This window comes from Pseudorca crassidens, chromosome 7 (genome assembly GCF_039906515.1).
Source record: "Pseudorca crassidens isolate mPseCra1 chromosome 7, mPseCra1.hap1, whole genome shotgun sequence".
In the NCBI taxonomy this organism is placed as follows: domain Eukaryota; kingdom Metazoa; phylum Chordata; class Mammalia; order Artiodactyla; family Delphinidae; genus Pseudorca; species Pseudorca crassidens.
This window is the reverse complement of record NC_090302.1, coordinates 92543700-92615788: the sequence shown is the minus strand read 5'-3', so window position 1 is coordinate 92615788 and position 72089 is coordinate 92543700. Positions and strand designations below refer to the sequence as shown.

At 43.4% G+C, this 72089-nt stretch overlaps 2 protein-coding genes across 3 annotated transcripts; both read left to right on the top strand.

The window, feature by feature from the left end:
• Positions 1–40163: 40163 nt before the first annotated feature.
• Positions 40164–47340, top strand: CDK20 (cyclin dependent kinase 20). The gene is given in 9 exon segments (XM_067744994.1): positions 40164–40634; positions 40956–40988; positions 40991–41110; positions 43232–43420; positions 43670–43791; positions 43982–44044; positions 44780–44903; positions 45349–45504; positions 46991–47340. Coding segments are annotated over 9 exon segments (1080 nt in total). The 5' UTR covers positions 40164–40559; the 3' UTR covers positions 47189–47340.
• Positions 47341–49046: 1706 nt separating this feature from the next.
• FBXW12 (F-box and WD repeat domain containing 12) lies at positions 49047–71850 on the top strand. Of its 2 annotated transcripts, XM_067744995.1 has the most exons (5): positions 49047–50951; positions 53506–53543; positions 60090–60253; positions 60701–60826; positions 63328–66708. In XM_067744995.1, exons 1-5 carry the CDS (start codon positions 50853–50855, stop codon positions 64080–64082), a joined length of 1182 nt encoding a protein of 393 aa, XP_067601096.1. In that variant the 5' UTR covers positions 49047–50852; the 3' UTR covers positions 64083–66708. The 2 variants fall into 2 exon arrangements, 1 of the variants encoding a protein (XP_067601096.1); XR_010945132.1 differs by lacking the exons at positions 49047–50951; positions 53506–53543 and adding an exon at positions 71713–71850 and having other exon boundaries at positions 55850–60253; positions 60701–60819; positions 63319–63524.
• The last annotated feature ends 239 nt before the right edge of the window (positions 71851–72089 follow it).

The following is a 72089-nucleotide window of genomic DNA, read 5'->3' as shown; positions in this document are numbered from 1 at the left end:
AGTAAAGGAGTTTGATGTACGTCAGGGACAAATCTTAACCTTATTGTACTTTTTCCTCTTTTATTCAACTATTTCTCTTTTAGTTGGTTTAAAAATTATGCCATGAACATCTGTGTCCTTAACTCTTTGTCTATATTTCTAAGTATATCCCTAGAAAGAGCCCAGAAAGACTTGCTGAGTCAGTTAGAAGAAAGGCTTTTAAGGCCACACCCATCACTTTGATCATCCATCCATCCCAGGTTCCCCTCTCCCAAATCTCTGTGAATGAGAAGAGATGATGGCAATTATAATCCCGTGAGTGTTTGCCTTTACTCAAAAGAGATGAGGGTGAGGGGAGAAAGGGGAAGAAACTTTGTTGTAAGACAAAGAAATAAAGTAATAAAGGGAAGATTTTAAAAGTGTGGGGGAAGACAGTCCAGTTGCTTTTTCAGGTCAAACCCACGGAGGGATTTGGATGCCTAAGAATGCAGGTAAGGGAGCAGGCAGATGAGAAATGCTAAGAAGTTGAGAAATTGGAAGTGAAGAAACACCTCATGGGGATTATATACTTTTAGTCTGGGTTTAGCAGATAGAAGAGGTAGAGATCAGCTCTTGGAAAAAACTCTGAAATGGAGAGCTGTTGTGTCCATGGGGTAAATGTTTCCCCTCTATACCCTTTCATTTGCTGATTTTTCGATTTTCTGCAAACGTATTCTGAAAATTCTGAACTGGCATTCCCCACCCATCACACAAAATCACAGGTGTCCTACATTTACATAGCACTTACTACAACACAGGCTTCTTTCAAACACTCTACTTTGTGAGGTAAGCAGGAATGGTTTTCTATATTCATTAGATTATCTCACCTGGCAGACCCAGAATGAAAACCAGGGCTTCGGATGGAGTTACAGGGTTGTGTTTACCACTCCCAGGTGTCATGTATGTTCCCCAGAAAACTCGCAGTTCCCACAGCTTAGTTTCTTAGGCCAGTTTCTTAGGGGTCAGTTTTCACTTTCTTTCCTCTTCCCTTTCTCTTTGTCTCCCTTGGAACCGAATGCAGGTGTGAGCACCAGGCCTCCAACCTCCTACCTCTGCTCTGTCATCCTCCTCTCTCCGACCTTCCAGGAAGGGGGCCTGAAAGGCAATGAAGAGCTGCTGCAAAGATGCATAGATAAGGGGAAATTCCCAGAAGTGAAATGCATTCTAGGGATTGGGACACGTTTCCTGGGGGTAGGAAAGGAGAGGGAGGCTCCCTTGGTCTTGATGTTTGGCCCACAAAACCCAAAGATGCCATTTCTTAGCAAATGTCTTTAGCCACCCCCAACGTGTACTGAACCAAACCAGGACCAGGAGCATTTAGAAGTTTCATATGATTTATCTGAACAGTGTTGGTGCACCTTTAAAGGCATTTATAATTAGCTGGAAAGATTTGGTGAAATGGAGAAAGAAGGAAGTTGCGATTTGACTAATTATCTGCTCAGATTCTTCCCCTGTAAAATAGGGGATTTAATTAGCTAAATGGTTCTAGCTCAGATGTTGAAAATAATTCATTTAGGACACTGAAATGAGTGCATAATAATTCTTGCACTAGAAGATCCATATAATTAACCATTCAATTTTCATTAATTTTTTTCTAAGTTTTACTATTATAAACAATGCTCTATTATGCATATCCTTAAATATTTGACCATATATGACAAATTTTTCATTTTTTAATCCAATATAATACATAAAATATAGCATTTCACTATTTTAAAGTGTGTTGCTTTTTTAAAAAATTTATTTTATTGAAGTATAGCTGATTTACAATGTTGTGTTAATTTCTGATGTTCAGTAAAGTGATTCAGTTTTATATATATATATATATATATATATATATTCTTTTTCATATTCTGTCCCATTATGGTTTATCACAAGATATTGAATATAGTTCTCTGTGCTATACAGTAGGACCTTGTTGTTTATCCATTCTATATATAATAGTTTGCATCTGCTAATCCCAAACTCCCAATCCATCCCTCACCCACCACCCCTTTCCCCTTGGCAACCACAAGACTGTTCTCTATGTGAGTCTGTTTCTGTTTCATAGATAAATTCATTTTTTTTGGCTGCACCACACGGCTTGCAGGATCTTAGTTCCCCGACCAGGGATCGAACCTGGGCCCAAGGCAGTGAAAGCGCCAAGTCCTAACTACTGGACCACCAGGGAATTCCCATTTGTGTCATATTTTAGATTCCACAGGAGTGATATCATATGATATTTGTCTTTCTCTTTCTGATTTACTTCACTTAGTATGATAATCTCTAAGTCCATCCATGTTGCTGCAAATGGCTTTATTTCATTTTTTTATGGCTGAGTAGTATTCCATTGTATATATGTACCACATATGTGTTTATTTTTATGCTTGGAACCATCATCTTAGCCTGAGTGGGCATTCATATGCTGCCTGGTAATTAAGAAAACTAGGCTTTAAGAGAAGAAATATTGCCCAGGCCCTACATCTAGAAAGTGTGGGGCCAGAACTGAACTCCAATTCTACCTCAGGCTCTTCCCCTTATTCCTCAGCCTTTCTCTGATCAGCCGCCTGGCAGACGGATGCACAGGAGCCTGGGGAGAGAAAGGGAGGCGGGTGGCCAGGGAGTTGCTCATCTGAGAGGAGCAGGGGCATGGAACCTTGGCGAGCCAGCCTTTCAGTTGTGTATCCTAAATCATTTCCTTCCAAAAATACCAATTCCCTGGTTTTTGTTGTTGTTGTTTTGGCCATGCCGTTCACCTTGTGGGATCTTAGTTCCCCAACCAGGGATTAAATCGGGACCCAGGCAGTGAAGAGTGCTAACCACTGGCCCGTCAGGGAATTCCCAAGACGTTGCCCCTGTTGAGGACAAATTTCCTGCAAATATACGAAAAAATAGAGACAAAAAGCAAGAGGTAGTGTCTTTTATTTCTTTTGCATCTACAGGAAGCTTGGAAATGCTGAGGTCTTATTTCAGAGGAAGAACATCACTCACCAATCGTCTTAGCACAGGCACATTCTGTGGCCAGCTTTGTCATTGCATATAATAAATGGCTGGTGAATCAGTGTCTTCTCTCTCTACCACAACCTGATAAATATTAAGGACCAATTAATATTTATTAATGCATTCCAATGTGGATTTCACACATTGTAAGGTGTTATAGGGGCAGAAAGACAGGAGACAAGAGAGAAACCTTACCCTTTAGGTCAGTGCTCAGCCAAGCCTTCACGCTGGTCCATATGAAGAGAGGACAGCCATAGAGTCCCCTGCCATGCATCTCTGCTCCTATCCCTTTGGGCCCCGGACCTGGGAAACCCAGCACATCCCCTCACAAAGAGACACAGAGGGGCAGTTCCTTGACAACCTCTGTGGGCACAGGGCAGCCTGGGGCTCTGCCCTCCAGCTCAGTCTGGTGGGAGTCACATCCCCTCTTTACCTAGGACTGTCATTTGGGAAGGAAAATGGGGGTGGCGTGGGGTTGTAAGCTAGAAAAATGTCTACTGGTCAAACCTGAGTAGTTTGGAGTCAAAACCTGAAGTGCTGATCCAAAGTTGGTGTAGAGCCAACTTTAGACTCATCAGAGTGTGAGGCCTCCCTAGGCCTCACCTGACAAAGGGGAACAAGCTGGTGAATTGGGCTCACCAAGAAGCCACTGCACCATCATTCACAAATGTCCTGGCAGTTTGTGTGTTGGCTCTTTCTTAACTTCACAGAATGGCAGGGTAGAAAGGAAGGTGAAATATGTGAATGGACATTTCTATGGACAAGCAGCCTGTGCTCAACCCCTGGTTCTTCTTAAATTCAGACTATGCAGGACAATTTAAGTCTCCTGGAGTTCATCTCTGACTTATACCAGATCCTTATTTATAAATTGGGTAAAGCTAACTTTTTCTGCTCTGTAACCTCAAAGGTATAGTCTTCCAAGTGAATGAGAGGGGTCTTTATGATTTCCCCAACCTTAGTCCCAGTGGCTAAGCAGATTTCCTCCACGCAGGTATGCTTCCCACCCTCTCCCTCTCCTTCTCTCTCTCGGCATGGATGGATCGGTAGTGGAGGGACCCAGGCAGCATTGTGTGAACTGGAGAGAAGAGATGCATTTCCTTCATCTTCCAGTTTCTCTCTCTACTCAGACCCATTCATTTTACATTGGGGTTTGCATTTGGCCCTGCAGGGTGAGTTGGGAGAGGAGGGCTTCCTTGCAGGAAACTGTTTGCCCAGGAGCAGGGACATGCTCAGCGTCCAGAGAGAAGCCACACTTGGTTGGACACAGGGAGAAGCAAGGACTGGTCTGGGAGCACCGTGAAGGCCTGGTCAAGGGAAGTGGCCATTGTGCACACAGAGAAGAGGGAGGATCCATTCCAGGCACACAGCAATAGCCACAGTGACTCCTCATTCTTTATTGATTTTTGAGTATATTTCTACAAATCAGCCCTCACCCTATCCCTCAGTCCCTTCTAAGGTTTATAGAACAATTTAAGTGCTCCATGTTGATCAACCACAAAAGGCAGGATAGATGGACTTTTAAAGATCCTTTTTCCTCACATCTAAGGAAACCCCTTTGGTCCTCTGCCTCTCTTCCGTATCCACTGATATGGACTTTATGCCCTTCCATCCTGACAACTTCATTTCCTGAGAAGTATGTCTAGGAGACCTCTCCATGGCAAAATATACAAATCTTCAAATCCCTTTTCAATTTTGCATAATATTGAAAGTATAGATGAGCCCTAGTTGATTTAAACTGTCTTCTATCAACTCACACTTACTTAGGTTATTTCCACTGTTTTGCTGTAGCAAAGGCTTCAAGTGCTGTTCCCACTGCTGCAACGGCTGAGGGCTGTGGTGCTCTAGGGTCTCCCACCAAGGTCCTTTCTCAGATGTAGGGATGGAAACGGCTCCTGATGCTGGCAGGTGCCTTCACTGGATAGGGCTGAGGAGAAGCAGTATGGGAACAGGGCTTCTGGGACAGAGAGGGTTGAGGGGGTGAAGATGCTGGAGTGGGCAGAAGGGGCGAACAGGACCATGGTGGCGCCCAGGCCTCCGGGTTCTGGGACAGCAGTTGCTGGGGTGCCACCTCTGACTCCACAGCAGGCGGAGGCTGCCAGCTCCACCATGGTTGCTGTTCTCCAGAGGGAGGATGCTGCCCGCACCACTGCAGGTCCCAGTTCCCATGTGCCAGGAGCTGTCCAGGGTCTCCCAAATGAGTCTCTGCACTGTGGTCTTCCAGCTGTGAGAAGCGCTGTTGGGTAGTGTTAAGAACTTTGGGGTTGAAACCCGAGGAGAGAGACGAGTGGAGGTCTCCAGAAGGCTCATTAGCTGGGGTCTGCAGGTCAGGCGAGGCCATATTCACACCCAGGCCACCAGCATACCCCCCAAAAACAGCTTGACCAGAAGCATCTTCCAGCTTCCAGGAAAAAGAACTGGCACCTCTCTGGGCCACCAGAAGACCCTGCTGGCAAGGGCTGATGGGGGCACAGAGTCCACCTTGACTGGATCCTGGAACTAGGACACCAACTCCTCCCTGAATAGGTTCTGGAACTGGGGGTTGTGCCTCTTCCTTCTGGGTGTTCTTCAGAAGAACTCGAGCTCTCCTGTTCTGAAACCAGACCTAGGGGGGTGGGGGTGGGGGGAGATGGAGAAAGGAAGAGAGAGACAAAGGGAGAGAGAAAAAAGACATTTTCCAATTAAGCCCAGTCCCATAATCATTGCCACCAGGTAGCATGTGACCTAAGGTTAAACAAGTGTCAAAACTACTAGAGTTTAGAATAAAAGTAAAATTCTTGTCTAAGCTGATTCAAACCATTCAATGTGTGGTCCAGCCGTACCTTCTGGGCAAATCTCCCCAAAGCATCCACGTGCACATGTGCACAGACCCACACAGGTACACGCCAGGACACTGTGTGGAAGCGTCCAGAGTGAAACCCTGGTCCTCTCCCATTCACCTTTCCAATCCTTGCTTGCACTTTCACTCCTGCCCCTTCTCTTCTCTGCCAACTGCAATTCACCCTTTCTTATCCAGATTATCTTTCAAATAAGCCTCCTCCCATGGGGGTGGGGGAAATGGGGAGATGCTGGTCAAAGGGTGCAAACTCTCAGTCATAAGATTCACATGTTCTGGGGATCTAATGTATAACATGGTGATTATAGCTAATAATACAGTAACATATATTTGAAAGTTGCTAAGAGAATAGACCTTAAATGTTCCTGCCACAAAAAAGAAATGTTAACTATGTGATGGGATGGAGGTGTTAGGTAAGCTACAGTGGTAATCATGTGGCAATGCATAAGACAGAACCCCTCTGAGTCAAATCACTTTTCACCCTAAGCCCCAGTTCAGTGTCAGTTCCTCTGTGAGTCCTTTCCCAACCTCACCTCGCACAGATGAGTCCTGAGAGCAGGACACCTGTTAGTCCTGCCTCCTCTCCTTTGCCCAAACACAGGAAGTCCTCCTCTCTCCCCATTTCCAGGCAGGCCTCCTCTAGTTTTGAGATATGGTTCCACTTCCCCCAGGGCTACTCTTTCTCCTGGTGGGCTCCCCTTCACCCCTCAGCCTGGTCCAGCTCAGCCAGGCCTCCCCTTTGCCCTTGGGAACACAACAGTGTCCTCTTCATAGGCCCAGCCACCAGGCAAGCCCTGAAGATGGAACACAGCAATAGGGGAACTGCACAAACAACTCTCTCGCATCTTCTTTTCCCTTAGGAAAAACAACTCCTCCACGAAAATTGCAAGACAAAGGCCCAATCCTACAGGGGGGCATTCCCAGAACTCCAGCCTTGCACCCTCCTGTACACACCCAGGCCCCAGGGCAGGCACAGGGTGCAGGCTTGTACCTAAACTAATCCAGCTTTCTTCCTCCAGGGCCTTTTCAAATGCTAATCTGATTTTCAACCAGCAAATTTTCCCAGCCCCTCTGGACCCGACAGGGTGTCTCCCAGGTGCCCTCTGAGGGACACCCTACAGCTGAACTATTTGAACTTTAGGGTTTCCCATCTGGCTCCAGGAGCTACTTGAACTGTAACCGGAACCCCAGAACCTTTTACTGAGCTACTGAGGCCAGTGCTTTCGCCCCGTAAGTGGTCATGAAGTTGCACCTAGCTCACAGGATTGTTTGAGGCTTCAAGGAAATAATGACTGGCAAGCCTTCTGGTTGCGATCAAGTCCTTGTGGGCTGCCTGCCCCTCCCTCTGAGTGAGGTTCCTCAGGCCAGCTGATAAGAGGCCACTGCAAGTCTTTCAATTCTCTCTAAATCAAGTCACTGGCTTAGGGCCATCACAAGCTCTTCTGTACTCCAGTTCACTTTGGAACACCTGGGGTTGGGGGGGAGGTGTTCCATAGGAAAGATATGGAAATTAATTTGGAAAAATTCAGTTCAGGTTACCACTTCTAAAAATAGGAACTTACATAGCCCTCACCATTCAGGTTTATCTCTCATCCTAGTACTGGGTATTTTCGGTAACCCTTCTTCCCTCTGGGCTGTGGTTTGTTTATCTCTGGAGTTAACATAGTTTTTTTTAGAAATATAAAATTCTTAAAAGAGCACCTGGCACATAGCAAACCTCAAGGGATGTTCATTCCCACTCCAGCGGCCGCAGACTCGGCCGCAGACTCATTCCACCATCATCAAGCACCTCGAAAAGTGCTGGGTAGGAAATGGTGGCATGGGGGACCCCGGGAGCTGAGGCATGCTGTGGAGTGACTCAGACTCTCCAGCACAGGAGAACCACCTGGGGAGATTTCAGAACTCCCTGGGCCCAAGCTGAACACCAACCATCAGTGTAGGGTGCAGGGCTGGGGGTCATCGGCATGCTGGAATCACTTGACAGTTTAAAAACTTCTGCATGCCGGGGGTCACACCCCCAGAGACTCTGGATCAAACTTTGCGATGGGATCCTGTTAGTCTAGGATTGAAAAGCACTGGTCGAGGACAGAGATTTCAATCCTGGCTACACATCAGAATCACCTGGGAGGCCTCCGAAACAACCTGTGTGTATTCCAGCTCCACTCTGAAAGACCTGAATTTCATTTAGGGCAGCAGTTCTCAAACTTGACCTCACACTTCAATCACCTAGGGAGCAGAGGAGGGGGTGTAAGATTCCCAGGCTGCACCCAGACCCATCCCGGCAGACTTCCTGGAGGTGGAACCAGGACCCAGTCCGCTCACCCCTTCCAAGAGAGATTACAGCATGCCCCCAAGGCTGAGACCCAGAGGTCCAAATGATCCAAGACCCCTGGGACCTTTGGCCTCCTTTGGGGGATCCCTGTGAGATCAAAACCATTTTCTTTACAACACCCAGATGTGACCTGCCTCTGCCCTTTTGCCTACTTCCTATTCTCTCAGTGATTCCCAGAGGCCAGGAGACCTGCTGCAGCAAAGGGAATGCAAAGCAGAACTGAGAAGCCAACTTCCGGTTCTTGTACTGCCATTCCTCTCACTAAATCAATTTTCTGGCTTTGGGACTATGGTTGCTTTTCTTGAAAAATACTTAAGTTACCATGTAATGGGTTTATTATGGTTATTTTTAATGAATTATTTTTTTGATATTTCTCAGTTTCAATTTCTAACATGTTAAAAATTTGACAGATATAACCCACAGAAGCCAGTTTAGACTCTACCCATTGCGAGAGTAGCAACATAAATTACTAAACCTCTCTGACCTTTATTTTCCTAATCCAGTAAATGGGGATAATGCCTACCTCACAGGGATATTAAGAGGATTGACTTCAAAGTGGTTTTTTAAGCCAGTGTTAAAAACCGGCTGTTAATACAGGTACTGGTTCCTCACCCAGACCCACCCTCCTGTCAAGGAGCACAGATTTATATTTTTACCTGGATTCTCGGCTCAGGAATCTGGGTTCGCTTGGCCAGATCTATTCTGACATTAATATCAGGGTAAGCGTCACTTTCAAAAGCCTCAATAAGAATCTTGTATTGGTTTTTGTCGAACTTGGTTCTCTTGCGCCTGCGGCCATCTTGGGGCCCTGGAACAGATCCAGAATAAGAAAAGAGACTTTTATCTCAGGCCTCACATTCAGGTTCACTCTTGACCCATCAACTTCCATGTGAGACCTGAGACTTGCTCCCTTAGTCCAGGTCAGTGTAGAACCTGCAACCTCCCAATGAGAAGGAATTTATTTCCAGGCATGAAGCTTAGGTTCCTGTTGCAGAGCTCTCTCAGGGCCGCTCCTGGGATTCTGCTCCTGGTGCCGGCATCCTCTGAGGAATCCCATGAAATATGGACAAAGAACCTGCTCCCAACTCTCCCTCAGCTCCCAATTCAGGGGTTCCAGCCACACATCTTACTGATACCGCAAAAGTCAGTGCACTCCAAATAGTTCTGGGGGCATCTGCCATATAAACTATAATGACAACTCAATGCATAGGTCCAGATACTGGCCTTGGCATGCCCAGATGTGTCAAGACTCCTACTAACATGTACCTACCACCTATGCAAGGACCCCAAATACACAGATATCAGGAGATGTCAAAAACTAAAACGAGGAAATGTCATCTGAGAGAAAAACCTAACATCGGGGAATTTCTATACATTAACATTTGTATTTCCCCTTGTGACCTGGAGAAGCTCCCCAGTCCTTAATTTTAGCTTTGGGCTCCCAAGTCCATCAAAGCTGGGCTCACCACTGACTCAGTTCTAAACAGAATTCACTCCATGATGAAAAATGGGCAAAATACCAGGCTCCAGTGAAGCTAGGCTCCCTTCCCCTCCCAGCCCGCCTCAGAGTAATCCAGTGCCGCCCCACCCTGGAGAGGGAACTTTCCACACTTCCGAATTAAGAAAGCACTGTATCGCCATGGATGCCTACTACCGTCCTGAGCTCCTTCTCCAAGGCGGCTTTTTCAGGGCCTGGTTTGGTTAGCCTTCCCCCTTTCCAAGTCTCAGCACCAAATGTCACAGTGAGCAGAAGACTTCAAACTACTCCAGGTGAGCCCTGACGGGATCCCGTTGCCTTTCCTGCCACTGGCGCAGGCCCTCCTCCCAAGGACTCACCCTTCGAAGACATGACGAGGATGCGCCTGCAGATGAGCAAGGAACTTCAGCGGGAACAGCCTCCCTCTCTCTAGGAGTCCTGTAGATGCACTGGAGGGACCCACCCTGTTAAGCCCCTTTTTAACACTTTGCAAGGCCCCCTCCCTTAATGCTATCTTCTCTGAAAGGAGTTCAGGGAGTGGCGCCATGGGCTCTTCCTTCCAACTTCCCTTCAGAGCACAGGTTTTGGGAGCGCAGAGCTCCCAGGCCTTGGGGAGCTACTGAGACGTTGAGCACTTTGTCAGGGCTTAAGAAACAGATTTAAGGGACTTCCCTGGAGGTCCAGTGGTTGGGGCTCCATGCTCCCACTGCAGTGGGCGCGGGTTCTATCCCTGGTCAGGGAACTACAATCCCACATGCCCCGAGGCATGGCCAAAAAAAAAAAAAAAAAAGAAACATGATTTAAGATTGCCCTGCACAGCCGCAAAATAGCATAGGCCAGACCACACATGTCATCAAGGAGATTTGATGCCGTTGAGGGATACAACAGCAAATGAATTCATCACGGAGTGAAAAGACAACAACCCTTTTGCACCCCACATGTGCCCCTCCTGCCCATCTGCAGTGCAGCAAGCATCCCCCAATAGCAAACATTGGGCTGAGTCACTCTTGCCTACTCAGTTACTAAGGAACTTGCCACTGCTGTTTCCTCATCCATACCCTCCGATTGACTTTTTGATCATGAAATGAGCTATTACAAAAGCTGCCACTATGCCTACCTAGTACATAGAAAGTGATGAGTCAAGATTTAGACTTAGGGTTTATGCTGTATATCAGGGCCCCCTTTTCTTGAATCCCAACAATTGAGCAAGTCTCGAGGGGTTTTAGTAGCATGTAAACCCACAGAAGTAGAAAGGAAATAGTTTGAGAACTGCCCCCAAGCTGCAGGTAGCAGGAGAGGAAGGGGTGGAAAGCTGCATGGCAATTGACTTATCTCACTTTGGTGATTAGCAGGGTGGGGCATTAGTTATGATCACATTTCAACCACCATAAAGTGTTTCCTTTCAAGCTCTATAGTTTTGTTTTGTTTTACTTCTGGCTGAATTAATTTGCAATTAGTTGGATTACTTTGGGATTGCCTCAGAAAAATAAAGAAATTGTTTCCACCAAAGTCTATCCTGAGCTGAAAGATTTAAATAGCAAGAGCAGCCTTGAAAAGATACAGTTGTTGAGAAGTAGAGTGGGAAGGCTCCTTGAAAGTTGCCGAAAGGACAGCCTCAAAATGCCATATAAGTCTTTCCTGATGGTCTCCCAGGGAGAATTCCATCTCAGAAACCTGGTTCCTGCTCTGCAGTCCAGGAAGCTCAGAGACACATGGGCATCACCCTCCTGCTCTGCCCTGAGGTTGGTTCTGCTGGCCTGTCTCCCTCCTACAGAAAGGAGAAGCAGACTGAAAACCCAGAATGCTTCCAGTCCTGAAAGGTTCTCCATCTGCACCGGTTCTGGTTGAAAATGATCTCCAAAGCTGCGTGTCCATGAAGGACATACTCTGCTTGAATAGGTTCAGCATCAGAGATGCCTTCTGGGGCAGAAGGAACCACCTTACGTATATGATTGTCCCCACCCCTTCACCAAGGAACAACTATGCCAGCTCCAAGCAGTCGTACTTCCCCAACCCACACAGCCCTGTGAGACCCCACAAGACACCCCTCAGCCCCACAAGATCCCACAACCACCCTGCAAAGACCCCAAACGACCCCACAACAACCCAACATGACTCCACACTACACCACACCATCCCACATGATGTCCAACAACCACCACCACCTCTTTCACCCTTGACATCTCTCAATTTATTACTTGTTCCTAAGTTTGAGAAGACTACTGCACTTACAGGGGATGGTGAGAGTGAAGCTTTGTGCAGGGAGGAGAGAGATGAATGGGAGGTGCAGAAGTGAGGAGACCCTGCAGAACTTGCAGGGGAACAGAAGGAGCTCTACACATGGGTGGACACGGGTTTTAGGAGAAACTTGCTTTAGAATGGGAGAAACCCAAGCGTTGTTATAGGAAAGCGTGGATCAAAGCAGAAATGAGATGACCTATGGTGCGATGTCACAAAAGGATGCATCCAGAGCTGAAGGGATCTGGATCTCTTCTCTGGGCCAAGCCCTGCCCATGTGTTAGTTGGTCCCCAGAACAGCTCTCACCCCCATTTCTTCAAGAGTGGAGGCCAAGCCCAGGCCCTTTGGAAGGTGCAGTCCTGGGATCCAAGCCAGTTTTGGCAGTAAACTGCTGCCCTGTTTCCTCCTCTGAAACAGGCTGTAAGGGTGTTTATGTCCAATACAGTGGCTGTGAGCCACACGTGCTATTGGGCACCTGAATGTGGCAAGTCCAAACTGAGATGTGTTGTGAATGTAAAACACTGCATTTGGGGCACTCAGCGCAAAACACAGGATGTGAAATAGTTCTGTCCATGAAAAAAATACTCAATAGCCAATATAAGAAAGAAATGGAAAATTTTATTCAACCCAACCTGAGGATTAAAACCCAGGAGACAGTCTCTCAGAAAGCTCTGAGGACTGTTCCACCCATTAGAGGTAAAAGCAGTTATATAAGTTTTCAAGACCAAGGGTTAGACATCAGAGAAACATATTGACAGTTTACATAATCCAACAAGGCAAGTAGTGAGTCATCGCGACCTCTTAAAAGAATTAAAAAGGGAATGTTATTCCCTAAGGAGTTACCCTGCTGGCACTGGGAGAAAATTGGTGGGTGTTTTTTTTTTTTAATGTATTTAATTAATTTTGGCTGCATTGGGTCTTTGTTGCTGTGTGCAGGCTTTCTCTAGCTGCAGTGAGTGGGGGCTACTCTTTGTTGTGGTGCACGGGCTTCTCATTGCAGTGGTTTCTCTCATTGTGGAGCATGGGCTCTAGGCGTCTGGGCTTCAGTAGTTGTGGCACTTGGGCTCAGTAGTTGTGGTTCATGGGCTCTAGAGCACAGGCTCAGCAGCTGTGGTGCATGGGCTTAGTTGCTCTGTGACACATGATATCTTCCCGACCAGGGCTCGAACCCATGTCCCCTGCATTAGCAGGCAGATGCTTAAACACTGTGTCACCAGGGAAGCCCATTTGATGGGTTTTTTGCTTAGTTTGTTTTTTTGTTGGTGAGCAGGCATTCCTGTGTCTTCTAAGGGGATCTAGTTTATGTAGAGTTCAGATGCACAATGCATACAAAGGGGATGGAATAGTGGCCCAAACAGCAGAGAAAATTTTATGTTCAATTTTTCTTGCCCTGCCTTAAAATAATTTTGTTTCATCAGCTCAATGATTTTCCTATCCATTACAGAATTGAAACAACATTTTTGACATATTGGGCAAAATAAAATATATTATTAAAATCAATGTCACCTGTTTCTTCTTACCTTTTCAAGATGATTACTATAAAATTTAAAAATACATATATGGGGAGAGACCTTCAAGATGGTGGAAGGGTAAGAGATGGAGATCACCTTCCTCCCCACAAATACATCAGAAATACTTCTACATGTGGAACAACCCCTACAGAACACCTATTGAACGCTGGCAGAAGACCTCAGACGTCCCAAAAGGCAAGAAACTCTCCACGTACCTGGGTAGGGCAAAAGAAAAAAGAAAACAACAGAGACAATAGAATAGGGACAGGACCTGCACCAATGGGAGGGAGCTGTGAAGGAGGAAAGGTTTCCACACACTAGGAAGGCCCTTCACTGGCGGAGGCGCGGGTGGCGGAGGGGGCAAGCTTCAGAGCCACGGAGGAGAGCGCAGCCACCGGGGTGCGGAGGGCAAAGCGGAGAGATTCCTGCACAGCGGATCAGTGCCGACCAGCACTCACCAGCCCGAGAGGCTTGTCTGCTCACCCGCCATGGCGGGCGGGGGCTGGGAGCTGAGGCTCGGTCTTCGGAGGTCAGATCCCAGGGACAGGACTGGGGTTTATGAGTGAACACAGCCTGAAGGGGTGCGCCACAGCTAGCTGGGAGGGAGTCCGGGAAATGTCTGGACCTGCCTAAGAGGCAAGATACCATTGTTTCGGGGTGCGTGAGGAGAGGGGATTCAGAGCAGCGCCTAAATGAGCTGCAGAGACGGGCACGAGCCACGGCTGTTAGCTCTGACCCCAGAGACCGGCATCAGACACTAAGGCTGCTGCTGCCACCACCAAGAAGCCTGTGTGCAAGCACAGGTCACTATCCACACCTCCTCTCCCGGGAGCCTGTGTAGCTCGCCACTGCCAGGGTCCCATGATCCAGGGACAACTTCCCTGGGAGAACACATGGCACACCTCAGGCTGTTGCAACATCATGCTGGCCTCTGTGGCACGTACACCTCCCACCTCTGGCCTGAGTGAGCTAGAGCCCCCTAATCAGCTGCTCCTTTAACCCCGTCCTGTCTGAGCAAAGAACAGATGCCCTCAGGCGACATACATGCAGAGATGGAGCCAAATCCAAAGCTGAACCCAAGGAGCTGTGCGAACAATGAAGAGAAAGGGAAATTTCTCCCAGCAGCCTCAGGAGCATTGGATTAAAGCTCCACAATCAACTTGATGTACCCTGCATTTATGGAATACCTGAATAGACAATGAATCAACCCAAAATTGAGGTGGTGGACTTTGGGAGCAATTATATATATATTTTTTCCTTTTTCTCTTTTTCTGAGTGTGTATGTGTATGCTTCTTTGTGTGATTTTTCTGTACAGCTTTGTTTTACCATTTGTCCTAGGTTTCTGTCTGTCCGTTTTCGGTTTTTTTTTTCCTGGTATAGTTTTTAGCGCTTGGTATCCTTGGTGGATTTGTTTCTTGGTTTGGTTACTCTCTTCTTACTTTCCTTTTTTCTTTTTTTATACTTTCGAATTTTTTTTATTTTTTATTTTAATATCTTTATTTTATTTTTCTCTTTCTTCCTTTCTTTCTTTTTTTCTCCCTTTTATTCTGAGCTGTGTGGCTGGCAGGGTCTTGGTGCTCTGGCTGGTGTCAGGCTGCTGCCTCTGAGGTGGGAGAGCTGAGGTCAGGACATTGGTCCATGAGAGACCTCCCGGCCCCACATAATATCAAAAAGCGAAAGCTCTCCCAGAGATCTCCATCTCAATGATAAGACCCAGCTCCACTCAATGACCAGCAAGCTACAGGGCTGTATACCCTATGCCAAACGACTAGCAAGACAGGAACACAACCCCACTCATTAACAGAGAGGCTGCCTCAAATCATCATAAGGTCACAGACACCCCAAAACACACCACTGGGTGTGGTCTTGCCCACCAGAAAGACAAGATCCAGCCTCATCCACCAGAACACAGGCAGCAGTCCCCTCCACCAGGAAGCCTACACAACCCACTGAACCAACCTTAGCCACTGGGGGTAGACACCAAAAACAACAGGAACTACGAACATGCAGCTTGCAAAAAGAAAACCCAAACACAGTAAGTTAAGCAAAGTGAGAAGACAGAGAAACACACAGCAGATGAAGGAGCAAGGTAACAACCCACCAGACCTAAAAAATGAAGAGGAAATAGGCAATCTACCTGAAAAAACATTCAGAATAATGATAGTAAAGATGATCCCAAATCTTGGAAATAGAATGGAGAAAATACAAGAAACATTTAACAAGGACCTGGAAGAACTAAAGAGCAAATAAAAAATGATGAACAACACAATAAATGAAATTAAAAATTCTCTAGAAGGAATCAAGAGCAGAATAACTGAGGCAGAGAAGAGATAAGTGACCTGGAAGATAAAATAGTGGAAATAACTACCACAGAGCAGAATAAAGAAAAAAGAATGAAAGGAATTGAGGACAGTATCAGAGACTTCTGGGACAAAATTAAATGCACCAACATTCGAATTATAGGGGTCCCAGAAGAAGAAGAGAAAAAGAAAGGGACTAAGAAAATATTCGAAGAGATTATACTTGAAAACTTCCCTCATATGGGAAAGGAAATAGTCAATCAAGTCCAGGAAGTACAGAGATTCCCATCCAGGATAAACCCAAGGAGAATGATGTCAAGACACACATTAATCAAACTATCAAAAATTAAATACAAAGAGAAAAGATTAAAAGCAGCAAGTGAAAACCAACAAATAACATACAAGGGAATCCCCAAAAGGTTAACATTTGATCTTTCAACAGAAACTCTGCAAGCCAGAAGGGAGTGGCAGGACATATTTAAAGTGATGAAAGGGAAAAACCTACAACCAAAGTTACTCTACCCAGAAAGGATCTCATTCAGATTCAATGGAGAAATTAAAACCTTCACAGACAAGCAAAAGCTAAGAGAATTCACCACCACCAAACTAGCTTTACAACAAATGCTAAAGGAACTTCTCTAGGCAAGAAACATAAGAGAAGGTAAAGACCTACAATAACGAACCCAAAACAATTTAGAAAATGGGAATAGGAACATACATATTGATAACTACCTTAAATGTAAATGGATTAAATGATCCAACCAAAAGACATAGACTGGATGAATGGATACAAAAACAAGACTCATACATATGCTGTCTACAAGAGACCCACTTCAGACCTAAGGACACATGCAGACTGAAAGTGAGGGGATGGAAAAGATATTCCATGCAAATGGAAATCAAAAGAAAGCTGGAGTAGCAAGTCTCATATGAGAAAAAAATAGCTTTAAAATAAAGACTATTATAAGAAACAAACAAGGACACTACATAAGGATCAAGACATAAATGCAAGGAGATGATATAACAATTATAAATATTTCTGCACCCAACAAAGGAGCACCTCAATACATAAGGCAAATGCTAACAGCCATAAAAGGGGAAATCGACAGTAACACAATCATAGTAGGGGACTTTAACACCCCACTTTCACCAATGGACAGATTATCCAAAATGAAAATAAATAAGGAAACACAAGCTTTAAATGATACACTAAACAAGGTGGACTTAATTGATATTTATAGGACATTCCATCTAAAAACAAGAGAATACAATTTCTTCTCAAGCGCTCATGGAACATTCTCCAGGATAGATTATATCTTGGGTCACAAATCAAGCCTTGGTAAATTTAAGAAAACTGAATTCATTTCAAGCATCTTTTCTGATGCTATGAGACTAGATATCAATTACAGGAAAAAATCTGTAAAATATACAAACACATGGAGGCTAACAATACACTACTAAATAACCAGGACATCACTGAAGAAATCAAAGAGGGAATCAAAAAATACCTAGAAACAAATGACAATGAAAACACAATGATCCAAAACCTATGGGATGCAGCAAAAGCAGTTCTAAGAGGGAAGTTTATAGAAATAAAATCTTACCTCAAGAAATAAGAAACACCTCAAATAAACAACCTAACCTTACACCTAAATCAAATAGAGAAAGAAGAACAAAAAAAGCCCAAAGTTAGCAGAAGGAAAGAAATCATAAAAATCAGATCAGAAATAAATGAAAAAGAAATGAAGGAAACAATAGCAAATATCAATAAAACTAAAATCTGGTTCTTTGAGAAGATAAACAAAATTGATAAACCATTCACCAGACTCATCAAGAAAAATAGGGAGAAGACTCAAATCAATTGAATTAGAAATGAAAAAGGAGAAGTAACAACTGACACTGCAGAAATACAAAGGATCATGAGAGATTACTACAAGCAACTCTATGCCAATAAAATGGACAACTGGAAGAAATGGACAAATTCTTAGAAAAGCACAACCTTCCAAGACTGAACCAAGAAGAAATAGAAAATATAAACAGAACAATCACAAGCACTGAAATTGAGACTGTGACTAAAACTCTTCCAAAAAACAAAATCACCGGACCAGATCCATTCACAAGCGAATTCTATCAAAAATTTAGAGAAGAGCTAACACCTATCCTTCTCAAACTCTACCAAAATATAGCAGAGTGAGGAACACTCCCAAACTCATTCTACAGGGCCACAATCACCCTGATACCAAAACCAGACAAAGATGTCACAAAGAAAGAAAACTACAGGCCAATATCACTGATGAACATAGATGCAAAAATCCTCAACAAAATACTAGCAAACAGAATCCAACAGCACATTAAAAGGATCATCTACCATGATCAAGTGGGGTTTATCCCAGGAATCCAGGGATTCTTCAATATATGCAAATCAATCTATGTGATACACCATATTAACAAACTGAAGGAGAAAAACCATATGATCATCTCATTAGATGCAGAAAAAGCCTTTGACAAAATTCAACACCCATTCTTGATAAAAACCCTCCAGAAAATAGGCAAAAGGGAACTTACGTGAACATAATAAAGATCATATATGACAAACCCACAGCCAACATCATTCTCAATGGTGAAAAACTGAAACCATTTCCACTAAGATCAGGAAAAAGACAAGGTTACCCACTCTCACCTCTTTTTTTCAACATAGTTTTGGAAGTTTTAGCCACAGAAATCAGAGAAGAAAAAGAAATAAAAGGAATCCAAATTGGAAAAGAAGAAATAATTCTTTCACTGTTTGCAGATGACATGTTAATATACATAGAGAATCCTAAAGATGATACCTGCAAACTACTAGAGCTAATCAATGAGTTTGGTAAAGTAGCTGGGTATAAAATTAATGCACATAAATCTCTTGCATTCCTACACATTAATGATGAAAAATCTGAAAGAGAAATTAAGGAAACACTTCCATTTACCATTATAACAAAAAGAATAAAATACCTAGGAATAAACATACCTAAAGAGATGAAAGACCTGTATGCAGAAAACTATAAGACACTGATGAAAGAACTTAAAGATGATACAAATAGATGAAGTGATATACCATGTTCTTGTATTGGAAGAATCAATATTGTGAAAATGACTATAATACCCAAAGCAATTTACAGATTCAGTGCAACAATTAACAAACTATCAATGGCATTCTTCACAGAACTAGAACAAAAAAGTTCACAATTTGTATGGAAACACAAAAGATCCCGAATAGCCAAAGCAATCTTGAGAAAGAAAAATGGAGCTGGAGGAATCAGGCTCCCTGACTTCAGACTATACTACAGAGCTGCAATAATCAAGACTGTATGGTACTGGCACAAAAACAGAAATATATGTCAGTGGAAGAGGATGGAAAGCCCAGAGACAAACCCACACACATATGGTCACGTTATCTTTGTTAAAGGAGGCAAGAATATACAATGGAGGAAAGACATCCTCTTTGATAAGTGGTGCTGGGAAAACTGGACAGCTACATGTAAAAGAATGAAATAGCAAGACTTCCTAATACCATACACAAAAATAAACTCAAAATGGATTAAAGACCTAAGTGTAAGGCCTGACACTATAGAAGTCTTAGAGGAAAACATAGACAGAACAGTCTACAACATAAATCACAGCAAGATCCTTTTGACCCACCTCCTAGAGAAATGGAAATAAAAACAAAAATAAACAAATGGAACCTAGTGAAACTTAAAAGCTTTTGCACTGCAAAGGAAATCATAAGCAAGATGAAAAGACAACCCTCAAGATGGGAGAAAATATTTGCAAGTGAAGCAAGTAACAAAGGATTAATCTCCAAAATTTACAAGCAGTTCATGCAGCTCAATATCAAAAAGCAAACAACCCAATCCGAAAATGGACAGAAGACCTAAAGAGACATTTCTCCAAAGAAGATATACAGATTGCCAACAAACATATGCAAGAATGCTCAACATCATTAATCATTAGAGAAATGCAAATCAAAACTACAATGAGATATCACCTCACACCAGTCAGAATGGCCATCATCAAAAAATCTACAAACAACAAATGCTGGAGAGGGTGTGGAGAAAACGGAACCCTCTTGCACTGCTGGTGGGAATGTAAATTGATACCACCACTATGGAGAACAGTATGGAGGTTCCTTAAAAAACTAAAAATAGAACTACCATATGACCCAGCAATCCCCCTACTGGACATATACCCTGAGAAAACCATAATTCAAAAAGAGTCATGTACCACAATGTTCATTGCAGCTCTATTTACAATAGCCTGGACATGGAAGAAACCTAAGTGTCCATTGACCGATGAATGAATAAAGAAGGTGTAGCCCATATATACAATGGAATATTACTCAGCCATATTAAGAAATGAAATTGAATTATTTGTAGTGATGTGGATGGACCTACAGTCTGTCATACAGAGTGAAGTAAGTCAGAAAGAGAAAAAGAAATACCGTATGCTAACACATATATATGGAATCCAAAAAAAAAAAAAAAAAGGTTATGAAGAATCTAGGACTAGGACAGGAATAAAGACACAGACTTAGAGAATGGACTTGAGGACACGGGGAGGGGGAAGGGTAAGCTGGGTCAAAGTGAGAGGGTAGCATGGACTTATATACACTACCAAATGTGAAATAGATAGCTAGTGGGAAGCAGCCACATAACACATGGAGATCAGCTTGGTGCTTTGTGACCACCTAGAGGGGTGGGAGGGAGATGCAAGAGGGAGGAGATATGGTGATATATGTATATGTATAGCTGATTCACTTTGTTATAAAGCAGAAACTAACACACCATTGTAAAGCAATTATACTCCAATAAAGGTGTTAAAAAATAAAAAAGTAAAAAGTAATAAAATTACATATGTGGCTCACATTATATTTCTTAAGAGTCTGTGCCCTTAATTGCTATGCAGTACCTCTACACCTATGAGGTGCAGATAATGGGCAAGATCCTGAAGATAATTATATGAACAAGACAAATACTATTTCTTATGGCTTCAGGAAGAGTCCATAATCCTCATGGGATAAGGCCAAGGTTCCAGATTCCTTTAGAGAATAATAGGGAAAAAGGCAAAAAAAAGTAAGGAAGTTTCATCTTTAGCGCCAAAGGTATTTGACAGGTTGGTCTATCCCAGATTTTGTTTATTTTTCAGTTGAAGTGTATTAGACACTCATAAGTTAATCAGTTTTCCCCACAAGAAATGGCAGTATTTGTAACATAGTTTTGAATATTAGCCTCTCCGCGGCATGTGGGATCTTCCCGGACCGGGGCATGAACCCGTGTCCCCTGCATCGGCAGGCGGACTCTCAACCACTGCGCCACCAGGGAAGCCCCCAAAAAGATTCTTTTCATTCATGTCTTCACAAAGACCTGTGTAAGACCCTCAGGACCATGCTTCCTGCACTTGGCTAAAACGAACTCCATCATTTTTTTCTCTCTCTTCCCTTCTCCCCCTGCCCCATTCTCTTCCTTTCATTCCAAGGGGTGGAGTGTGACATTAGTATCAGGTAGATTTTGTTGTGATTCTGGCTTCTCCCTTCCTAGCTCCCTGAAATTGAAATATTTAGAAAAATTCTCTAAACTTCATTTTTCTTATGTGAACAACAGAAATAACTATACTTGCTGCATCATTGGGTTATCATGTAAAGTGCCTTCAGTAGGCTCTGGCACTTGTTAAGTACTTATTAAACATTAGCTATTTTATTTTCTTCAAAAGTCTGAGGACCAATGAATTAATGCCCTCACTTTATGCTTGAAACTTCCCTGATCCAGAGACCACAGGGAAGAAAGATCAGCCTGAGCAGACAAGGGATTATGGATGATATCCTGTGGCCCTTCGGGGGGGGGGGGGTTCTAGCCATTTCAATTCTTGACTAAGCAAAGTATCCAGGTCTTCCTCCCTTAACTCATTAAAAATAAATACAGGGCACATAGCTGTGCTAGGGCTGCTTAAGGGAAAAGACAGCACTGGATGGAGCTGTTTTGTAGCACAAAGAACTACAAAATCTGGGATTTAAAGATTTAGAAGACGGGAGTACCGGAGCAGCTGCCACCAAGTCCGGATCCGATGCCGCCAATCGCCCGCCTGATGTGTACTCTATTTAATACAAAAGAAGCCTATAATGGAGGAATAGGGAAATTAAAAAAAGACATGGAAAATAAATAGCAATTGGTAGATGTAAATCCTACCTTATGAATCATTACAACAAATGCAAATGAATTAAACATTCCAACCAAAAGGGAGAGATTGGCAGAATGGATTTTTTTCAAAAACATGTTCCAACTATAAGCTGTCTACAAGAGATTCACTTTAGAAAGTTAAAAGATAGGAAAAGATACAGCATGCAAATAGTAACCAAAAGAGAACCAAGTGGGGACTTCCCTGGTGGCACAGTGTTAAGACTCAGTGCTCCCAATGCAGGGGCCCTGGGTTCGATCCCTAGTCAGGGAACTGGATCCCAAATGCATGCTGCAACTAAGGAGCCAGTGAGCCACAACTAAGGAGCCCGCCTGCCACAACTAAGATCCTGTGCAACCAAACAAATAAATAAATATTTTTTAAAAAAGAGAGAGAGAGCCAAGTGGTTATACTAGTATGAGTCTTAAAATAGTATGAGTTTTAAAATAGACTTTAAGACAAAAATTGTTATTGGAGACAAAGGACATTTTATAGAGGTATTTAAGGAAATAAATGGGTCAATCGAATAAGAAGAATAACAATTATATACACATATCCACCTAATAATAGAGTCCTAAAATACATGAAACAAAACCAGACATAATTGAATGAAGAAATACATATTTCAACAATAAAAGTTGAAGACATCATGCCCCACTTTCAATAACAGATAAAACAACTAGGCAGAAGATAAGCCAGGAAGTTAAAGACTAGAACAACACTAAAACCCAATTCGACCTAACAGACATCTGTAGAAGAGTCCACCAACCAACAGCTGAATGCAACTTTCTTCTCAAGTGCACATGGAATATTCTCTCTCCAGGATAAACCATATGCTAGGTTATAAAATAGTCTCAATAAATGTAAAATGATTGAAATTACACAAAATATGTTCTGAACCCATAATGGAATGAAATTAGAAATCAACAGAATATAATTTTTCAAATTTATAAATATGTGGAAATGAAACACACTCCTAAATATTTCAAGAAGAAACACAAGGAAAATGAGAAAATGCTCTGATATTGTTGAAAAAAGATATACAACATACCAAAACTTAAGGGACACAGCAAAAGCAGTACTTAGAATGAAATTTATAATTGTAAATGCCTATATTTTTTAAAAAAGAAAGATCTAAAATCAATAACTTATACTTCCATCTTAAAACACTGAAAAAATAGTAGCAAAATAAACCCAAACCAAGCTGAATAAAGAAAATAATAAGGATTAGAGAGAAAATAAATACAACAGAGAATAAAAAACCAATAGAGGAAATCAACAAAATCAACAAAAAAAAGTTGGTTATTGAAATAATCAATAAAACTGACAAACATTTAGTACAGCTAGCCTGACCAGGAAAAAGAGAGAAAATTCAGAATACTCTAATCAAGAATGAATGTGGTGATAGTTGTTAAAACTCTTAGAACTGGGGCTTCCCTGGTGGCGCAGTGGTTGAGAGTCCGCCTGCCGATGCAGGGGACGCGGGTTCATGCCCCGGTCCGGGAGGATCCCACATGCCGTGGAGCGACTGGGCCCGTGAGCCATGGCCGCTGAGCCTGTGCGTCCGGAGCCTGTGCTCCGCAACGGGAGAGGCCACAACAGTGAGAGGCCCGTGTACCGCCAAAAAAAAAAAACAAAAAAAAAAACTCTTAGAACTGTACACCAAAAGGAGTGAATTTACTGTATATAAGTAACAAACAAACAAAAAAAGCAGCCTGGACTTTCCTTAAGAAATTGCAAGTACAAATAAGTATAAGTTTCTTTTAGTGAGAAGAGTACTATAAATCCACGTAAATCAAAAACTCCTAAAAGGTGGCCCTTGGACAGCATGATGGGTCTAGATCCCTCCTGTATACTAAAACACTTCAAATTCTACACTTACTAGTGGTAGAGATTAAGCAGTACAGAAGCGTAAACTGTGCAGAAGATGGCCCACCTCACGGATAGAAAAGACCCTGTAAGTCAGCACGGACCTAAGGGCTATACTGAATTCCCCATTATGAGCAAGTAAATTATACCAAGAGTTTATAACCTACTCATTGGTTGGAATTAATTAATTATTGACTCATTCCTCCTGAAATTTTTTCTGACACAGCTGATTTATTTACAAACTGTGACTTCAGATGTTACCTTGTGCTTGTTAGGAATTTCCTATCAGGTTCCAGAGAATTAAAGAAAGGGAGAGGAGAGGCCTTCCGTGGTGGTGCAGTGGTTAAGAATCCACCTGCCAGTGCAGGGGACATGGGTTTGAGTCTTGGTCTGGGAAGATTCCCACATGCCACAGAGCAACTAAGTCAGTGTGCCACAACTACTGAGCCTGTGCTCTAGAACCCGCAAGCCACAACTACTGAAGCCTGTGCACCTAGAGCCTGTGTTCTACAACAAGAGAAGCCACTGCAATGAGAAGCCCGCACACCACAAGTAAGAGTAGCCCCTGCTCACCGCAACTAGAGAAAGCCTGCATGCTGCAACAAAAACCCAACGCAGGCAAAAAAAAAAAAAAAAAAAAATCAGTAAAATAAATAAGTAAATAAATTAAAAAAGGGAGAGGAGAGATTTCCGTTTCCCCATTTTCTATGACCCTTACTTAGGTTTTCACTAAGTATGGGAATGTATCAGTTTGGCATCCAGGAATAAAACCAATTCATTCAATATTATTCCACAAAGAACAAAATCTATAAACAAATAAAAAATCTTAGCTGTAAAAAAAAAAAAAATGAATGAATGAAAAACATCACTACTGACCTAACAGATGTAAAAAAAAAGGATTATATTGGAATACTATGAACAATTGCATGGCAAAATAAATTAGATAACCCAGATGACATAGACAAATTTACAGAAAGACATGGACTCCTGAAATTGTTCAAGAAGAAAAGAAATTTTGAATATATACATAGCAAGTAATTAATAATATAAAACTTCCCACAAAGAAAAGCCCAGGAATAGTTTCACTGGTGCATTCTCTGAAATGTCTAAAGAATTAACAGCACTCCTTCACATATTTTGAAACACAGAAGAGAAGGGAACACTTTCCAACATATTTTATGAGTCCAGTATTACCCTGATACCAAAATCAGACAAAGATATCAGAAGAAAACTATAAACTAATATCCTTTATGGATAAAATGGATATGGATAATGAAAATGGACTTTAAAAATCTTCAACAAAATACTGGCACAGCAAATCAAGAACGTATAAAAAAGATTATATCAAAATAATGAGAAGACAAACCACAGACTAGAAGAAAATATTTGCAAAAGACAGCTGATAAAGCACTGTTATCCAACCTGATTTTAAAATGGGCAGAAGATCTGAGCAGACAATTCACCAAAGAAGATATACAAATGACATATGAAAAGATGCTCTACATCAAATGCCATTAGGAACTGCAAATTAAAACAACAATGAGGATACCACTACACACGTATTAGAATGGTGAAAATCCAAAACACTGACAACACCAAATTCTTGTGAGGATGGAGAGCAAGAGGAATGCTCATTCATTGTTGATGGTAATGCAAAATGATACTGCCACTTTGGAAGACAATTTGGTAGTTTCTTACAAAACTAGACATACTCTTACCATTCAGTTCAGCAATTGTGCTCCTTGGTATTTACCCAAAAAAGTGGAAAACTTAATTCCACAAAAACACCTGCACGTGGATATTTATAGCAGCTTTGTACCATAATTGCCAAACCTTGGAAGCAACCAAGATGTCCTTAAGTAGGTGATTGGATAAATAAACTGTGGTATATCCAGACAATGGAATATTATTCAGTGCTAGAAAGAAATGAGCTACCAAGCCACGAAAAGGCATAGAGGAACTTTAATTGCATATTACTAAGTGAAAGAAGCCAATTACTGAGTGATTCCAACTACGTGATATTCTGGAAAAACCAAGACTATGGAGACAGTAAAATTTTCAGTGGTTGCCAAGGGCTGGGGCGAAGGAATGAATAGAATGAGCACAGGGGACTTTTAGGCAGTGAAATAATTATATATGATACTATAGTGGTGGGTGCATGCCATTATACATTTGCCAAAATCCGTAAAATATACAACACCAAGAGTGAAGCTTAATGTGAACTATAGACTTTAAATGATAATGAAGTGTCAATGTTGGTTCATTAATTGTAGTAAATGTACCACTCTGGTGCAGGATGTTGATGGTGGGGGAAGCTGTGTGTGCAGAGCAGCAAGGAGTATAAGGGAACTCTCTGTACTTTCTGCTCAGTTTTGCTGTGAACCTAAATCTTCTCAAAAAATAGAGTATCTGTGTGTCTGTGTATGTGTGTTTGTGTTTAAAAGACTATACACAGCAACCAAGTAGGATTTGTCTCGGGAATGCAAAGTGTTCAACATAAGAAAATCAATAAATGTAATATATCATATCGATAAGGGACAAATCTCACATGCTAATTTCAATAGACACAGAAAAAAGCACTTGACAAATCCAAACCCTTACAGGATAAAAATATTCAACAAAATAAAAATAGGAGGGAACATCCTCAACCTAATAAAGGCATCTATGGAAACCCCACAATTAACATCATACTTAATGGTGAAAGACTGAAAATTTCCTCCCTAATATCAGGATCAGGACAATAATGTCTGCTCTCTCCACTTACATGCAACATTTTACTGGAGGTTCTAGCCATGGAAATCAGATAAGAAGAAGAAATAAAAGGTACCCAGATTAGAAAGGAAGAAGTAAAATTATCTCTATTTGTAGAGGATATGTCATTGTATATAAAAAATACTAAGGAATCCACAAGAAAACTATTAAGCTAATAAAGTTCAGCAATGTTGTAGGACACAAGATCAATATACAAAAATCAGTTGTATTTCTATAAAGTAGCAATGAACAATCTGAAAATAAAATTAAGAAAACAATTCTATTTACAATAGCATAAATTGAATAAGCTTCTTAGGAATAAATTTAACAAAAGTAGCACAAGACTTATGCACTGAAAACTACCAAAAAAAAAAAAAGAAATTAAAGAACATCTAACTAAATAGAATGATATCCTGTCTTCATGGGTTAGAGATTTAATATTGATGGCAATACTCCCCAAATTATGTACAGATTCACTACAATCCCTACAAAATTGAGTTTTTCCCCCACAAATTAGCAAGCGGATACTAAAATTCATATGGAAATGCAAGGGACCCAGAATAGCCAAAACAATCTTGAAAAATAGGAATATAGTTTAAGGATTCACATTTCCCAACTTCAAAACTTACTACAAAGCTACTGTAATCCAGACTAGGTGATACTGGCATAAGGACAGACATATAAATCAGCAGAGTAGAATTGAGACACCAGAAATAAATCCAATCATTATGGGCAGCTGATTTTTTTTTTTTTTTTTTTTTTTTTTTGCGGTACGCGGGCCTCTCACTGTTGTGGCCTCTCCTGTTGCAGAGCACAGGCTCCGGACGCGCAGGCTCAGCGGCCAGGGCCCACGGACCTAGCCGCTCCGCGGCATGTGGGATCTTCCCGGACCGGGGCACGAACCCATGTGCCCTGCATCCACAGGTGGACTCTCAACCACTGCACCACCTGGGAAACCCTGGGCAGCTGATTTTTGACAAGGGTTCTAAAACAATGCAAAAAGAGAAGAGTCTTTTCACAAATACTGATGGGACAACTATATATCCTCACGTGCAAAATAATGAAGTTGGACCTCTACCTCACGCTATCTACAAAAGATGGATGAAAGACCTAAGTGTAAGAGCTAAACCTATGGAACTCTTAGAAGAAAATATAAGCATAAACCTTTGTGATCTTGGATTAGTCAATGATTCCTTAGATATGCTACCTAAAGCACAAGCAACCAAAGAAAAATATAGATAACCTGAACTTAATAAAAAAAAATTGTGCTTCAAAGGATGCTGTCAAGAAAGTGAAAAAAAAAACCACAAAAAAAAACAACCCCTGAGTGGAAGAAAACATTTGCAAATCATATATTTGATAAGAGTCTAGCATCCAGAATACATAAAAAACTCTTACAAGTCTACAGTAAAAACACAAATATCCCAAACACAAATTTCTCCAAAACACAAATTTCTCCAAAGAAGATATACAAATGGCCAACAAACAAGTGAAAAAATGCTCAACATCGTTGGTTATTAGGAAAATACAAATAAAAACCAGAGTGAGATACCACTAGGATGGCTGGAATAAAAAAGATGGTTAATAACACATGTTGGTAAGGATGTGGAGAAATTGGAATCTCATACATTTCTGGTGGGAATGTAAACTGTTGCAGTTGCAGCTACTTTGGACAACAATGTGGCAACTCCTCAAAAAGTTAAACATAGTTAACATATGATCCAGCAATTCCACTCCTACAAATACAGTAAAGAAAACTGAAAACATAATTTCACACAAAATCTTGTACATGAGTGTTCATAGCAGCATTCGTCAGAGTCAAAAAGTGGAAACAAATGTCTATCACCTGATGAATGGATAAACAAAATGAGGTATATCTGTAGAGCGGAATATTATTCAGCCATAAAATGGAATGAGTACTAATGCATGTTACAACATGGATGAACCTTAAAAACATTATGCTACATGAAAGAAGTCAGACACAAAATGTCACATATGTATGATTTCATTTATATGAAATGTCCAGACTAGGAAAATTCACAGTAATAGAAAGTATGTTAGTGGGTGTCAGGGGCTGGGGCGAGAAGGGAATGGCGAGTGAGTGCTAATTGGTATTGGATCTTATGGAGTGTGTTGAAAATATTCTGGTTTAGATAGTAGTGTTGGTTGCAGTCTTGTGGACATATTAAAAATCTTGTGAAAACATGAAAAACGACTTAATGTACACATTAAAAGGGGAAATTTTATGGTATGTGAATTATATCTCAATTTAAAACATGAACATTTGACCATACTTGTGTTGGTCTATTCATGGACTCTATTCTATTCCATTGATTTATGGGTCTATTTGTCTGCCAGTATCACACTGTCTTGATTACTATAGATATATACAACTCCATAAAATTGGGTAGGGTGATTCTTCAAACTTTATTCTTCATTTTCAAAACTTTTAAAAATAACTGTTCCAGTTTCTTTGCCTTCCCACAAAATCTGATAATCAGTCTATAGACATCTACACAAAATACTGCAGGTATTTTGTTGATAGTGTCGTTCTTCCATACCCTTGCTGCTTTTATCTGGTGGTTCTATCGATGACTGTGAGATGAGTGTCAAAATCCCTGCCTATAATTGAACATGTGTCTGCTTCTCTTTTCAGTCCTATCAGTTCTGTTTTTTGGTGCATACACATTTTGGATTATATTTTCTTAGTGAATCGACCCTTTCATCATTATCATCTCTCTCTTTGACGCTGGTAATTTTCTTTGTTCTGAAGTCCATTTTGTCTCACGTTAATATAACCACTCCGGCTTTCTGTGATTAATGATATTAATCACAGAAATCACAATAATGATATTACTGTTTTAATGATATATTTTTAGAGGAAACTTTAAAATTTAGAATAGTTTTAGATTTACAGAAAAATTGCAAAGATAATACAGCTTGCATATACCTCACATCTAGTTTCTTCTATTAACATTTTGTATTAGTATGGCAAATTTATGACAACTAATAAATGAATATTAATACATTATTATTGACTAAAGTCCACACTTTATTCAGATTTCCTTCGTTTATTAAAAATTAATTAATTTATTATTTATTTATTATTTTTGACTGCATTGGGTCCCCGTTGCTGTGCACAGGCTTCCTCTAGTTGCAGTGAGCGGGGGCTACTCTTCATTGCAGCGTGTGGGCTTCTCATTGCGGTGGTTTCTCTTGTTGTGGAACACAGGCCCCAAGCACACGGGCTTCAGTAGTTGTGGCACACGGACTCAACAGTTGTGGCTCATGGGCTCTAGAGCACAGGCTCAGTAGCCGTGGCACACAGGCCCAGCTACCCCTGCGGCATGTGGGATCTTCCTGGACCAGGGCTTGAACGCTTATCCCCCACACTGGCAGGCGGACTCCCAACAACTGCACCACCAGGGAAGTCCCTAGATTTCCTTAGTTTTTACCTAAAGTGTTTTTTCTGTTTCTAGTATTCCGTCTAAGATACCAAGTTACATTTAGTCTCCTTAGGCTCCTCTTGGCTGAACTGTTTCTCAGACTTTCCTTGGTTTTGAAGACCTTGACAGTATTGAGGAGTGTTGCTCACCTATTTTGTAGAATGTACCCTATTTGGGATTTGCCTGATGTTTCCTCATGATTAGATGGAAGTTATAGGATTTGGGGAGGAAGACCACAGATGTAAAGTGCCATCTCTTCACGTATCAATGGTACATACTATCAACATGACTTATCCTTAGTGATGTTGACCTTAGCCTCCTGGCTGAGGTGGACTCCTGTCAAATTTCTTCACTGTATAGTCTGTTTATTCCCTTTCCATATTGTCCTCTTTGACAGTATGACACAATGTACAGCCCACAGTTAAAAAGTGGGGAGTTATACTGCACCTCCTGAGAGCAGAGTACCTATATAGGTTATTTGGAATTCTTCTGTAAAGGATACTTTCTATTATCCTTCCTTCCTTCCTTCCTTTCTTTCTTTCTTTTTTCTTTCTCATTTATTTATTAATATGGATTCATGGATATTTATTTTATTCTTTGGGTTATAACCCAATACTACATTATTTATTTTCTTGGTCAAATTGCTTCAGCTTTAGCCATTGGAAGCTCTTTTTGTTGGCTCATGTAGACCTTATTTATTTATTTAGAAGTTTCTTTTTTATTTTTTTGAAAGTCTGTCTTTAATATTTTATATATTTATTTTTCTTTTTTTAAAAAAATCTTTATTGGAGTATAATTGCTTTACTCCAATAATGATGTTAGTTTCTGCTTTATAACAAAGTGAATCAGCTGTACATATACCTATATCCCCATACATCCTCCCTCTTGCATCTCCCTCACACCCTCACCATCCAACCTCTCTAGGTGGTCACAAAGCACCAAGCTGATCTCCCTGTGCTATGTGGCTGCTTTCCACTAGCTATCTATTTTACATTTGGTAGTGTATATATGTCCATGTCACTCTCTCACTTCATCCTAGCTTACCCTTGCCCCTCCCCATGTCCTCAAGTCCATCCTCTACATCTGCGTCTTTACTCCTGTCGTGCCCCTAGGTTTTTCAGAACTTTTTTTTTTTTTTAGATTCTGTATATATATGTGTTAGCATACAGTATTTGTTTTTCTCTTTCTGACTTACTTCACTCTGTATGACAGACTCTAGGTCCATCCATCTCACTACAAATAACTCAATTTCATTTCTTTTTATGGCTGAGTAATATTCCATTGTATATATGTGCCACATCTTCTTTATCCATTCATCGGTCGATGGACACTTAGGTTGCTTCCATGTCCTGCTTACTGTAAATAGAGCTGCAATGAATATTGTGGTACATGACTCTTTTTGAATTATGGTTTTCTCAGGGTATATGTCCAGTAGGGGGATTGCTGGGTCATATGGTAGTTCTATTTTTAGTTTTTTAGGAACCTCTATACTGTTCTCCATAGTGGCTGTACCAATTTATATTCCCACCAACAGTGCAAGAGAGTTCCCTTTACTCTGCACCCTCTCCAGCATTTATGGTTTGTAGATTTTTGATGATGGCCATTCTGACCAGTGTGAGATGATACCTCACTGTAGTTTTGATTTGCATTTCCCTAATGGTTAGTGATGGTTGAGCATCTTTTCATGTGTTTATTGGAAATCTGTATATCGTCATTGGAGAAACGTCTATTTAGGTCTTCTGTCCATTTTTGGATTCGGGTGTTTGTTTTTTTGGTATTGAGCTGCATGAGCTGCTTGTAAATTTTGGAGATTAATCCTTTATCACTTGCTTCATTTGCAAATACTTTCTCCCATTCTGAGGGTTGTCTTTTCATCTGGTTTATGGTTTCCATTGCTGTGCCAAAGCTTTTAAGTTTCACTAGTTCCCATTTGTTTATTTTTGTTTTTATTTCCATTTCTCTAGGAGGTGGGTCAAAAAGGATCTTGCTGTGATTTATGTCGTAGAGTGTTCTGCCTGTGTTTTCCTCTAAGACTTTTATAGTGTCCAGTCTTACTTTTAGGTCTCGAATCCATTTTGAGTTTATTTTTTTGTATGGTGTTAGGGAGTGTTCTAATTTCATTCTTTTACATGTAGCTGTCCAGTTTTCCCAGCATCACTTATTGAAGAGGCTGTCTTTTCTACATTGTATACTCTTGCCTCCTTTATCAAAAATAAAGTGACCATATGCACTTGGGTTTATTTCTGGGCTTTCTATCCTGTTCCATTGATCTATATTTCTGTTTTTGTGCCAGTACCACACTGTCTTGATTACTGTAACTTTGTAGTATAGTCTGAAGTCCAAGAGCCTGATTCCTCCAGTTCAGATTTTCTTTTCTTTTTCTTGAATTTTTGAATTTTATTTAATTTATATTTTTATACAGTAGATTCTTATTAGTTATCCATTTTATACATATTAGTATATATATATATATATATATATATCAATTCCAATCTCCCAATTCATGACACCACCCCCACAACCCCTGCCGCTCTGCCCCTTGGTGGCCATACGTTTGTTCTGTACATCTGTGTCTCAATTTCTGCCCTGCAAACTGGTTCATCTGTACCATTTTTCTAGGTTCCACATATATGTGCTTATATATGATATTTGTTTTTCTCTTTCTGACTTACTTCACTCTATATGACAGTCTCTAGATCCATCCATGTCTCTACATATGACCCAATTTCGTTCCTTTTTATGGCAGAGTAATATTCCATTGTATATATGGACCACATCTTCTTTATCCATTTGTCTGTTGATGGCATTTAGGTTGCTTCCATGACCTGGCTATTGTAAATAGTGCTGCAATGAACATTGGGGTGCATGTGTCTTTTTGAATTATGGTTTTCTATGGGTATATGCTCAGTAGTGGGATTGCTGGGTCATATGGTAATTCTATGTTTAGTTTTTTAAGGAACCTCCATACTGTCCTCCATAGTGGCTGTATCAATTTACATTTCCACCAACAGCACAAGAGGGTTCCCTTTTCTCCACACCCTCTCCAGCATTTTTTGTTTGTAGATTTTCTGGTGATGCCCTTTCTAACTGGTGTGAGGTGACACCTCACTGTAGTTTTGATTTGCATTTCTCTAATAATTAGTGATGTTGAGCAGTTTTTCATATGCTTCTTGGCCATCTGTATATCTTCTTTGGAGAAATGTCTATTTAGGTCTTCTGCCCATTTTTGGATTGGGTAGCTTGTTTTTTTAATATTGAGCTGCATGAGCTGTTTATATATTTTGGAGATTAATCCTTTGTCAGTTAATTCATTGGCAAATGATGTGATCTATCCTGGAGAATGTTCCGTGCGCACTTGGGAAGAAAGTGTAATCTGCTGTTTTTGTATGGAATGTCCTGTAAATATCAATTAAACCTATCTGGTCTATTGTGTCATTAAAACTTGTGTTTCCTTATTAATTTTCTGTTTGGATGATCTGTCCATTGGTGTAAGTGAGGTGTTAAAGTCCCTCACTATTATTGTGTTACTGTTGATTTCATCTTCTATAGCTGTTAGCAGTTGCCTTCTGTATTGAGGTCCTCCTATGTTGGGTGCATATATATTTATAATTGTTATATCTTCTTCTTGGACTGATCCCTTGATCATTATGTAGTGTCCTTCCTTGTCTCTTGTAACATTCTTTATTTTAAAGTCCATTTTATCTGATATGAGTATTTCTACTCCAGCTTTCTTTTGATTTCCATTTGCATGGAATATCTTTTTCCATCCCCTCACTTTCAGTGTGTATGTGTCCCTAGGTCTGAAGTGGGTCTCTTGTAGACAGCATATATATGGGTCTTGTTTTTTCATCCATTCCGCAAGCCTGTGTCTTTTGGCTGGAGCATTTAATCCATTCACATTTAAGGTAATTATCGATATGTATATTCCTATTACCATTTTATTAATTGTTTTGGGTTTGTTTTTGCAGGTCCTTTTATTCTCTTCTGTTTCCCACTTAGAGAGTTCTTTTAACATTTCTTGTAGAGCTGGTTTGGTGGTTCTGAATTCTCTTAGCTTTTGCTTGTCTGTAAAGCTTTTCATTTCTCCATTGAATCTGAATGAGATCCTTGCTGGGTAGAGTAATCCCGGTTGTAGGTTCTTTCCTTTCATCACTTTAAATATGTCATGCCACTCCCTTCTGACTTGTAGAGTTTCTGCTGAGAAATCAGCTGTTAACCTTATGGGAATACCCTTGTATGTTATTTGTCATTCTTCCCTTGCTGCTTTCAATACTTTTTCTTTGTCTTTAATTTTTGCCAGTTTGATTACTATGCGTCTCGGCATGTTTCTCCTTGGGTTTATCCTGTATGGGACTCTCTGTGCTTCCTGGACGTGGGTGACTATTTCCTTTCCCATGTTAGGGAAGTTTTCGTCTATAATCTCTTCAAATATTTTCTCAGGTCTCTTCTCTCTCTCTTCTCCTTCTGCAACCCCTATAATGCGAATATTGTTGCATTTAATGTTGTCCCAGAGGCCTCTTAGGCTGTCTTCATTTCTTTTCATTCTTTATTCTTTATTCTGTTCCACAGCAGTGAATTCCACCATTCTGTCTTCCAGGTCACTCACCGTTTTTCTGCCTCAGTTTTTCTGCTATTGATTCCTTCTAGTGTATTTTTCATTTCAGTTACTGCATTGTTCATCTCTGTTTGTTTGTCCTTTAATTCTTCTAGGTCTTTGTTAAACATCTCTTGCATCTTCTCAATCTTTGCCTCCATTCTTTTTCCAAGGTCCTTGATCATCTTCACTGTCATTATTCTGAATTCTTTTTCTGGAAGGTTGCCTATTTCCACTTCATTTAGTTGTTTTCCTGGGGTTTTATCTTGTTCCTTCATCTGGTACATAGCCCTCTGACTTTTCATGTTGTCTACCTTTCTGTGAATGTGGTTTTTGTTCCACAGGCTGCAGGATTGTAGTTTTTCTTCCTTCTGCTGTCTGCCGCTGGTGGATGAGATTATCTATGAGGTTTGTGCAAGTTTCCTGATGGGAGGGGCTGGTCCAGCTCCGTTTTTCTGTCTCAAGATTACTTTGGCTATTCAGGATCTTTTGTGTTTACATACAAATTGTGAATTTTTTTGTTCTAGTTCTGTGAAAAATGCCATTGGTAGTTTGACATGGATTGCATTGAATGTGTAGATTGTTTTGGGTAGTATAGTCATTTTCACAATGTTGATTCTTCTAATCCAAGGACATGGTATATCTCTCCCTCTGTTTGTATCATCTTTAATTTCTTTCATCAGTGTCTTATAGTTTTCTGCATACAGGTGTTTTGTCTCCTTAGGTAGGTTTATTCCTAGGTATTTTATTCTTTTTGTTGCAATGGTAAATGGGAGTGTTTCCTTAATTTCTCTTTCAGTGTTTTCATCATTAGCGTATAGGAATGCAAGAAATCTCTGCATTAATTTTGTATCCTGATTTTTTAGCAGTTTCTTGCTTTCTGTTTTAAATATTGTTTGTTTTAAATGTTATCTGAATACACTGAGAACTACTTCAAACAACGCTATAATTTATTTTTGTTTTTCAGTATCAAGCAATTTTTAAAACCTCAGTGGAGAATAATCTAGTATCCTCACCAAATATTAACCCTTTCTATTCTTCTTTTTCACTCTTGACATTCCCTGCTTCCTTCTGTTATCATTCCCCTTCTGTCTCAAGAACTTCCTTTAGCAATTTTCAAATTAAGTCTGCTGGCAACAAATTCACTCAGTTTTCCTTCATCTGAGAGTGTCTTCATTTCACTTTCATTTCTGTAGGATATTCTCCCTGGATATAGAATTCTGTTCACAGCTCCTTTCTCTTAGCACTTGAAAAATGTTGTGCTATTTCCTTCTGGCCTCCATGGCTTCTAATGAGAAATCACAGGAATTAGAGACATTCTGCTCCAGGAGGCAATGTGTCATCTCTCTATGGATGCATTCAGGAAGGTTTTTTTTTGGTTTGGGTTTTTTTTTTTGCTTTTTTTCCCTTTAGTTTTCAGTAATTTGATTATGCTGTTTCTGGGCATTATGATCTTTGGGGGCTTATTCTTACTCAGCTTCTTGAATCTGTAGGTTATGCCTTTCCCCAAATTTGTGAAGCTTCCAGTCATTATTTATTCAAATATTATTTTTCAGCCTTGCCCTTTTCCTCCTCTCCTAAATGTTAGATCTACTGTTATTTTCCTACCAGCCCTTCATATTCTATTTTTAATTTTTTTATTTAAATAGTTTTAATTGTGGAAAAGAACACATATAAAATTTACCATTTGAACTATTTCTAAGTGTACAGTTCAACAGTGTTAAGTATATTTACAGTATTGTGCAACCAATATCCAGAAGTTTTCATCTTGTAAAACTGAAACTCTGTACTCATTAAAAAACAGCACCTCATTTCGTCCTCCCTCCAGGCCCCAGCAACCATCAATCTAATTTCTGTTGATATAAATTTGACTTCTCTACATATTTCATATAAGTGGAATCATACAGTATTTTTCTTTTTGTGACCTGCTTATTTCACTTAGCATAATGTCCTCAAGGTTCATTCACGTTGTAGAATGTGTCAGAATTTTCTTCCTTTTTAAGAATGAACAGTATTCCATTGCATGTATATACTGCATTTTGTTTATTCATTTCTCTGTCTATGGACACTTGGGTTGCTTCCTCCTCTTGCCTATTGTGAACAGTGTTACTATGAAAATGGGTGTGCAAATACCTCTTCAAGATCCTGCTATTAATTCTTTTGATATATACCCAGAAGTGGAATTACTGGATCAAAGAGTAATTCTATTTTTAATTTGTGAGTAACTGCTATATTTTTTTCCATAGCAGAAGCACCATTTTACATTATTTTGTGTCAAGTTTCTTTGCTGAACATTGTGTTTGGGATTCATCCATGTTGTTGCTAGTAGTTATGCTTTGTTTATTCTCATTACCGTGTAGCACTCCATTAGGTAAAAATCCCACAATTTATTTATTTATTCTACTATAGACTTTGGGGTTGTTTCCAGGTTTGAACTATTAAAAAGAGTGCTGCTATGAATATTCTTTTGTGTTTCTGGTGAATATATATATATATATATATATATATATTTACACATTTCTGCCAAGTTAAATTCCTAGGAGTGGAATGATTCTGGTGATTATAGTAATATTGTATTATGGTTTTGATTTGAAATTTCCTGATGACTAGTGGAGTTAGCACAGACCTTTTCAAATGGTTATGGACCATTTGGGTGTCACCTTTTGTGAAGTGTCTATCACAGGTTTTGCCAATTTTTCTGAAGGTTTGCTTCTTCTTTATGATTTTGTAAGAGTTCTTTATAAGTTCTGGATATGAGTGCTTTGTCAGATACATGTGTTACAATACCACGTCCCTTTTTGTGGCTTTGCTTTTCACTCTCTAAATGGTTTCTTTTGATGAACAGATGTTCTTACTAATGATGAAGTCCGACTTCTAATTTTTATTTCCCTTTTAGTATTTTCTGTAACCTCATTTAGAAAATCCTTACCTAACCCAAAGTCATTAAGATATCATGTTTTCTTCTAAGAGCTTCATTGTTTACCTTTTATATTTAGGTATGCAGTCCATCTGGAATCAATTTTCGTTTATGATTTGAGATTTGGGTCAATAGACATTTCTTCCTCATATGACTTTTCAAATGACCCGTACTATTTTTTGAAGACCATCCTTTTGAATTCCACCACTGTGTCTACCCTCACCATTTATAATAGCTGTAAAGCATGTCATTCTAAGTTACTCTCATAACTTATTCAGCCACTCTTCCATGGGATATTTGGGTTATTGTCTGGCCTCTGCCATCATCAAACAGGGTGAACATCTTTGTATGGACATTAAGGCCTTCTTCTGAAGTTGTTAGAACAAAGTAGAATTTCTGAGCCTGAAAATTCTTACATATTTTAAGAATTAGTAAATTATACAGTTCACATCTCAAAGAATATGAAGAGCCCCAGTGAAACATCTGTCTCCTACCCTGTCCGCAACCCTCCCAGTCCCTTCAACAAGTAAGCACAGTCATGAAATCTTGAGTATTTTCCAGATATCCTGCAATGCACAAAAATTCATTCTTTATATTCTTTTCTTCTTTTCTTTTTATGCGGCTAGTGGTACTCTATATGCTCTGTTGTTCATCTTGCTTTTCTAAATTAACAAAACATCTTAGAAATCTTCCTATTACTGTAATAAAAAAAGCATCCTTATTCATTTTTAAGGTAGTGAGCATAATTTTCCATTTGATGGGTGTATCAGAATTTAGACAGTCTCCTATTGATTGGCATCTATGGTGTTTCTAATCTTTTGCTATTCAAACTATGCTTCAATGAGTAACTTTGAACATATCATTTCGCTGTGCGCAATATATCTGTTGGAGGTACTTCTAGAAGAGACCTTGCTGGGTCCAAGGGGATATGCAGTTGTAATTTGATGAGCATTGCCAACGCTTCAGAAATATATGAAAGCTCCTGTTTTCCCACAGCATGGCCAATGTGAGGCAGGAGATAGATGGGCTCCAGGCTAGACATTTACAGCTGGCCTCCTGTTTGCCCTTCCTGGGGTGAGAAGAAGATGTGCTCCAGGCCGGGCATTCATAACCAGCCCCCTGTTTACATTTCCTGAAGCAAGAGATAAATGGGCTCCAGGACTACATATTTATGACTGGACTCCTGTCTATATTTCGAGATCTGCACCGCAGTATAAAAACCAGCAACAGAAATAGGGTAAATAACCGGACACTGGACATTTTTATTGCAGGGACAGAGTGGGACTAAACCCTGTTAAAAGATCAAGGGGTCATACATTTCCCACCCTTGGGGCACATGTGCAGAAAGTCTCGTTGGGGGTCAAAAGGGAGGGGGCACCACCCCATAATATGTGATGCTAAGGCCATCCCACAGGCCTCTGGGCTGAAATCCATCTTAGAAAAAAGTTGCGCATGCATGTTGGGGAGGGTCCTAGGGCAGGTCAGGTGTGGAAAAAGAAACCAGATAATTGGCCAAAGGTACACAAAGACCCAGAAGAACTGCCTTATATAAATGACTTAACCTCCTCTTTACTGTGCTCCTCCTCATTAGGGAGGACGCCCACACCATTTGTGCCCAGGTGTGCATTTCTGCCTTGCTCCTGTCTTAACTAAACAAACTGTTTCTCTGTGTGCTCTCCCACTTGTTGTTGTTGTGCTGTGTCTCTAATAATAAACTTTGTACCTGTTTTTACAGTTTTGCCTCCATGAGAAATGCATTTTTCACAGGGGGCAAGAGCCAAGGGGTGTGGTTGCTAGGATTCCTGGTTTTCATCCAGGCTACCCAGGTTCAATTCCTGGGCAGGGAATTAAGATCTTGCTTCACGCCACCACTCACTGCTGCCTCTTCAAGATTAAATGGACTGTTAGATCTGAGATCTTTAGCTATCCCAAAGATGGAAAATTGTAGATTATTTTCCATTTATCTCATTGTGTATGAGATTGAGCACCTTTTCAGAAGTTTAAAAAGCTAACTGTGGGTTTCCCTGGTGGCGCAGTGGTTGAGAGTCCGCCTGCCGATGCAGGGGACACGGGTTCGTGCTCCAGTCTGGGAAGATCCCACATGCCACGGAGCGGCTGGGCCTGTGAGCCATGGTCGCTGAGCCTGCGCGTCCGGAGCCTGTGCTCTGCAATGGGAGAGGCCACAACAGTGAGAGGCCCGCGTACCGCAAAAAAAAAAAAAAAAAAACTAATTGTGTTTTTTGTCAACATCCTTTCATGGCATGAACTTCTTAAAAATCACTCAGGCTGCAAATTCCTCCAAATGTTTCCTCATGAGAAGCCCTTAGACATGGACTTTCCGGGTCAGAGTTTGTACTTTTTAAACGTTGTCTTTACATGTTGCCAACTGATGCTCCCTCCACAATGCAGATCCGAACCCGTCTCTCTTCAATCATTGGCTTTGGGGTCATAGGTGGAAATGGCACCTGTAGGTTCTCACAGGTAGAAACTTGCACCTCTACGTATGGGGGCGAGGGTACCCTGGCCTGCCCGAGGAGCCGACCCCGCCCCGTCACCTTTCGGCCACGCCCTCGGCGCCGTGGTCCCGCCCTCGGCTGTGCGGCCCCGCCCCGTGCCCCCGCTCGCCCAGCTGATTGCCCCGCCCATCTCGCTGAGTCCCCCGCCTCCACCCCGGAGAGCGGCTCCACCCTCCCGCCTAGGTAGCCCGCTCCCAAGGCTGTTCCGCCTTGCTCCCAGGCTGCATGCCCCCGCCCCTCTGCGTAACCTGGCGTCACTCGTCACGTGACGTCCGGCAGTGCTGCGAGGGGTAGGCGGTGGGTGTCGCTCCCGCTGCCACGGTCTGCGCAGGGATGATTTCCGCCGAATGAAGCTCACTGAGGCGTGATGGCGAGGGCCTAGGGGAAGGCGCAGACAGGCCCGGACGCCGCCTGTAGCTGCCCTCGGCCTCCCGGCCTCTGCGCGCTTTCCTGCGCCGTTGCTAGGCAGCCGCCTCTGGGCGCGGGAGGCAGGGCGGGCTAATGCGGAAAGGTACGGGTGCCGGGGAGGGGCTGTGATTGCGGAGGGTCCGGGTGTCTGGCAGAGGGCTATGGAGCAGTACTGCATCCTGGGCCGCATTGGGGAGGGCGCGCACGGCATCGTCTTCAAGGCCAAGCACGTGGAGGTGAGCACCCAGCCCTTCCTCCTTCGGTTCCATTGAGATCTACCTGTTTTCCCGACCCACGCTTGGGCTCCTGCCTCCCCGCAGCTTTTCGTGGCGTGCTCCCCCCTCTTTTGCTCTCTTGAGTGGAGGGCGTACAGGTTGCGGCCAGCTACCAGCGGTGCTTTCTTCCGGAGAGTGCCTCCTAGGAGCGTGGCGTGGATGTCTCTGAGCTGTTTGCTCAGCGCTGCGCCTGCTAGCCCTGATTTCCCTCCAGCACGGGGTGGGGGGCGCGTCCCACCCCCACGAGGGCCTCAGGCCTCAGCGTCGCATCCCCTTTTCCAGCCGGGGATGGGGCTGCAGTGTCTGCGTCCTGTCCCAAACAGACTGGAGAGATCGTTGCCCTCAAGAAGGTGGCCCTGCGGCGGCTGGAGGATGGCATCCCCAGCCAGGCCCTGCGGGAGATCAAGGCCTTGCAGGAGATCGAGGACAGTCAGTATGTGAGTGGGGCTGGTGTTCTGAGGTGCTGGTTCCCGCCCTCCTCCATTCACTCCCACTCTGAGGTCCTGCAGTCACTCTGTTCACTCATTTGCTTCCTCACCCCTCACTCACTCCCTTTCTTCTCCACTTGTTGTTCACCCTTATTCACCCAATTACTTCACTCATTCATTCCCTCTCGTTCACTCACTTATTTCTTCGCGTACTCCTTCGCTCATTCACTAACTTATCCTTTTTTTTCTCAAAACACTTAGTGATTTCTGAAGATAATAATTGCCACCTATTGAGCTCCTGTTATGTTCTGCATGCCAGGTTAACTGCTTTATGTATATTGTCCTTCTGAGTTTTGTCCTCTGCTCCGCAAGGCACATTCAGGCTCTCCCTATCTCAGGCCAGGGGAGGAGGCACAGCCACCAGCTTATGGGTGCTCAACTTGTTCCACTTGTCTGTGGAGGCTTTGGCCCAGGTCTGATCGCAGAATCAGGACGGTTTAACATTGGAGCCTCCCATAGACTCTACCCTCTACTGGCCACTGGCAACACAGAAACCAGCCCCTACCCTGCTCTTGAGAACTGAAGTGTGGTAGGGGAGATGGACAAAGGCTACAGCGCCCATCTGGCGTGGTTTGTGCTGTGACAGGCCTGGGAGGGGCTGTGGGCACACGAGGAGAGACACCTCACACACCCAGTTTCATTCTCTTTGTGGTATTCTTTCTTGTCCATGTCCTGAGTAGAGGATGTGCTTAACTTCCTGGGGAGTGACAAGGGTAGGTCCACCCACCTAAGGGTGGGTGATACTCTGACTTGTTTCTTATTCTCTGGAGATGTCCTTGATATATTGGGTAACACAAGCATGTTATAAAACTGCATGTGTCATCTTGGTTTTGTATGAAAATATTTTGTATATATATATGAATACATGTTTGTGTGTGCCATGTCTCTTGTAAAGTCTGGTGGAATAGACTCCTAAGGTTGACTATAGGTGATAGGGTTTTTCTTTTGCTGTTTTTTTCATTATAATTTTGGGTATTATCTGAATGTATTTGTTTGTCCCAATCTGTAAAATGAGTGTCTACTACCCTCAACATCAGAAAAACAGCAATATGGCCATTCTTGTTTTTTGAGGAAAGTAAAAGGGCTTTGCTGACAGCTTGTGTGTGGGAGAGGTGGAGGGCCCATAGGAAGCTGGTGATACGGTCCCATTTCCTGTGCATCAGCAGTCCTGAAGAGTCTATCTTTAAAACACTCCAGATCTTACCCTGGCCCAGGCCATCCTCACCTCTCATCAGAACAACTACAGCAGGCTCCCCTGCCCCCCCGCCCCCCCGCCACTGCCTCCACTCCACAGTCAAAAAATGTACATAAAATCATCCACTCCCTGGCTTGAAAAGCTCCAGAGGCTTCTCTTCACTCTGAAAGAACTGTCACCATCTGCTTCCACCCGACTCCAGCCTCTTTTTTCATTCATTCACAACTTCTTAAGTGTCTCTCCCATGATAAGCACTGTCTAGGCTCCAGGAGTGCAGAACAGAGGAGCCTCCTTCCTGTTCTTGCCTCTGGGCCTTGTGTTTGCTGTCCCCTGGCCCAGAGCTCCTTCCCAGATGCCTTCTCTTCTTTCTTCATCAGAATCTTCATCAAAATACCCTATATGTTTGTTGTTTGGTCATTTGTCAGTCATTTGTCCCCTGAACTCCTTAAAGTCCTTCAGGACCCACCAGCCCTTGCTCCTGTTCACTACTGTGCAGCCTGCCCTTGTGACCTTGTGGGCCCTCAGGAAGTATATATGACATGTCTCCTGCTCTCCCACTGCGGGGAGTTGTGATCACCTGTGTGTGTGTGTTTCCAGGTGATTTTCCAGTTCGTGGGCTGGGTGGGGGACCAGACACTGCCCTAAGTCGCCTTTCTTAGACCTCCTTTTCCCTGAGTGTTTACTGGAGCATTAGAGTAGGGACTTGCCTTCTCCTGGGAGAGGGAAGCAAGAGATCACCAAGCTCCCTGATTCTGAGCTCAGATCTTATGCCACCATCTCTGCCTGCCTGGTCCTCTGTTGGTGCAAGGGCTGAGGGTCCCAGAGAGAGTCTGAGCCATGTGAGGCTGGTGGCTGATGGGATGCCCCGCTTGCAGGTGGTACAGCTGAAGGCCGTGTTCCCGCATGGCGCAGGCTTCGTGCTGGCCTTCGAGTTCATGCTGTCAGATCTGGCTGAGGTGGTGCGCCACGCCCAGAGGCCGCTGGCCCAGGCGCAGGTCAAGAGCTACCTGCAGATGCTGCTCAAGGGGGTCGCCTTCTGCCATGCCAACAACATTGTGCATCGAGTCAGTTCCAGCATGGGCTGGGGTGGGACCTGGGGTGGTGGTGGCTGGGCTGTGGGTAGGCCAGCCCTTGATGAAGGGCATGGTTAGAAAAGGGACAGAGGGGGCAGGGCCTATGGGTACGAGGCCAGGGCTGGGGCCCTGGAGGAGGTCTGGTCTTGCGCTGACCTGGGTGCCCAGCCTGCCAAGCCCTCCTAACCCGAGGTCCTGTGGGGGCTCTGGAGGAACTGATGCCTCTTTTGGTGCTCTCAGGACCTGAAACCAGCCAACCTGCTTATCAGTGCCTCGGGCCAGCTCAAGATAGCGGACTTTGGCCTTGCCCGGGTCTTTTCCCCAGATGGCAGCCGTCTCTACACGCACCAGGTGGCCACCAGGTAGGGAGGACCAGTTCCCAAGCAGGACCTAGCAATAGACAGGCCCCAACCCTCCTGCTAGGAAGAGGTGCTTCTGGACCTTCTGTCCAAACAGTACTCTTGGGGCTGGTGTGGGGGCCAGGATGACCTTCCGAGGCAGCTTCCTGACAGACCGGTGACCTGGATGTGACCACCTGCCCTCCTCTCACAGGTGGTACCGAGCCCCTGAGCTCCTGTATGGTGCCCGCCAGTATGATCAGGGTGTCGACCTGTGGTGAGACTCCTATGGGCTGGGCAAGGGGAAATGTGGGTTGTTGGGTCACCTTTTCCTCCTGGGCATTGAGGTCTCTAAGCCATTTGGGGGTTTTCCTGCCATGAGCTCTAGGTTGCCATGGAGGTGTCTCCCCTGGTTAGAGTATCTCTGAGGAGTTTGGGATCAGTGTTCTTCCCCATGACAGTTTTGAGCTGGGAGGGGTCAAGTGGGATCAGAGTGGTTGTCCCAGTAGGAAGCTTCTGGGCTGAGGTCGGGGAGGTGGTCTGAGGCATGGGGCATCTAAGCTGCTATGCACGGGGTGATATCCCAGGTTGCAATATTCCTGAGCTATCTAGAGGCCTGGGTCCCTGGATATGAAGGCCCTGAACCTTTATTTGGGGTAGGATGGTTTGTGTATGCCTAAGAGTTTGAGATTTGGGGGCCGTTTTGGAGTCTGCCCCAGAATGGGAGGAGGTGGCAGTGTGTCCCAGAATGTGAGGCTCTGAGAAGTCTTAGAACTGTTGAGGGGTTGATGTGTGTTCCAGAGTTGAGGCCTGAGAGCTGTTTAGAGAGGGGGATATGCTCTGTGTTCTAGGCTTGAAGTCTTTGACTGTTTGGGGATCTGTATCCTTAGCTATGAAGCCTGAAGTCTACTTTGTGGGTATCTTGACCGCAGTGTGAGGTGTGGGTGCTGGTGTGGGGAGATCTGTTTCCATGGTATGAGATCTCTGAGTTGTTTGGGTTCTGTATCTGCAGGGCTGTGGGCTGCATCCTGGGGGAGCTGTTGAACGGGTCCCCCCTTTTCCCAGGGGAGAATGACATTGAACAGCTTTGCTGTGTGCTTCGAATCTTGGGCACTCCCAGTCCTCAAGTCTGGCCGGTTTGCAGGGGCCTACAGTGGGGAGGGGTGGGGGCGGGTGGCTTCTATTACCCCAATAGCTAGTGACTCCCCTGACCCGCACCTTCTCTCTCGTGGTCCCATGCCTCCTTGACTTCCCGGACCTCGGTCCTGGCTCAGCGTGGGATCTCCTCCACCCCTGCCCTGCTGGAGGTGGGAGGGCCAGGGCCCAAGCCCTATCCCTTCTCACCCGTCCCCAGCACACACACATCCAGACCGAGCTGGGCATGGAGTAGGCGCCTGAGATGTGGAGGAAGGACTGAAGGACTGAGTGAGCACGTGATGTCATGAGTGACATGTGAGCAGGGGTGCGTGGATGGGGGAGTGATGAGTGAATGGGAGCAGGTAGGTGACAGGGAGCAAGAACTGACACCTAAGGGGGCTGGCGGTGTGGGTGCCGGCCCTGATGGACCCCCTTCTCCTCCAGGAGATCAAGGACCTGCCTGACTACAACAAGATCTCCTTCAAGGAGCAGGCTCCCGTGCCCCTGGAGGAGGTGCTGCCCGATGCCTCTCCCCAGGCCTTGGACCTGCTGGGGCATTTCCTCCTCTACCCTCCACGCCAGCGCATTGCAGCCTCCCAGGTAGGGTGACACCCATTGCCCTGACCCTCCTCGTCTGTGCCCTTTTGACCCAGCAGGTTGAGATTCTCAGAACATGTGATGGGCTGGGACCAGAACCCCTGGAGCCAGGGGTAGGAGGGTGCAGGGCAGGTGTGCCTCTCCTGAGTGGATCCTAGAGGGGACCCTAGAGGGCAGGTGGCCAGGGGTGGCCCATTAGAAGGGCATGCACACCTCGCAGAAGAGCGAGTCTCGGGTTATTGGTGACTCGCTTCTTCATCCCTTCATTCCTTCAACAAGAATTTACTAGCAGCTGCACATGCTGAGCATTGTCCTGGACCCTGATCCAGAGTGAACAGACATGACTTGTGCCTGTGGGGTCTCCACCCTGTGGTGAGGCAGGGCTGTCAGTCTGTGGGAGCCGAGGGGAGGGTTGTTGGGACTGACTTTGGGGTCATGCAAGGCTTCCTGGAGAAGGGCAAGTTTAAGCATGGGGAGCTGTTTTCCCAAGAGAAATGATGAGCAGAAGCCTGGAGAGGAGGACCCAGGAGGGGTGGGTTGTGGCTGGAAGGCAGGGGAGGAGGGGAGGACCATGGGCTGATGGCTGATGGTGTGAGGGCCTCTGTCGGGTGTACCTGGCCATCTGGCCTCATGACAGCCTCCCCTCCCTGCCCTCGGCACTAGCAGCGTGTGTTTACACATGGCCCTGGCGAGTTCCCATGTCAGCAGCACCTTCAGAGTGTACTGAGGCCAACTGACCACCTCTCAGCCCCCTGCTGCTGCCCCCAGTCTAAGCACCACCACCCCCACATCGCCTCCCAGAATCTGCTTCTCCTGCCCATTTAGTCTCTCCTCCACGTGGCAGAGAGAGGGACCTTGTCCAGGTAGGCTGTCGTATCCTCACCTGCAGGGCCCTCCTGGGGCTCCCTCAGAGGAGAAGCCAGGTCCTAGTGGCCCACAGGCATCACACATTTGGGGCCATCACCTCTGTGACTCTGCCAGCTCCCATTCCCCTTGCTCATTCCCCTCGGGCCCCAGGGCTCCTTCATGTTCTGGGGGTCTGTGCATTTCTGTCCCTAGGCCTCACTCATTCACCTTTCAGGTCTCTGCTTGAACGCCACCTCCCAAGGGCCTCCCCTCACCATTCTTCAGGCCTGCAGCCCCTCCAGTATTCCTCATCCCCCCCTCATACTTTTCTCTTTCCCACAGCACTAATCATTTGATGCACTGTTTGTCTTACTTCTTTATCGTGTTTATTACCCCCACCCCTCACTTTGTGGAAAACTTGAAGGCAGAGCTCTTTGTTCTGTTTACCGCTGCATCTCCTGTGTCTGGAGCAGTGCTCAAACAGTGAGCACTCAGAGGTGTTGGAGTCACCTGAACGATGAGCAGATGAAGGAAAAATACTCTTCAGGGCAATATTCACATCTCCTCCTCGGCGGGAAGTGGCTGAAGCTGGGACGGGGAGGTGACCAGTTTCCTTTTGCTGCCCCTTGCTTGCTACCCTCAGGCCCTCCTGCACCAGTACTTCTTCACAGCTCCCCTGCCTGCCCACCCCTCGGAGCTGCCGATTCCTCAGCGCCCAGGGGGACCTGCCCTCAAGGCCCCCCCAGGACCCCCCCACATCCATGACTTCCACGTGGACCGGCCTCTCGAGGAGTCGCTGTTGAACCCAGAGCTGATTCGGCCCTTCATCCTGGAGGGCTGAGACGTTGGGCCAGGCCCCACCGGCGTGTCCCCCCCTTCCCTCCCCAGGACAAGCCAGGCCTCTTGTTCTTCTGCTCTGGCCTGATTCGACCACAGTGGTCCTGCTCCTGGCCAGGCCATCCAGCCTCAGCAGAGGGGACCCTCGGCCTGTGCTGTCGGCCTCCCATCTGTGTGCTGGTAACAGATCCATCAGAAGGAGGCAGTGAGTTCCGCTGTCATGCCTGCCATGGGGCTGGTTCTCTAGTTGCTGCCTTCCTGGTCAGGGTCAGTCCTGGTAGAGCCATTTGGGGGAGCGCTGAGTTTAGGATGTCCTCATGTCGGAAATCCAAGTGGGAAGGAAAGTTTGGGTTGATTTTGTTCTCAGAGACATTAAACACTAGTTCACTTTTGAGATTTATTATAAAACCCCCCAGTAGTTCTACGTGATGTATGCCCCTCTTCCTTTCCAGTTGAGGGAAGTGGCTGAGGTAGCATCATCCCCTGGCCCTTGCTTTCTCTGTGGTCAATGGGAAAGTGGCCCCATTCATGGCTACTTTACTCTTGGGGGATTGCTAGGTGCTTCATGTGACAGAGCTCCCTTTTGGAGGTGAGTTGGCAGAAATCAGGACCCAGGAATGGCTCAAGTTGGGGACCCAATAAGTGACCCTCCACACCTTAAGCTGGTTTACCAACATCACCCTCAGGATACGGGTGAGCCTGGACCACATGGGCCTCCTCTTTACTCAGAGATACTGGGCAAATAAGAAGACAGACATTCCTGGAACTCATTTGTTAATTCAGTAAATCCCAATACAATCTGAACTGGCTCTTGTTTTTCTTATTAAATAATTTGGTAAGCCAATTCTAAAATATATGTGGAAATGAAAGGGTTAAGAGGAGGCAGAAGCAGAAGAAAAGGCAAAAAAAAAAAAATGATGAAAGGACTTACCCTATCAGATACCAAGACTATTATAGGGCTGTAATAAATAAGCAATGTGGTATTGGTTCACAGATAGATAAAAACAGATAAATCAGAGAAACTTATTCTTAGCAATCTTTTATTCTTAAAATATTCATTTTGTGCTCATGTGGATAGAATTCTGTAAGCACTGCAGTCACAGAGGTGACTAACAGTGCCACAGTCACTGCCCTCCAAGCTCTTAGAGGGCAAAGCACAGTAAACTCCAGTTGTTGCTTTCAGGGAAGAGTCTGAGTGTCTCATATGTCTTTAGAGGTGTTTTAAGGATCTGGCATCTGCCTGTCCAACCACATCTGTAGACTCTAAGCTTCAGTCTAGCTCAGTTTCTGGTGTCTCTTACCTCCGTATGAATGCAAGTCTGTACCCAAACCCTGACCACTGACCCTCAGCCAGTTCCACTCGCAAAGACTAAAGCTTACTCCACCCTGACATTGACCCTCACCTTGACCATAAACCTTACACTTAACCTGACCCTATCACCCTGACCCTGACATAGACACTGACTCTCACCCTCAATTCTTTGCCAGCCCCTTCCCCACCCATGCCTGGCTTTGATCTTGGCATTGACTCTGACCGTCACCCAAACTCTGACCCCGTTTGACTTAGAACTAAACCTTGTCCATGAACTTGGCTCTCATCTTCACCTTAACCCTGAGTCTCTAATTGACATTCCTCTTACCTTGATGCTCATTATGATCCTGATTGTTAACATGTCCCTCACACTTGCCCTGAACTTGACTTATCTTTGACAATGACAGCTTCTCTCACACTGATTGTGAATACTGTGATAAATGAGATACTCACCACCTTCAATCTGATTCTGACCTTCAACTTCACTCTGCCCCTAGACTGAATCCTCACCTTGACAAGGACCATCATACTGACCCACCCTACCCTTGAACTTGCGCCTTGATGCTGAACTACACTGTACACTCAACCTGAAACTAGTCTGCACCCCAAGCCTGACCATGATCCTGATCCTGACACTCATCTTGACCTAGACCTCCATTTCACCCTGACCTGGGTCCTCATCCTAATGCTGAGCCTCACACAGAACATGGACTCACACTTGGCTGTCACCGTTGACACCCTAATCCCATCATGACCTTGAACCTGATCTAGACCCTGACCCTGAAATTGAACTTCACACTGACACTGACTTTCATTATTATGAAGACTCATCCTCAGCCTGATCGTCACCTTCATCTTGACCCATCCTCACTTTGAAACTTAACCTTGAACTTGATTTTGACTATAAACCAAACTCTGACCCTCTGTGGTAAGCAGAATAATGTGCCCCTCCCGCAAAGATGCCCATGTCCTAACCTGTGAATACATTGCCTTACACACAAAAGGGACTTTGCAAATGTGATTTAAGGGTACAGACTTTGAGATGGAAAGAGTATCCTGGATTATGCAGATTGGGCCAATGTAATGGGGTTGGGGGGAGGGAGAGTTGGAGGAGGAGGACTTAATTCCTTCCAGCAGCAATAGAAAAGGAACCCACCTTGACTTTTAATTGACCTTGACCTTCACAATGAACATCATGCTCACCCTGACCCTGACATTACCTCACATTGATCTTGACCCTGAACCTGACACTGACTCTAATCCTGAACATCAACCTCACCCTCACCTTGACCCTGAATCCTACACGGAACTGGACATCCACTGTCAACTTGAATCCAACTTTCAATCTTACTTTCACCCTGACAATAACCATCATCCTAATCCTGACATTCATCCTCTCACTGATCCTCTCTAATGGAGCCTCAACCTGATCCTAACCTTGGCTCTCACACTGATCTTGAACTGAACCCTGGATCTAAAATTTCCCTTATAGTGACCTTGTCCTTGAACCTGATTCTGGCACCATGACCCTGACCATTCTCTTATCTTGATCCTTAACCTGACGTAGAATTTTACCTTGAATTGGACACTCACCCTCACTCTGATTCTGATCTTAATCACTCTGTCCCTGATCTTACCCTCATCCTGACTGTGACCCTGGCTGCTGTGACATTGAGCTTGATCGTGACCTTCACCCTTACACTAACTCTGATCTGATCTTGGTCAGGGCCACGACCAAAACCAGGGTCGGGGCTAAGGCTAGGTAGGGTGAGAGGCTGGGCAGGAGCCATGATGAGGGAGGTACCAGGTTAGGGCCAGGGCTTGGGCAAGGGCCAGTGCCAGTGTAAGACGGAGGCTGAGGGTCATTCTGAATGTGATTGTGAAGGCCAGGGTCGGGGCTAGGGCAAAGCTCAGGATGAAGGTGTGTACTAGGGTGAGTCAGGGTCAGGTGAGGGTAGGAACAGGAGTATGGTAGATGTCAGATGCTAATGAAGTCAAGGGTGATGATTAGGGCGAGGTTGAGGAAGAGGGTCAAGGTCTGGATAAGGGCCGGCACCAGGGCAAGGGCTCGGGAGGTGCTGGGTTCAGGGGCACCACAAGGTCCCGCGTGAGGGTCAGGGCGAAGGTCAGAACGAGGATGAATGTCAGTATAAGGGGGTGGGCAAGGGTCTCAGCGAATGTCAGGACAAGGGCAGAAGCCAGTCTGAGGCCAAGTAGAAGTGGGGCTGGTGAGCGGATTAGTAGAAGTGGGTGTTCCGAAAGGAAGCGCGGAGGCTGGGCGAGGATTAAGCGAGCGGGCGGGGCTCGGCCTGCGGGGGCGGAAGCGCAGTAAAGGCGTAGCCCGACCCAGGCAGCCATGGGGGCGGGCACTGTGGAGCCGCAGATGGGTTTGCACCAGCTGCTGCGTGTGTTTTTGGAGGCCCAAGACATGCTCTGCGTCGCCCAGGTGGACAGGGTAGCGCGTCCTGTCCCAGGCGGGAGGCAGGGCTGGGCTCGTGGTCGGCCCGTCCCCTCGGAGCCTCAGTTTCCCAAATCTGGGAGGGGGCGTCGGACGGCCCTGAATCCGCGATCTGCAGAGGGCGCTTTTGGCCCCCGGGGTGGCGACCTCGGCGACCTATGAAGGGGTCTCTCTGAAAGCCTCTTATCCCTCCGTCCCTCCGTCCCTCCGTCTGTCGGTGTGTCCAGAGCTCCTGCGCGGTTGGCTTGCACCGGGCACCTGTGAACAGGGTTCACCCCTAAGATTGGCTTAGGGATCCCCACCTCTTCTGGCATATTCTGGAATTTCCCTTCTGAGGCCTGCCTGGAAAGCCGTGCTCTCCCCGTGAGTGGCACCTCCTCCTGCGGGCTCCGCCTGTCCCTTCCCAGCCAGTCGAACTGTACTGGCTGTGCGCCCTAAGTGCCTGTTTAGTGCATTAGTCTGATCTGCGCTTCTGCCCCTGTTGTGTTCCGAGCTCTTCCTCCTCTGTGCTCTTACGCAGCACAACTGTAACTAAATGATCACATAGTGTACTTGTTAAATGTTTGCTTCCCCCCCACCCCCGACCCCCGCTAGACTCATTCTTTTCTCTCTTGCATCGCTGTGTATATAACCACTGTATGATCACTGTGTGTATACACTCAGCGTATGGCTTGATATTTCGTGTACTCTAAGTAAATGTTTGTTGAGTAAATGAATTTCTTTACTTTTAAAATACATTATTATATCATTTTACAAAAAGATTAATAAACAGACCCTTACCTGAATTGTGAAATTATAACTTAAATGTATCAAGTAAAATACTGCGTTGTTATCCCCATTTTTACCAATAGGGAAAGTGAGTATCGTGCCGTGAGTGCATTGGCTGAGGTCACCCAGGTAGTCTCCCAGCAGATTTTGAAAGGGAGGTGCCGTTTACCCTTTGATAGCAGCAACTTCTCCAGGTTCTGGTTTCCCTGTTAGGTAAAATGAGGTCAATAAACCCTGCCTTACAGTGTCATCATGAAGATCAGCATCTAACAGAGGCATTCTCCAAGGTGGGTAACACCCATTTTGCAGGTTATATTACATACTATAATTTTATGTTAGGGAAGTAAGAACATCTCAGTTGGGTTTTGAACCGGGAACTATAGAAAAACAGAATGCGGAAATCTTCTTACTTGGTTTGATTATTGCAAAATATCAATTTTACATTCCTACTAGCCAAAAAGATTTCTTAAGGACTGAGAAACTTTGATTTCGGGTGAGTGAGGGCTGTGGAAGTAGGAACCTGGGCTCAGACAGGGTGGTTGTTATTTCTGCCAGGGCCTGGAAAGCCACGTATCTGGATGGGACCCTCAGTAGGTCTGGGCCACAGAAAGCTCCAGAGTGGTTTCTACTGAAGCTGTATAGGCTCCAGAATCCAGGGTGGCCCAGCTGGAGAGGCCAAGAAGTTCCAGGATGCAGGTGTGGGCCTGAGGGAGGGGGAGGCAGGGTACTCTGATCCCTTCCCAGGGCCACCTGAATCTCTTCCAGATACTTCTGCAGAGAGCAGTTTGTGGGAATAGGGCCTGTGTGCCCTCCCCAGGTAGCAGTTCTGTTCCTTCACCTTGGCATCTCTGGGACATCCCTTTAGCCAGAGCCTTAATTTACTCCATTGCAGCAGCCTTCTTATGGGTCCTGCTGCTCTGCCCTCGTTTCCAGTCCTTCCTTCTCTCTTTTTTTTTTTTTAATTGGCCCTACCACATGGCTTACAGGATCTTACTTCCCCAACCAGGGATCCAACCCATGCCCCTTACAGTGGAAGCTCAGTCTTTTTTTTTTTTTTTTTTAATATTTATTTATTTATTTTGCTGCATCGGGTCTTATTTGCAGCACACGGGATCTTTGTTGTGGCACGTGGGATCTTTCGTTGCGGTGCACGGGCTCCTAGTTGTGGCACACAGGCTCTAGAGCGCTCATGGGCTTAGTTGCCCCAGCATGTGGGATCTTAGTTCCCCGACTAGGTATCCAACCCGTGCCCCCTGCATTGGAAGGCAGATTCTTAACCATTGGACCACCAGGGAAGTCTCCAAATCCTTCCTTCTCATAGAAGCCTAAAACACAGTTTGACTTGCCACTTTTCCATTCACAGTTCTCACTGTTTTTGCCCTTCTGACTTCCAAGAGTTGGTCTAAGCCTGTCTCCAGCTCCTTTCTCTATGTTCTGATTAAGGCAACTTACTCATCATCTTTTTCATACTTCTGAATCTTTGCCCAAGTGGATCTTTCTCTCCCTGAAATACTTCAGCCATTTTCTTAGAGGATAACTGCTCATCCTTCAGGAGTTGATCAGTAATTACTTCTGAACCCCTTGGCTCCAACTGAGTTGGTCATTCTCTCCTTTGTCATTCATTATTTGGTGTGTTTTATTTGATTGTCTGAATTTGTCTCTAACTCCCCAGGGTGAGTGTTCTTGAGTGCAAGCACTGGGTCTCATTTAGCTCTCTGTCCCCTCCACAGGGCCTGGCAGGCTAGGCACTAATTGCATGTTGACTGACCAGATACTCTTCTAGGTCTGGAATGAGGCTTCAAGGACCAAGGAACTGTGGAGGTGAGTGGAGGAAGAGCCAGGCCTGCTCAGGAGAGTATCCCTCAAAGGAGAGAGGGGTGTACTTTTCAGCACTCACTGCGTTTCTGCTAAGTAGACAAGAAGGGACAATCCACAGCCCTTACCAGCAGGAAACTCCTCCCTAGTTGGGGGTGTGAGACTTTTTTTACAGTGTATTGAAATATAAGCGATTTTGTTAATCAAGTGGAGGTTGATGTAGGTGGGGGTGCCAAACTCAGGGGCAGAAATGTACAGCAACTTGAATGCAGCTGGCTGATAGACAAATCAATAGACAAATGAACCACTTTTATTTGATTTCAACTTTGGTGTAACAACATAGTTATATAAGCATGTTTGATATTAGAACTTAAATAAAATTCAAAAAATTAAAAGTAGAAAATAAAAAATATTTTAATCATTAAATTATTAAATTTTTCTTTTCTGTTCATTCCTCCTTTGGAACCTGACATCTTTTCTTTTGTCCCAAGGGGTAAGTGTCAGATCTTCTGCCTCTTGTAGTATATAGGACAGACTATATAGCCTTGACTATCAACTAGGAGCTACATTTAGTTTTAGTCTTTCCTTATGGAAAACAACTGTTCACATGAAGTTTCCTCCAAACATGGAGGGAATCTTTGCTTGATGGTTTTTATTTTTAGAATAACTGTGAATTGATAAATTTGAGAATTGTGGAATGCCAATCTTGCCATATTTAGTTTTCAGTATCATACAGCACTGTTCTGTTTGTTGCTTTTTATTCATTTTTTTATTGCTAATCATACTAATTAGAAAAATGATGTTAATCTCTAGTCAATTTTAAAGTAAGGGAACTTTTACTGGATTTCAGTCTTTATCTCTACAATTTGGGGAATGTACTCTACATAGAACATTCAATTCTGGAAATTTATTTCTCTGTAGATAAGTGGACAAGAGAATGTCTTGCCAAATGTGATTCTCAAAGACACTGTGTCACTAGAAATAAATGAGTTGACTCATAGATTGGTGTAACTATTTGTGGAAGCCCTTGGAGGGCAATTCTCACAGTTGAAATGGGTAGGATGCCAACCCTAAACCCTAGTCTTTGTTCTCATCTTTACTGATAAGCTGGGGTAGGAATTTCCCTTTGAGTAACATAAGTAATATATTTCTTTCAGCAGTTCATAAAATCTCTTGAGCAGCTTATCACCTAACCCCCACATGTTTGCATGTGTTACCATATTGTGTGTACCTCCAGGTTCCTCAAGCAGATTCTTCAGCTGTCTGCAAGCCAAGTCATGAATGGGTTTTCGGTTCATTACTATTTTATAGTTTTTGGTGCTAAACTCTTTTTAGCCTACAGTCATTCTTTGGTATGGTATCCTTGACCTATGTTCATATAAAAAATACTGGGTTTATGCTTCTGGAACTGGGACAACTGCAGCAGCATTCCAGGAGCATCGTCACATGCACGTGTCATTTCTAATGTTGTATCTGTCATGGGTACTAGGCCCCAAAACTCTCCAGGCCCATAGAAACTCTTACAGACACAGTAATGAACATGGTTAACCGGTCGTATGTTTTTAATATGTACTCTATAATTCTAATTTAAAACACTGCAAGTTACTTCTTTAAAATGCTTCATGACCTTTTAAATTCTGCCATCTCTTTAACACACTATGCGTTAGATTTTTGGTTAAAATTGCAAATATTTGCTTTTGTTTAAGCAAAAAAAAAAATATTTCTTTTTGTTTGTGTACAGTAGATTGTTTTGCTGTTAATTGCTTTCTGAAAGGTTTTGGTGCCATGGTGTTTTTTCACTTGATACATCCTTGTATTTCAGAGGCTTATCTCATACTTTACTCATGTGCACACTTCAGCCTTGTTGACAGTCTGCCCTTTTCTTGGTCAAATCACTTGGTTTTATTTCTTCTGAATATTGGTTATGGTTCCTACTTATGGTTTGATGTATAATGGCCTTAAATATGTAGAAATAGATTTCACTTCCACAAAGAAATGTTATCCCCCCTTTTTCTTAAACCACATTATCTTCTTAGTCTAGCTTTTATTTTCACACTGTTTAGGTTGAGATATGGGTATAAGAAATTTCCCTTTCTGTTTATTTCAACTAAAAGAAAGTCAACAACATAAGAATGATGATGTGAGGCAGCTGATACTCAGCCTCTTAGTCCAAGAGATAAAAGGGATGGTGAAGGCCATGGTGGAGCTAAAAGCTCATTCTTTTTTTTTTGGCTGTGCCATGTGGCTTGCAGGATCCTAGCTCCCCAACCAGGGATCGAACCCAGGCCCTCATCAGTTAAAGCAGAGTCCTAACCACTGGACCACCAGGGAATTCCCTGAAAGCTCATTCTTGTCTGAGGAGTACCGTTCTGTGTGGCCCCAGATAAATTTTTCCAGGTGAGAATTTGATTTCAGTATAGCTAGATATCTTCTTCTTTTACCTAATTTGTATGTGAAATCTCTTGATTTTTAAGTATTGACAGCTAGTTCAAGTAGGCCAATCCTATGCAGGCCAGACAAGGTAATCTGGATGCCCATTCTGCCTGCAGGCTGTGAGTATGCTACTTCTGGTAGAAGGAACAGGGTTTCAGTGAGGACAGGAAAACCCATATCCGACATAAGCACTGGATCCTTCCCAGTGTGTTAGAGGTCACTAGTGCCTAGTACAGAGCCTGACACATAGGTGCTCAGTAAGTGTACAGGCTTTGAATGGAGAGAAACTCTTTGCGTTGTACTTATTGGGACCATGGGCTGTGAGCTACTTATTTCCCACCCAGCCTTATTTTTCTCCTCTGTGAGATATGACTGGAGTCCTCTGATGCTGTATCAACTCTGGTGACTGTAAATTTTGAAAGCCTTTGTCCATGGGGCCTCCCTAATCCTCTCCCAGATGTTCACTCTCCTTGTGTTTTACTCCCATGGCACTATAGGCTGCCCCTTCTGAAACTTAGCATTTCTCTCCAGAATTTTAGTTTTACTTATCCTCCTAACCACCAGCTGAGAGTACTCATAGGGCAAGGGCCATGTCTCACTCACTTTGGGGTCCACAGACTAGGTGGGGATTCAGTATTCTCCATAGTGTGGATGAGCTAATGTTTTATCTTCAACAGCCTTATAAGCGAGTTGCTATCATAGAATTGACAGTAGTTATTGATACATACAAGTTAAGGATGCAGACTCTTGGAAATTGGTGGATTAATGACTTCTGAAAATTTTCTGTTCCATAAAAGCAATGAGAAAACTGGCATAAATTGTCAAAATCAACTTTTACAGAACTCTGGAAATTAACCAGAGACTTACAGTAGTCTGGGAAGTGTTTATTCAAGAAAAAAATGGCTTATTCTCAGTAAGAGCAGCAAGTGTTCACTTGCTCTGTTCCCATAACAACCTTCCAGCTTTGTGTTAGTCTTGAATACCAACAGTTCACAATCACAGTGAAACCAGGAGCTGCAGTCACTGGAAGGGTAAGAATGGGTAAGATTCTTCAAAGCCTTATTCCCAGAGAATTGTCATTGTTCAACCTGTCTGGTGTTTCCTGGAAGAGCTCACATGTAAGCTGTCTTTATTTTACCTTGCTTGAAGTTCACCCAATGTGAAAAACCTTTACTTTGGGGCATCTGTCAAGACAACTAAAGAGAATTGATTTACTTTTTTTTTTTTTTTTTTGTGGTACGCAGGCCTTTCACTGTTGTGGCCCCTTCCATTGTGGAGCACAGGCTCCAGACGCGCAGGCTCAGCGGCCATGGCTCACAGGCCCAGCTGCTCTGCGGCATGTGGGATCTTCCCGGACCGGGGCATGAACCCATGTCCCCTGCATTGGCAGGCAGACTCTTAACCACTGCACCACCAGGGAAGCCCTGATTAACTTTTTAATTAGTCTTTAATCAGAGTTGATGAATGATAGTTAAGGAAACAATAGGCCAACCAAAGAGTTTAAAAGGAAAACTGGGAATGTGATGTCCTTAGGGATTTTGGAAAGCTCCAACACATTCCTAGGAATCTAGAAGGCCAAGTGCTTATTCAGGGCTGTGTGCTAACTCAGGGAAGATATAAAAGGGCTCCAGACTTTTACCTCTGGTTAACCTTGAGGTTCCATGGAAGCAGGAAGTGAAGACTAAGACAGAGAAGTCAACTGCCTGGCTGAGTGTTGAACACATGCCCCAACCTGCACATAGAGCGTTTGGCAATCACTAGGAAATTTAGTGGTTCCAGAAATTTAGGAAATATCTGTTCTCTCATTACTGCACATTAATTTAACTGAACAGAGACATAAGTGGCCCTACATAACAAAGAATACAGACTTTCAGAGTTCAGAAACTTTTCAGAGTTACTCCACTAAACAAACAAAAAATAATAACATCTATAATAAAACGGGTGGGGTGGAATCAGATTTCCAGAGTTCTGCATTATGTTATTTAAAATGTTCAGTTTTCAACAGAAGTTATAAGTCATGCAAAGATATAAAGTGTGGCTAATATGCAGGAAACAAAGCAAACAATAGAGACTGTCCCCAAGGAAGCCCAGGCATCAGACTTACTAGACAAAGACTTTAAATCAACTATTTCAGTATGTGCAAAGAACTAGAGGAAACCATGTGAAAAGAACTAAAGGGAAGTATGAGAACAGTGTCTCATTAATAGAGAATATTAATAAAGAGAAATTATAAAAAATAACTAAACAGAAATTATGGAGTAGGAAAGTACAATATCAAATTAAAAATTCAAGAGCAGATTTGAGCAGGCGGAAGAAAGAATCAGTAAACTGGAATATAGGTCAGTTGAGATTATCCAGTCTGAGGAACGCAATGAAGCTAAAGATGAAGAAAAATGAATAGTGCCTAAGAGACCTGTGGGACACCATCAAGCATGCAAGCAACAAATAATAGGGAGTTCCAGATGAGAGGAGAAAGAAAGTAGAAAGTATTTAAAGATATGGCTGAAAACTTCCCAAATTTGATGGAAAATGTTAATTTACACATCCAGAAGCTCAGTGAGCTGCAAGTAGGATAAAGTCAAAAGAGTTCCATTTCGAGACACTTTATAATCCAACTTGAAAGCCAAAGACAGAATCTTGAAAGCATCAAGAGAGAAGCAACTCATCATGTACAGGACAACCCCAATGAGATTAATGGTTGATTTCTCATAAAAAACCATGGAGCCCAAAAAGGAGTGGGCTGATGTATTGAAGGTGTGGGAAGAAAAAGATTGTCATCAAGAATTCTATATCTAGCAAAATGAAGGAGAAAATTAAGACATTCCTAGATTAACAAAAGCTCTGAGAATTTGTTGCTAGTAGATGTGCCCTACAAAAAATACTAAAGAGAGTCTTTCAGATTGATATGAAAGGACATTAGACAGGAACTTGAATCCACGTGAAGAAGTAGCACCAGTAAAGTAGCCACATAGGCAACATAAATGAATTGTTTGTAACTCCTTTTTTCCTACGTGATTTAAAGGACAACTGCATAAAACAATAATTGTGACTCTCCATTGGGTACATAATGTATGAAGAAGTAATTTGTATGACAATAACAGCATGAATGAGAGGGGCATAAAATGGAGCTACATAGGAGCTAAGTTTTTTGATACTATTAAGTTGATATTAATCAAAACTAGATTGTCATAAATTAAGATTTTATCCGGTAATCCCCAAGGCAACCACTAAGAATTAAAAGAATATACAGTTGAAGAAATGACAAGGGAATAGGACATAAGAAAATACTTAATACAAAAGAAGGCAGTACCAGAGGAATAGAAGGAAAAATGCATAGAAATAAGCAAAATGACATATGTAAATCCTATCTTATCAGTTGTATTAAATATACATGGATTAAACACTCCATTGAAAAGGCAGAGATTGGCAGAAGGGATTAAAAATATCCAAGTATATGCTCTTTACAATAGACACATTTTAGATTCAAAGATACAGGTTGAAAATAATAGAATGGAAACATATACCATGCAAACAGCAACCAAGAGAGAGCTAGAATGACCATGCTAATAACAGACAAAATAGACTTTAAGACAAAAAGTGTTACTAGGGACAAAGAAGGATATTTTATAATAATAAACAGATCAATCCATCAAGAAGATCTAAAAAATTATAAATGTATATGGACCTAATAACAAAGCAACAAAATGCATGAAGGGCTGACAAAATTGAAGAGAGAAATAAACAGTTCAACAATAGTTGGAGGCTTCAAAAAAATGCAGACTCTTGAGTTGCAGTTGCATGACCAAGGCTGCATGACCCTGGGTTAGTTGTTTAACCCCTCTCTCATATCTAAAATGGAGATGAGGACCTACTTCATGGGGTTGTTATATAGATTGACTGGAAACACAAAAAGCACCTATTCCTGACATGTGGTGAGCACTCGTTCAGTGTCATATCGTTATCCCCATTTAACGGTGGAGGAAACTGAGGCCTACATAGGCAAAGTGAGTTGTCCAAGCTAGTAGACGGTGAAGCTGGGAATCAAAGCTAGGCCTACTGATGCCAAAACACCTTCTAATGACTCCTGTTCTGCCTGGGACTGTGGGGTCTTTGTTTCAGGCAGCTGTGTCTGAGACGCTGGTCCTCCTGTAAAGCCTCCCAGATGACCCTGGGCACACAGACATGGAAACAGTACTATCTCTGCCGATCCGAGCTGGAGTTCCAAATGGAATCTGGGTGGCCAGAGAAGGATTTTATCTGCAAAGCCATTGCTGGGCACAAAGGTATGGGGTGGGGAAGGTGGTAACTGTGCATTCCCACTCTTTCCCTGGTCAGATCTCCAGGGATTTAGTTTTTCAGCCAATTAGTTGGAAAATGCCACATAATGAGGACATACCCTGCTATGTTCTATACCTCTGTTATCATTTGATCCTAACAGAGATCATTACATCTATTTCAGAGTAGAAAGAAATAGAAACTAAGAGATAAGGATGTTGTAACTGTTGTTCACAGTAACATGGCTGGTGGGTGGTAGGCAGTCCTGGGCATGATACCCAAATTGTAAGTCTGAAGTCCCAGCTCTTTCTGTCCACTGCTGTCCCCAGAATCAGCACCTGTCATGCTCCTGAGAGAGAAGAGGAATGACTTGCCTGCCTCCCCTTCACTAAGTTGAATGTTCACATTCCAGGCATCCATGTTTGTGCTTAAGGCAAGTCTGTGTTCTCTTTCAGGAGAGATAGATGAGCTGGCCTACATCTCAACCAAAGAGTACTGGTTTGATGGGCGGGAGAAGTCCGTGGTGTGCGCCGTGTCATCAGATGGCACCGTGTGTGCCTGGGATCTGCAAGAGGTGAGCTGTTCAGGAGGGGGCCAGGATGAGAAGTGACCAGATGCTGCTATGTCCTCAGTCTTAGCAAGGCCCTTTGCCTTTATTCTTTATCATCACAGCCAACTTGTGAGGTGAGTAGTGGGAGCCCCATTGTACAGATGAGAAATCTGAGCTGCAGGAGGCTCAGTCGCTGTGCCAGGTCACACTTCAGACTTGAGTCTGATTGATCGCAAATGCCCTTGACTTTCTGCTGTCCTGCCTCAGGGAGATGGGCATTTTTGCAGTGCCTGATGGAGGCTGTTTATGCAAGGGGATTGACAGCTGCCATGCCCAGTTCTGTGCTGTCCACATTGGAGCCAATGCCTGCCTCTGGGTGGTTTTTCCTAGATAATGCAGATTTTACTCACCCCACTTGCAAACTTAAGTGTTAAAACCTCGATAACTTGGTTGGTACTAATTGTTAAAAGCTTTCCTATCCATTTTCATATTCTCTGATTGCTCTTTTTTGTCGTTTAAAGGATACAGTTATTTGCCTCATATGTCTTTCCTCCATGGTCAGTTTTTTCATTTGTTTATGTTTTTTTTCTCTTCCACGTGCTTTATTTTCCTCATATACATTGTGATGTTTGACATTATAATTTCGAGTGAAGGTCTCTGGTGACTGATGGGTGCAGGTGGCTGGTTTCTGTTTCATTGCAGTTGTGTTGCCCTGACCCACCTTAGGCTGTGGACATGAGACCACACAGGCTTCGATGAGGGGCTCTCGGGCAGGAAGAAGACCTGAAGGCTGGGAGGTTCCATAGTTGCCAAAACAAAAAGGTCTTGACTTGAACATAAAGAGCTTTGGTGCTGGGGTGGCAGACCTTTTCTGTAAAGGGCCAGAGAGCAAATATTTTAGGCTTTGCAGACCACGTGGTCCTGTTGCAACTACTTAACTATGTGGCTGAAATGCAGAAGCAGCTGTATACAAGTAAACAAAAAGGGAGTGGCTGTGTTCCAATAAAACTGTACTTATGGACACTCACATGTGAGTTTCTTGTTTTTTTCATGTGTCATGAAATATTCTTTGATTTTTTTTTAACGAAAATACAAAAATGGTCAGTGGGCTGGGTTTGGCTGCAGGCCATGGTTTGTTGAACTCTAGTGTGGTCCATTGGTCACAGTGTGGGACTGTTAGACAGGGCTAGATCCCTCGGCACCTATTCTGCCTGGCTTCCCAACCTTAATCCTCTTTGTGAATACATCTCCAATCTTATTTTATTTTTAAAAAGCTCAATCATTTTGTTGGAGTCATGCATTATGTAGCCTGTTTCTGAACTCTGTTTCCCTGGTTGCTACTTCCTATTCTGAAATGGGAAGGGGAGTTTCACTGCTTCTTTACCCACTTCCATACTGGCGAATAATGTGTATTCTCACATGTGTATTCGCCACTGGCGAATAATGTGTATTCTCCGAGACCTAGTTGACATGAGCCAGTCACCGGTGCTGAGTCCCTACTAGTAATAGTCTTGTTAGCTGTTTAAGCAACAGAAATCAACTGTTGATTTGCTGATGTGAGGGGGAAGAAAAAAAAGAATGGAAGAATACTGGGATATCATGATTGGAAAAAGATCATGCTAACATGATAACACTTGATAGAAAAAGAACCGTAATAACTCCAAATTGGAAACAAACCCCATGTGGCAACTCTGAGAAACTCAGAAACAGCAATTAGAGGATTGGTTCTCTGATGCCCTGTCCTAATGTGCTGTGGGCCTGCTGGACCCGGGCTCTTACCTCGCTGTTCTAGCTTTCAGAATCGTGGGAGAGACCATGTATCTGGGAATCAGCCCATCTCGGACCAGTCATTTTCCTCTGTGCTAATGGCCTTCGCCAGGCCCAGCCTGTGGTGGCACTGCTGGGCACACCACTGGGAAGGGCATGTTCTGAGCAGGGCAGTTGTAGATATGCAACAGAAACTGTTTACAACTACAAGGCTGAATTAGCTTATCTGTAAACCTGGGTTCCTTGGGGACCAAGTGAGATGCTCCACGTGGAAGTTCTCTTTATGCAGCCCTGCACAGCCCAGTTCCTGAGTACAGCCCAGGTCCCCAGCACAGCCTGGGTCCCAAGCACAGCCCAGATCCTGGGCAGGGTGGGTAGTGGGTCCTGCCTCCCTGCCCAGCCTTCTTTAGTTGAGCCATAGGTAACCACTGGGAGTGCTTCAGACATCCTGTGCCCAGTGCACATGAAGGACCCCACCCTCAGTCCCCCTGCAATGGCACCAACCCCAGGCAGTCTCAACACCCATGCTCAGCCACTGCTCTCCTCCAGGACACACCTGTCTCCTCTGTGGTAGAACATTGCTCCTGTGTTGTGTTCCCTACCATGCTGTGCAGCCTGTGAGGATGGGGATCACATCCTTTACACCTGCACATCCCCAGTGTGCACTGGGTGATGGTCAAATGAATGAAAATAATAAGCGTTTAGGAAATTAATGGGCCCTATGTGAGTTGTTACATTAATTTTGTTGTTGCCTAGGGCACAGAGCTCTGTCGAGCCCTCTACAGCCTGCAGCTCTGGTGAATTTGGTGACTTACCCTCAGCTGCAACTGGCTGTCACCGTGGATGAGCGGGGACTGATCAAAGTATGCAAAGCAGAGAACGGGTGTAAGCAAGCCTCCTGCCTGCCTACATACTCGTCTTCATTGGAGGCCTGTGACTTTCCAGAAGGCCCCCTCCTGCTGGTGAGTGACCCAGCTCTCAGGAACCTCTGCTGTTTCCCAGGGTCTGTGGACCTGGCACCAGACCGCTGTGCCAGGTGGCACTTCAAGCCAGGCCCTCCACATGGCAGACCAAGTGACCACGTAATTCTGCTCAGTCCCCCAAGGTCCTCCTTGCCTGCCACATGGAGGGCAGACTCCTCATCCCCCTTCGGCTCTAGTGTGCCACAGCCTGTTCCCTGGCCCCATCTCTGCAGCCTCTCACCCTCTCAGAGGTCCAGCCCTGTGGGCTGCCTGTGTTTTCTTGTCCACGGGCCCCTGCTTTCCTGTCTCCTTGTCCTACTCATAGTCTTTCTTCTCCTTGCAGTTCCTTCTCACTACTGCATTCTCACCCTTCTTTCCCCCTTTTCAAGTCTCCACAAGGGCCCAACTGAAAGGAAAACTGAGGCATATTCGACAGAATGCAAGCATTTGCTTCAGATGATGAAGGCCTTCTGTTGCCAGGACATTTGTTTTAGAGGTGATTCTTGGGCATTGGGAGGAAGCATTTGGCCAGAGAGAAATGGCAAAAGGGGGTGTTAGCCGGCAGATTGAGGAAGTGGCTCTCACCTGGGGGGAGTATCCTCCTCCTGGAGGGAAGGAGGTCTTTGAAAGCATGGGCAAACTGGCATCGCAAATATCAAGATGAGCAGACATCCGGGAACAGTTTCATATGTAAACAGAACTAATTCTGTAAAAGAACTAAGCTTGTAAACAAAAAGGTAAAACCTGATGAAACAGATTTCACATAAACAACTCTAGTTGTTTAAAGAAGACTTTGGAATAAGTGTAATTAACATCTCCAGAGCAATTTGAGAATATATTGTATAGAAGAAGAGGAATCCACTAAGGTTCTCTCTTGGGAATGGTAGAGCACATGATTCACACATACTTGTCAGTGAAGGACAATTAGAAAAATTAGAAAATATATCAAGTAAGAGAGCTAAAAAGAGCAAACGGTTTCTAGGCCAAGATTCAGAAGATGGCAGAAATCAAAGTGCTAAGCCTAAAAATGGGGCTGCTTTTGCCCTGGAGATGTTTACTACAAAGCTAAGGGGCTGAGCAGAGCTTTAATAGCCAAGTAGACAAAAGTTGGACTGCAGGTCCACCAAGGAATGGAGCCCTGTGAATCCTCTTACATTGGGGTGGGTTATCAAGTTGCAACCTAAGAGTGAGGGTGGTCTGAAAGTAAACAGTCCCTGCACTGGCTGCAGCTGCCCAGTTACTGGGTGGGAGTAAATGAAAATCCTTTCTGGAGAAGGTTAACAACTCCCAAGGCCTCTCTTTTCAAATACAGTGTGCAGGACTCACTTAGAGATAAGTAGGCACATGAGGTAAGATGATAAGAACTAACCAAGGCAATCTACAGATTCAGTGCAATCCCTGTCAAACTACCATTGGCATTTTTCACAGAACTAGAGCAAAAAAATTTTTTAATTATATGGAAACACAAAAGACCCCGAATAGCCAAAGCAATCTTGAGAAAGAAAAATGAAGCTGGAGGAATCAGACTCCCTGACTTCAGACTATACTACAAAGCTACATTAATCAAGAGAGTATGTATCCTGCTACTTTACCAAATTCATTGATTAGCTCTAGCAGTTTTCTGGTAGCATCTTTGGGATTCTCTATGTGTAGTATCATGTCATCTGCAAACAGTGACAGCTTTACTTCTTCTTTTCCGATTTGGATTCCTTTTATTTCTTTTTCTTTTCTGATTGCTGTGGCAAAAACTTCCAAAACTATGTTGAGTAATAGAGGTGAGAGTGGGCAACCTTGTCTTTTTCCTGATCTTAGTGGAAATGCTTTCAGTTTTTCACCATTGAGGACGATGTTGGCTGTGGGTTTGTCATATATGGCCTTTATTATGTTGAGGAAAGTTCCCTCTATGCCTACTTTCTGCAGGGTTTTTATCATAAATGGGTGTTGAATTTTTTTATTTTGGGGTGTTGAATTTTGTCGAAAGCTTTCTCTGCATCTATTGAGATGATCATAAGGTTTTTCTCCTTCAATTGGTTAATATGGTGTATCACGTTGATTGATTTGCGTATGTTGAAGAATCCTTGCATTCCTGGAATAAACCCCACTTGATCATGGTGTATGATCCTTTTAATGTGCTGTTGGATTCTGTTTGCTAGTATTTTGTTGCGGATTTTTGCATCTAGGTTCATCAGTGATATTGGCCTGTAGTTTTCTTTCTTTGTGACATCCTTGTCTGGTTTTGGTATCAGGGTGATTGTGGCCCTGTAGAATGAGTTTGGGAGTGTTCCTCACTCTGCTATATTTTGGTAGAGTTTGAGAAGGATAGGTGTTAGCTCTTCTCTAAATGTTTGACAGAATTCACCTGTGAAGCCATCTGGTCCTGGGCTTTTGTTTGTTGGAAGATTTTTAATCACAGTTTCAATTTCAGTGCTTGTGATTGTTCTGTTCATATTTTCTATTTCTTCCTGATTCAGTCTTGGCAGGTTGTGCATTTCTAAGAATTAGTTCATTTCTTCCAGGTTGTCCATTTTATTGGCATAAAGTTGCTTGTAGTAATCTCTCACCATCCTTTGTATTTCTACAGTGTCAGTTGTTACTTCTCCTTTTTCATTTCTAAATCTATTGATTTGAGTCTTATCCCTTTTTTTTGTGATGAGTCTGGCTAATGGTTTATCTTTTTTGTTTATCTGCTCAAAGAACCAGCTTTTAGTTTTATTGATCTTTGCTATCGTTTCCTTCATTTCTTTTTCATTTATTTGCGATCTGATCTTTATGATTTCTTTCCTTCTGCTAACTTTGGGGATTTTTTGTTCTTTGTTCTCTAACTGCTTTAGGTGCAAGGTTAGGTTGTTTATTTGAGATGTTTCCTGTTTCTTAAGGTAGGATTGTATTGCTATAAACTTCCCACTTAGAACTGCTTTTGCCGCATCCCATAGGTTTTGGGTCGTCGTGTCTCCATTGTTATTTGTTTCTAGGTATTTTTTGATTTCCTCTTTGATTTCTTCAGTGATCACTTCGTTATTAACTAGTGTATTGTTTAGCCTCCATGTGTTTGTATTTTTTACAGATCTTTACCTGTAATTGATATCTAGTCTCATAGTGCTGTAGTCAGAAAAGATACTTGATACGATTTCAATTTTCTTAAATTTACCAAGGCTTGATTTGTGACCCAAGATATGATCTATCCTGGAGAATGTTCCATGAGCACTTGAGAAAAATGTGTATTCTGTTGTTTTTGGATGGAATGTCCTATAAATATCAATTAAGTCCATCTTGTTTAATGTATCATTTAAAGCTTGTGTTTCCTTATTTATTTTCATTTTGGATGATCTGTCCATTGGTGAAAGTGGGGTGGTAAAGTCCCCTACTATGATTGTGTTACTGTCGATTTCCCCTTTTATGGCTGTTAGTATTTGCCTTATGTATTGAGATGCTCCTGTGTTGGGTGCAGAAATATTTATAATTGTTATATCTTCTTCTTGGATCGATCCCTTGATCATTATGTAGTGTCCTTCTTTGTCTCTTCTAATAATCTTTATTTTAAAGTCTATTTTGTCTGATATGAGAATTGCTACTCCAGCTTTCTTTTGATTTCCATTTGCATGGAATATCTTTTGCCATCCCCTCACTTTAAGTCTGTATGTGTCCCTAGGTCTGAAGTGGGTCTCTTGTAGACAGCATATATATGGGTCTTGTTTTTGTATCCATTCAGCCACTCTGTGTCTGTTGGTGGGAGCATTTAATCCATTTACATTTAAGGTAATTATCAATATGTATGTTCCTATTCCCATTATCTTAATTGTTTTGGGTTTGTTATTGTAGGTCTTTTCCTTCTCTTGTGTTTCTTGCCTAGAGAAGTTCCTTTAGCATTTGTTGTAAAGCTGTTTTGGTGGTGCTGAACTCTCTCAGCTTTTGCTTGTCTGTAAAGGTCTTCATTTCTCCATCAAATCTGAATGAGATCCTTGCTGGGAAGAGTAATCTTGGTTGCAGGTTTTTCTCCTTCATCACTTTAAATATGTCCTGCCACTCCCTTCTGGCTTGCAGAGTTTCTGCTGAAAGATCAGCTGTTAACCTTATGGGGATTCCCTTGTGTGTTATGTGTTGCTTTTCCTTTGCTGCTTTTAATATGTTTTCTTTGTATTTAATTTTTGATAGTTTGATTAATATGTGTCTTGGCATGTTTCTCCTTGGATTTATCCTGTATGGGACTCTCTGTGCTTCCTGAACTTGATTGACTATTTCCTTTCCCATATTAGGGAAGTTTTCAACTATAATCTCTTCAAATATTTTCTCAGTCCCTTTCTTTTCCTCTTCTTCTTCTGCGACCCCTATAATTCGCATGTTGGTGCATTTAATGTTTTCCCAGAGGTCTCTGAGACTGTCCTCAGTTCTTTTCATTCTTTTTTCTTTATTCTGCTCTGCACTAGTTATTTCCACTACTTTATCTTCCAGGTCACTTATCCGTTCTTCTGCCTCAGTTATTCTGCTATTGATCCCTTCTAAAGTATTTTTAATTTCATTTATTGTGTTGTTCATCGTTGCTTGTTTCCTCTTTAGTTCTTCTAGGTCCTTGTTAAATGTTTCTTGCATTTTCTCTATTCTATTTCTAAGATTTGGGTCATCTTTACTATCGTTATTCTGAATGTTTTTTCAGGTAGACTGCCTATTTCCTCTTCATTTGATAGGTCTGGTGGGCTTTTACCTTGCTCCTTCATCTGCTGTGTGTTTCTCTGTCTTCTCATTTTGCTTATCTTACTGTGTTTGGGGTCTCCTTTTTGCAGGCTGCAGGTTCGTAGTTCCTGTTGTTTTAGATGTCTGTCCCCAGTGGCTAAGGTTGGTTCAGTGGGTTGTGTAGGCTTCCTCGTGGAGGGGATTAGTGCCTGTGTTCTGGTGGATGAGGCTGGATCTTATCTTTCTGGTGGGCAGGTCCACATCTGGTGGTATGTTTTGGGGTGTCTGTGGCCTTATTATGATTTTAAGCAGCATCTCTGCTAATGGGTGGGGTTGTCTTCCTGTCTTGGTAGTTGTTTGGCATAGGGTGTCCAGCATTGTAGCTTGCTAGTCATTGAGTGAAGCTGGGTGTTCGTGTTGAGGTGGACATCTCTGGGAGACTTTCACCGTTTGACATTACGTGGAGCTGGGAGGTCTCTTGTGGACCTGAAGTCAGCTGAAGTTGGCTCTCCCACCTCAGAGGCACAGGAGCACCAAGAGCCTTTCATCCACATGGCTCAGAATAAAAGGGAGAAAAAATAGAAAGAAAGAAAGAAAGAGGATAAAATAAAGATAAAATAAAATAAAGTTATTAAAATAAAAAATAATTATTAAGAAAAAAATTTTTTGAAAAATAAAAAGAAAACGGACTGACAGAACCCTAGGGCAAATGGTGAATGCAAAGCCATACCGACAAAATCTTACACAGAAGCATACACATACACACTCACAAAAAGGAAAAGGGGAAAAAATAATATATCTTGCTCCCAAACTCCACCTCCTCGATTTGGGATGATTTGTTGTCTATTTAGGTATTCCACAGATGCAGGGTACATCAAGTTGACTGTGGAGATTTAATCCGCTGCTCCTGAGGCTGCTGGGAGGGTTTCTCTTTCTCTTCTTTGTTCGCACAGCTCCCGGCGTTCAGCTTTTGATTTGGCCCCACCTCTGCATGTAGGTGGCCTGAGGGCGTCTGTTCTTCGCTCAGACAGGACAGGGTTGAACAGCTGATTGGGGGCTCTGGCTCACTCAGGCTGGGGGTGGGAGGGGTACGGATGCTTGGCGAGGCTGCGGCGGCAGAGGCCAGTGTGACGTTGCAGCAGCCTGAGGCACCCCGTGCCCTCTCCTGGGGAAGTTGTCCCTGGATCACGGGACCCTGGCAGTGGCAGGCTGCACAGGCTCGCGGGAGGGAAGGTGTGGATAGTGACCTGTGCTTGCACACAGGCTTCTTGGTGGCAGCAGCAGCCTTAGCATCTCCTGCCTGTTTCTGGGGTCCGCGCTGTTACCGTGGGGGTCCGCGCTGTTACCGCGGCTCGCGCCCATCTCTGGAGCTCCTTTAAGCGGCTCTCTTAATTACCTCTCCTCGAGCACCAGGAAACAAAGAGGGAAGAAAAAGTCTCTTGCCTCTTCGGCAGGTGCAGACTTTTTCCTGGACTCCCTCCCTGCTAGCCGTGGTGCACTAACCCCTTCAGGCTGTGTTCACGCTGCCAACCCCAGTCCTCTCCCTGCGATCCGACTGAAGCCCGAGCCTCAGCTCCCAGCCCCCGCCTGCCCCGGTGGGTGAGCAGACAAGTGTCTCGGGCTGGTGACTGCTGGTCGGCACCAATCCTCTGTGCATAAATCTCTCTACTTTGCCCTCCGCATCCCTGTTGCTGGCTCTCCTCCGCAGCTCTGAAGCTTCCCCCCTCTGCCACCCGCAGTCTCCGCCCGCGAAGGGGCTGCCTAGTGTGTGGAAACATTTCCTCCTTCACAGCTCCCTCTCACTGGTGCAGGTCCCATCCCTATTCTTTTGTGTCTGTTTTTTCTTTTTTCTTTTGTCCTACCCAAGTACGTGGGGAGTTTCTTGCCTTTTGGGAGGTCTGAGGTCTTCTGCCAGCATTCAGTTGGTGTTCTATAGGAGCAGTTCTACGTGTAGATGTATTTCCGATGTATCTGTGGGGAGGAAGGTGATCTCTGTCTTACTCTTCCGCCATCTTCCTCAACTCTAAAGGGTAGTCTTTCCAACAAATGGTGCTGTCGAAAATGGATATCTGCATAGAAAAGAATGACATTTGATCCTTACCTTACACCATATACAGAATTGACTCAAAATGGATCAATGACATAAATATAAGACCTAAAACAACAAAACTCTTAGAAGAAAACACAAGACAAAAGCTTCATAATATTTGATTTGGTAATGACTTCTTAGAAAACAGTGAGTACTGACAATGATATGGTGAATTTGGCATCCTTGTGCACTGTCAGTGGGAATTTAAAATGGTACAGCTACAATTGGAAAAAAGTATGGAGGTTCCTTAATAAATTAAAAGTAGAATTACCATATTACCTAGAAATTCCACTTCTGGATATATACCAAAAACAAAGTAGGGTCTTGAAGAGATATTTGTACACTCACATTCCTAGCAGCATTATTCATATTATTTAAAACAAGGATGTAACTCAAGTGCCCATCAAATGATGAATGAATAAGCAAGATGTGTTATATACTTACAATGGAATATTTCATTGTTTTATTCTAAAAACTTCATGTTTAGGAAGGAAATTCTGCAATATGCTACAACATAGTCAAACCTTGAATACATTATGTTAAGTGAAATAAACCAGGAACAAAAAGACAAAAACTGTATAAGTCCAGTGATATGAGGCATTTACAGTAGTCAAAATCAAAAAGACAGAACATATAATGGTGGTTGCCAGAGGCTGGGGGAATGGAGAAGTTGAGTTGTTTAATAGGTATACAGTTTCAGATTTACAATGAAAAGAGTTATGAGGATGGATGGTGGAGATGGCTGCACAACAATGTGAATGTATTTAGTACCACTGAACTGAATGCTTACAAATTATTAATATGGTAAACTTTATGTTACATATATTTTAACTCAATAAAAAAGAAAGGTTAGGGCTTCTCTGGTGGTGCAGTGGTTGAGAGTCTGCCTGCCGATGCAGGGGACACGGGTTCGTGCCCTGGTCCGGGAAGGTCCCACATGCTGCGGAGCGGCTGGGCCCATGAGCCATGGCTGCTGAGCCTGCATGTCCGGAGCCTGTGCTCCGCAACGGAAGAGGCCACAACAGTGAGAGGCCCATGTACCACACAAAAAAAAAAAAAAAAGAAAGAAAGAAAGTTTAAAAAAAAAAAGAAAGGAAAAAAAGAGACATCACTGAAAGCTAACATGAAACAAAGCTGTGTCTGGGTCCCACTCTGCATCCTGTCTGGGTTTGCTGGCATCACAGAAACCCATCTGGATACTTGGCAAGTTTGAGAATAGGATGTGGGCACCTGTAGGAAAGTTCAATGTGTCAGTGACAAATGCTTCCCTGCCACTTGGAAGGGCACCTCACATTGGGTATAATGAATTAAATGGTGCCCCCACTGAATATGTCCATGTTCTAATCCCTGGAACCTGTTAGTATGACATTATTTTGGAAAAGGGTCTTTGCATATGTAATTATATCAAAAACTTATTTGCAATCATTCTAGATTATCCAGGTGGGCTCGAAATCTAATGACAAGTGTCCTTATAATAAGAGGAGAAGACACCGACAGAAAGGAGGAGAAAGACCATGTGAAAATGGAGGCAGAGATTGGAGTGAGCAGCCACAAGCCAAGGAATGCCAACAGCCATTCACTGAAGTTGGAAATTGCAAGGAAAGGAATCTTTTCTAGAGTCTCTGGAGAGATCATGGCCCTGCAAACACCTTGATTTTGGACTTCTGGCCTCCAAAACTGTGAGAAAATAAATTTCTGCTCTTTTAAGCCAAAAAAGAAAGAAAGAATGGCTGATAACTTCCCAATCTGGGGAGAGAAGATTTGGACATACAAGTTCATGAAGCTAATAGGTCAACACCAAATATCAA

Excerpts from the sequence above, each read along its gene's own strand:
- FBXW12 (XM_067744995.1), top strand. The coding sequence starts at position 50,853 with ATGGGGGCGGGCACTGTGGAGCCGCAGATGGGTTTGCACCAGCTGCTG. Across the intron at positions 53,544-60,089 it reads AGGACCAAGGAACTGTGGAG|GCAGCTGTGTCTGAGACGCT; the intron begins GTGAGTGGAGGA and ends TCTTTGTTTCAG. Across the intron at positions 60,254-60,700 it reads AGCCATTGCTGGGCACAAAG|GAGAGATAGATGAGCTGGCC; the intron begins GTATGGGGTGGG and ends GTTCTCTTTCAG.